The sequence below is a fragment of the Cherax quadricarinatus genome, chromosome 22 (genome assembly GCF_038502225.1).
Source record: "Cherax quadricarinatus isolate ZL_2023a chromosome 22, ASM3850222v1, whole genome shotgun sequence".
Taxonomy (NCBI): Eukaryota; Metazoa; Arthropoda; class Malacostraca; order Decapoda; family Parastacidae; genus Cherax; species Cherax quadricarinatus.
In genome coordinates, this window is record NC_091313.1 from 39,463,934 (window position 1) to 39,536,022 (window position 72,089).

The following is a 72,089-nucleotide window of genomic DNA, read 5'->3' on the forward strand; positions in this document are numbered from 1 at the left end:
ATATATATATATATATATATATATATATATATATATATATATATATATATATATATATATATAATATATATATATATATATATATATATATATATAATATATATATATAGTATATATAATATATATATATATATATATATATATATATATACACACACACACACACACACACACACACACACACACACACAGGGGGTGGGTTGATTGCATCTTCTTGGACTGCAAGAAGGCCTTTGACACAGTTCCTCACAAGAGATTAGTGCAGAAGCTAGAGCATCAGGCGCATATAACAGGAAGGGCACTGCAATGGATCAGAGAATACCTGACAGGGAGGCAACAACGAGTCATGGTACGTAATGATGTATGACAGTGGGCACCTGTGACGAGCGGGGTCCCACAGGGGTCGGTCCTAGGACCAGTGCTATTTTTGGTATATGTGAACGACATGACGGAAGGGTTAGACTCAGAAGTGTCCCTGTTTGCAGATGATGTGAAGTTAATGAGGAGAATTAAATCTGATGAGGACCAGGCAGGACTTCAAAGAGACCTGGACAGACTGGACACCTGGTCCAGCAAATGGCTTCTCGAATTTAATCCTGCCAAATGCAAAGTCATGAAGATGGGGGAGGGGCACAGAAGACCACAGACAGAGTATAGGCTAGGTGGCCAAAGACTGCAAACCTCACTCAAGGAGAAAGATCTTGGGGTGAGTATAACACCGAGCATGTCTCCGGAAGCACACATCAATCAGATAACTGCTGCAGCATATGGGTGCCTGGCAAACCTGAGAACAGCATTCCGATACCTTAGTAAGGAATCATTCAAGACACTGTACACCGTGTATGTCAGGCCCATACTGGAGTATGCAGCACCTGTTTGGAACCCGCACTTGATAAAGCACGTCAAGAAACTAGAGAAAGTACTAAGGTTTGCGACAAGGTTAGTTCCAGAGCTAAGGGGAATGTCCTATGAAGAAAGATTAAGGGAAATCGGCCTGACCACACTGGAGGACAGGAGGGTCAGGGGAGACATGATAACGACATATAAAATACTGCGTGGAATAGACAAGGTGGACAAAGACAGGATGTTCCAGGGAGGGGACACAGAAACAAGAGGCCACAATTGGAAGTTAAAGACACAAATGAGTCGGAGAGATAGTAGGAAGTATTTCTTCAGTCATAGAGTTGTAAGGCAGTGGAATAGCCTAGAAAATGACGTAGTGGAGGCAGGAACCATACACAGTTTTAAGACGAGGTTTGATAAAGCTCATGGAGCGGGGAGAGAGAGGGCCTAGTAGCAACCGGTGAAGAGGCGGGGCCAGGAGCTAGGACTCGACCCCTGCAACCACAAATAGGTGAGTACAAATAGGTGAGTACACACACACACACACACACACACACACACACACAGAGTTGACCCCCACACAATGATATTAATCCGTTCCTGAGAGCTCATTGTTATGCGAAATTATCGTTATGCGAATTAATTTTCCCCATAAGAAATAATGGAAATCAAATTAATCAATGCAAGACACCCAAAAGTATGAAAAAAAAAAATTTTTACCACATGAAATATTAATTTTAATACACACAAACTAAAAAAGACATGCACAGTTACATGACACTTACCTTTATTTAAGATCTGGTGATGATTGATGGGATGGGAGGAGGAGAGAGTCTTAGTGTTTAGAAGGGGAATCCCCTTCCATTAAGACTTGAGGTGTCAAGTCCTTTTCCGGGGTTACTTCCCTTCTTCTTTTAATGCCACAAGGACCAGCTTCAGAGTCACTGGACTTCTGTTGCACAACATATCTGTCCATAGAGGCCTGTACCCCCGTTCCTTTATGACTTTCCTAAAGTGGTTCACAACATTGTCAGTGTAATAGTCACCAGCACGGCTTGCAATAGCTGTGTTAGGGTGATTGTCATCAAAAAAGGTTTGCACTTTAAGCCACATTCCACACATTTCCTTAATCTTTGAAGTAGGCAACTTCTTCAATTTCTCTCTCCCCTCCTCCGAAGCAGTTTCCTCAGGTCTGGCCTCATGCTGATGAAGATGATCTAGCAGCTCATCAGTGGTTAGTTCTTCATTGTCCTCCTCCACCAACTCTTCCACATCATCCCCACTAACCTCCAACCCCAAGGACTTTCCCAATGCCACAATGGATTCCTCAATTGGCATAGGATTCCCAGGGTTAGCCTCAAATCCTTCAAAATCCCTTTGGTCTACACATTCTGGCCACAGTTTCTTCCAAGCAGAGTTCAAGGTCCTCTTAGTCACTCCCTCCCAAACTTTACCTATAAGGTTTACACAATTGAGGATATTAAAGTGATCTCTCCAAAACTCTCTTAGAGTCAGTTGAGTTTCTGAGGTCACTACAAAGCACCTTTCAAACAGAGCTTTTGTGTACAGTTTTTTGAAGTTTGCAATAACCTGCTGGTCCATGGGCTGCAGGAGAGGAGTGGTATTAGGAGGCAAAAACTTCACCTTAATGAAGCTCATGTCCCCAAAAAGTCGCTCTGCCAAGTCTGTAGGATGACCAGGGGCATTGTCTAACACCAGGAGGCACTTAAGGTCTAATTTCTTTTCAGTTAGGTAATTTTTCACATTGGGGGCAAATGCTTGGTGTAACCAGTCATAGAAAAAGTCCCTAGTGACCCATTCCTTACTGTTTGCCCTCCACAGCACACACAAATTAGCCTTGAGGATATTCTTTTGCCTGAACGCTTCACTTTGCAATCACCACTAGCATTGGCACACATGAGAAGAGTAAGCCTGTCTTTCATAGGCTTATGTCCTGGGAGTGCCTTTTCCTCCTGAGTAATGTACATCCTGCTTGGCATTTTCTTCCAAAACAGGGCTGTTTCATCACTATTAAACACTTGTTCAGGTTTCAGTCCTTCACTGTCTATGTACTCCTTGAATTCCTGCACATATTTTTCAGCTGCTTTGTGGTCCGAACTGGCAGCCTCACCATGCCTTATCACACTATGTATGCCACTACGCTTCTTAAATCTCTCAAACCAACCTTTGCTGGCCTTAAATTCACTCACATCATCACTAGTTGCAGGCATTTTTTTAATTAAATCCTCATGCAACTTCCTAGCCTTTTCACTTATGATCACTTGAGAGATGCTATCTCCTGCTATCTGTTTTTCATTTATCCACACCAATAAGAGTCTCTCAACATCTTCCATCACTTGCGATCTCTGTTTCGAAAACACAGTTGAACCTTTGGCAAGAACAGCTTCCTTGATTGCCATTTTCTTGGACACAATAGTAGCGATGGTTGATTGTTGTTTACTATACAACCTGGCCAGCTCGGAGACACGCACTCCACTTTCATACTTAGCAATGATCTCTTTCTTCATCTCTATAGTAATTCTCACCCTTATTCCTGTAGGGTTGGCACTAGAAGCTTTCTTGGGGCCCATGGTCACTTATTTTGCAGATAAAATCACCAAAAACACTGTAATAATATGAAATGTTCCAATTGTATGCTTGGATGTTACCGCGGAGGCTGGCTGGTAAACAATGCCACCGGCGGAACATGTGAGGCTGGCTCAGGCCGCACATTAGATGCGTCTCGGACGAATAGCGTTGAGCGGGTTTTTTAGCGGTATGCGAGGCAAAATCTTAGCGATAAAATGTATCGGTATGCGGATTTAACGTTATGTGATGCCAACGGTATGCGGGGGTCCACTGTATATATATATATATATATATACAGTGGACCCCCGGTTAACGATATTTTTTCATTCCAGAAGTATGTTCAGGTGCCAGTACTGACCGAATTTATTCCCATAAGGAATATTGTGAAGTAGATTAGTCCATTTCAGACCCCCAAACATACACGTACAAACGCACTTACATAAATACACTTACATAATTGGTCGCATTCGGAGGTAATCGTTATGCGGGGGTCCACTGTATATATATATATATATATATATATATATATATATATATATATATATATATATATATATATACACAGATACCATCCGACTTACGACCGAGTTCTGTTCCAACAAATCGGTCATAGGTCGAAATGGACGTAAGTCGAACCTTACTACTGAATATCAACATCACATTTTTGTAATGATTTATTTTATTGTTTTATTTTGGTATTTCACTTTTTACTTCACTTTTTATGCTGTTAGTACTGTATTTTATACTGAAAGGTTTAGGATACACACAGTGTACAACACAAACAGTTGTTTATTTCCCAGAAATTTGGCACAGAAAACACGGTCGTAAGTCGAATGGTCGTATGTTGAGCAGGCTGTAAGTCGGATGGTAGGTGTGTGTGTGTGTGTACTCACCTATTTGTACTCACCTATTTGTGGTTGCAGGGGTCGAGTCCTAGCTCCTGGCCCCGCCTCTTCACCGGTTGCTACTAGACCCTCTCTCTCCCCGCTCCATGAGCTTTATCAAACCTCGTCTTAAAACTGTGTATGGTTCCTGCCTCCACTACGTCATTTTCTAGGCTATTCCACTGCCTTACAACTCTATGACTGAAGAAATACTTCCTACTATCTCTCTGACTCATTTGTGTCTTCAACTTCCAATTGTGGCCTCTTGTTTCTGTGTCCCCTCCCTGGAACATCCTGTCCTTGTCCACCTTGTCTATTCCACGCAGTATTTTATATGTCGTTATCATGTCTCCCCTGACCCTCCTGTCCTCCAGTGTCGTCAGGCCGATTTCCCTTAATCTTTCTTCATAGGACATTCCCCTTAGCTCTGGAACTAACCTTGTTGCAAACCTTTGTACTTTCTCTAGTTTCTTGACGTGCTTTATCAAGTGCGGGTTCCAAACAGGTGCTGCATACTCCAGTGTGGGCCTGACATACACGGTGTACAGTGTCTTGAATGATTCCTTACTAAGGTGTCGGAATGCTGTTCTCAGGTTTGCCAGGCGCCCATATGCTGCAGCAGTTATCTGATTGATGTGTGCTTCCGGAGACATGCTCGGTGTTATACTCACCCCAAGATCTTTCTCCTTGAGTGAGGTTTGCAGTCTTTGGCCACCTAGCCTATACTCTGTCTGTGGTCTTCTGTGCCCTTCCCCTATCTTCATGACTTTGCATTTGGCAGGATTAAATTCGAGAAGCCATTTGCTGGACCAGGTGTCCAGTCTGTCCAGGTCTCTTTGAAGTCCTGCCTGGTCCTCATCAGATTTAATTCTCCTCATTAACTTCACATCATCTGCAAACAGGGACACTTCTGAGTCTAACACTTCCGTCATGTCGTTCACATATACCAAAAATAGCACTGGTCCTAGGACCGACCCCTGTGGGACCCCGCTCGTCACAGGTGCCCACTGTGATACATCATTACGTACCATGACTCGTTGTTGCCTCCCTGTCAGGTATTCTCTGATCCATTGCAGTGCCCTACCTGTTATATGCGCCTGATGCTCTAGCTTCTGCACTAATCTCTTGTGAGGAACTGTGTCAAAAGCCTTCTTGCAGTCCAAGAAGATGCAATCAACCCACCCCTCTCTCTCTTGTCTTACTTCTGTTATTTTATCATAAAACTCCAGAAGGTTTGTGACACAGGATTTGCCTTCCGTGAATCCGTGCTGGTTGGCATTTATACTCCTGTTCCGTTCCAGGTGTGTGTGTGTGTGTGTGTGTGTGTGTGTGTGTGTGTGTGTGTGTGTGTGTGTGTGTGTGTGTGTGTGTCTATATATACAGGAAGGCCCCACTTATACGGCTGGTTAGGTTCCAGGCTACCGCCGTAAAGCGGAAACAGCCATAAAGTGGAACACCCTTTTTTTCCACTTACAAATGCATACAAACACTAGATAACAAGTTTACACTAACATATATTAAGTTAGCAATAGAACCAGGCATCAAAAAACAATAAAAAGTACAATACACACATAGTGCACTCATTACTTACCTTAAAATATTTATAGTCCTAATCTAGGGTGAGACAAGTGGTATTTATTGTAAGAAATCAAGTGTGGTATGTATGGTAGTCAGCCAGGCTACCATACCAGGCCACCCCACCCACACATACAATTCTATGATATTTAAGCATCCCAGAGCAATAAAATGTATATACAGTTCACTCATTACTTACCTTAAAATATAGGGTGAGATGAGTAGTATTTATTGTAAAAAATCAAGTGTGGTATGTATGGTAGTCAGCCGGGCTACCATACCAGGCCAACCCACCCACACATATATTCCATGATATTTAAGCATCCCAGAGCGATAAAATGTATATACAGTTCACTCATTACTTACCTTAAAATATTTGTAGTCTTAATGTAGGGTCAGGAGTAAGTAAATGAGATAAAACGAATAAATGAGAGAGAGAAAGAATGAGTGCATGAGAGAGGACAGGCGCAGAGTTATGTAAACAAACCAGGCGAAGGTAAGTTTTGTAAACGAAGTGTACACGTCTGGTTTGTGTACAAGTTACATTGTGTACAGGTTGTCTCTACATTGATATGGTAGAATAAATAAAGAAGAACACTCCCATTCTCATGTAACATCATTTTAAGAAGAAATGATGCTCTGAGTGAAGGCAATGGAAATAAGTCACTCTGTCTGACTTTTTTGGGTTATCCTAGGTTCTCTACACATATGTTGTTATGTATGATAATCTATGTAACTGTATTTGTGTATACCTGAATAAACTTACTTACATACATACGAAAGGAATAATTTTCTACAGTTACCCCCAGTAACACATTTTCTCTTATGTTAGATTAGAGAAAATGTTATTCTTGGCATCACTTGTACAAGTTATCTGGCTACGACATCTCATATTTATGTTTATTTATTCTATTGTAGAGTGTATTTATCATCTTTTTATGTTATGTATCGTGTTTATTATATAATTTTGAAAAAATATCATGGATGGATTAATGAAAATGTGTATATTAACGTAATATACAACATTTAATAAGACTCGGTGATTATTATTATTATTATTATTAGCATTTCTAATATGGCGTCACTTGTGCAAGTCGTCTGCTACCACATCTCATATTTATGTTTATTTATTCTATTGTGGGGTGTATTTATCATCTTTTTATGTTATGTATCGTGTTTATTATATAATTTTGAAAAAATATCATAGATGGATTAATGAAAATGTGTATTTAACGTAATATACGACATTTAAATGAGACGATGATTATTATTATCATTACTAATATGACGTCTGGAGACATAAGACACTCTTACTGATTTTAATGTGTACCTGCATGCCAGCACAGTATGTAAGTTTATTTAAGTACAGGTATACATAAGTATAATTATCAGAGTACAGGAGGAAAATCATTTTGAGAAGAAATGATGCCAGGAAGGCAATGGGGAAAGGTCATTTGACTTTTTTGGAACCAGGTTCTCACATAAAGTTTTTTGTAATGTTATGAAATTTTTTATTAATTTTTTAAAAAATATCAGGAGGGATTAATGAATATGTGTTTTTAAATGAATTAAAAAATTTTTAATGATAAACTAAAATTTTTTAAAAGTTAAACAAAAAAACTGAACAGGTTGGGGCCCATCACCTAAAAAAATAGAGGGAACGGTCCTTTTTTTATTTCTTATTCTTTACTTTTAAAGAGTTTGTGAAACTTTGTTTTTTATAAATTTTTAAATTTTTATTATAATAATTAAATAAAGAACAAATACTTTTACATTAAAAAAGTTGGGTACAGAATTATAGCTATAAAGTGAAGGCTTTAAAGGAATATTTTTCACAGTTACCCCTTATAACAGGTGACGGGCTAGGAAAAGGGAACTTTCCAAAAAACTTTTAAAAAAACCGTTTGGGAAAACCCTTTTAATATTTTTTAAAATTTTTTTATACTGTGGGGTAATGATATGTTTGTGTGTTAAAATGTGTTTCTTATAAAATTTTTAAAAAAACATAATAGATTGGGAAATGTCATTTTAAAAGAATATGCGAATTTAACCCCCAAGAGATTATTATTTATTTTTAAATTATTATTATTATTATTATTGAATTAAGAGTAGAGAGATTTAGTGTTTTTAAACCCCTTTTTAGGTCCAACCAAATCTGGAGTCCCCTTTTAGTGTCCAAGAATTTTCAAAAAAAATTTGTTATTGTTTCTTATGAAATGTAGAGAATCTTTTGTAAAGGGAATAAAACAAAAATACGGGGAAAATTTGGGGGAAAATTGACGAAATTATTTCTCCGCGAATTTTGATGTGTCAGTTTTTTTACGAATCGGGGATTTTGGTTAATTTGACTCCCATTTTTAGGCCAATTAATTTTTTCCAAACAACCAAATTCCTTGGGATTTCACTAGGTTTTTTCATTCCCCCCGATTGACACAAGAAATCGCCAAAACCCAAATGGGTTTTCCCCAAAAAAAAAAGTGAAAAGGGAAAGTTAAATTTGGGAAAAAAAAATTTAAACAAAGTTTAAAATATCTAATTTAAAATAGGGGGCCAGGGAAAGAAAAATGTAGGGAAATTCCCGGGACTAAACTAACATTTTCTGTTCATTAGTTATGTTTTTGAGGCTTTCAAATAAATTCCATTTTATTTTTATTACATAATGAATTTTTTTCCAAAAAAAATAGAAGATTTACTTTTTATGAAAATTTTAATAATTGTAAAATATCATCACCATATTTGTGTTTATTGACCTAATTAGCTGAGTTTTTAGACGCGGGGGGTCCTTTTCATTTTTTAAAATCGCAAAAAATTTTTAAAATTTTCCCCCATTTTTAGCCCTTTTTTAACCATTTCCCAAAGCCAAAAAACCCAAACAAAAAACATCTCTATTTCGTAATATGTCTTCCATTCATCAAATTATATATATATATATATATATATATATATATATATATATATATATATATATATATATATATATATATATATATATATATATATATATCTATACAGTGGACCCGCAACCAGCAATGGCATCGATTTACGATAAATCTGACTAGCGATACATTTTAACGCAAAATATTTGCCTCAACTAGCGCTTAAAAACCCGACCAGCGCTATTCATTCCGTACCATACGCGTCCACTTTGGCCTGAGCACGCCTCACTTGTCCCTTGGGTGCCAGTGTTTACAAGCCAGCCAGCCACCGCGGTCGCTTCCAAACATACAACAACTGGAACATTTCATATTATCACAGCCTTTGTAGTGATTGCACCTGCAAAATAAGTCACCATGGGCCCCAAGAAAGCTTCTAGTGCCAACCCTACAGCAAAAAGGGTGAGAATTACTATGAAGATGAAGAAAGAGATCATTGTTGAGTATGAAAGTGGAGTGCATGTCTCTGAGCTGGTCAGGTTGTATAATAAACCCCAATCAACCATCGCTACTATTGTGGGCAAGAAAACAGCAATCAAGGAAGCTGTTCTTGCCAAAGGTGCAACTATGTTTTTGAAACTGAGATCGCAAGTGATAGAAGATGTTGAGGGAAAGTTATTGGTGTGGATAAATGAGAAACAGATAGCAGGAGACAGCATCTCTCAAGCGATCATATGTGAAAAGGCTAGGAAGCTGCATGACGATTTAATTACAAAAATGCCAGCAACTAGTGATGTGAGTGAATTTAAGGCCAGCAAAGGTTGGTTTGAGAGATTTAAGAAGTGTAGTGGCATTCATAGTGTGATAAGGCATGGTGAGGCTGCCAGTTTGGACCACAAATCAGCTGAAAAATATGTGCAGGAATTCAAGGAGTACATAGACAGTGAAGGACTGAAACCTGAACAAGTGTTTAATTGTGACGAAACAGGCCTGTTTTGGAAGAAAATGCCAAGCAGGACGTACATTACTCAGGAGGAAAAGACACTCCCAGGACATAAGCCTATGAAAGACAGGCTTACTCTGTTGATGTGTGCAAATGCTAGTGGTGATTGCAAAGTGAAGCCTTTATTCTTGTATCACTCTGAAACTCCCAGAATGTTCAGGAAAAACAATGTCCTCAAGGCTAATTTGTGTGTGCTGTGGAGGGCAAACAGTAAGGCATGGGTCACTACGGACTTTTTCTATGACTGGTTACACCATGCATTTGCCCCCAATGTGAAAAATTACCTAATTGAAAAGAAATTAGACCTTAAGTGCCTCCTGGTATTAGACAATGCTCCTGGTCATCCTTCAGACTTGGCAGAGCGACTTTCTAGGGACATGAGCTTCATTAAGGTGAAGTTTTTGCCTCCTAATACCACTCCTCTCCTGCAGCCCATGGACCAGCAGGATATTTCCAACTTCAAGTAACTGTACACAAAAGCTATGTTTGAAAGGTGCTTTGTAGTGACCTCAGAAACTCAACTGACTCTAAGACTAAATGCTAAATACTCAGTATACATTTACTCACCTATGCACTCCCACATCATAACTGAAACAATCACACTGAACCTTTTATCCATTGTTGACAGGAATATAATTGAAACATTGTTTTTCACAAAAGCATTTTAGAATATAAATACGTATATCTTTGTATTATACATATTTTGATTCATTTATAATTAATATTCTACTGTACAACTATGAAATACTACTTCTTAGCATTAAGTACAATGTAAGCCAATAATGTTAAGTTGGGCCATAATGCCTAGGCATAATAGAGGCTCTCTTTGCATTGCAACCCACTATTGTATATACACAATCTCAATGTACTGTTTGCAGAGACATTAAATAAATAAATAAATAAATAAATAAATAAATAAATAAATAAATATATGTATTTTATCGTTCTGGGGTGCTTTAAATGTTGTATGTGTGTGGGTGGGGTGGGGTGGGCTGCACTGGCTGACTACCATACTTACAACACCTGACTTCCTACAAATAAATACGACTCACCTAGAAAGAGATGCTCCCTATACAGACGAAAGTGAAGAGTCACAGAGCTGCTGAGAGGGGCCAATATATCTGAAATATGAAGGGAGGCACTGGTCAATGAAATGGCAAATATCGAACTTAGGGTGAAGGAATCTTACAGGAGACAAGAATCACAAGAAGAGCTAAAAGCCATAAGGAAATTAAAAGAAAAAAAAAATACTTCTTCTCTTATGCCAAATCTAAGGGAAAAACAACATCTAGTATTGGACCCCTGCTTAGGCGGGATGGGACATACACAGACAACAACCAAGAAATGAGTGAGATACAGTGGTCCCTCAATAATCGTCCGGCTCGATATTCATCCTTTTCGGAAATTGTCACGTTACTCTCAACCAAACATTGGCTCGCAAATGGTCTGTTTACTCGCTAATTGTCCTTCGTTCGGGACGCATACTCATGCTCTGAGCTGCCTCGGCCTCCCTTCCCAGCCAGTGTGCCATTGTTTACAAGTGAGCAACAGTCCCCTCACTTATTCATACAAAATATTTCATTATATTCTATTCATTTTAGTGCTTGCAAGTGCTAAATAAGCTACCATGGCTCCAAAGAAAGCTCCTAGTGCCAAGCCTTTGGTAAAGAGAGTGAGAAATACGACTGAATTTAAGAAAAACATCATTGAACAAAATGAAAGTGGCGTATGTGTAGCCCAACTGGCCAGGATGTATAACAAATCCCGTACAACCATATCTTCCATCGTGGCCAAGAAAAAGGAAATCAAGGAAGCTGTTGTTGCAAAGGGGGTAAATATGCTGACAAAAATGAGATCACCAGTACTCGAAGATGTTGAGAAGTTATTACTGGTGTGGATAAACGAGAAACAATTAGCAGGAGATACTCTTATGACGTCAATTATTTGTGAAAAGGCTAGGCAGTTGCATGACGATCTGGTAAAGAAATTGCCTGCAACGAGTGCTGATAATTGTGAATTTAAGGCCAGCAAAGGTTGGTTTGAGAGATTTAACCTGTAAACAGTCCAAACGTATACATACGTTTTTTTTTTTACATTTGAAAAAGTGTAAAAAAACTTTGATCTACTTTTTTTTTTTTGTTATATTTGAAAATATGTAAAAAAAAAAAGTTGATCTACTTTTGGAGCACTATGCATGTGAACGTAGATCTGCTTGGACAGTTTAAGGGTTAAGAAGCGTAGTGGCATACACAGTGTGATAAGGCATGGTGAGGCTGCCAGTTCGGACAAAATTGCAGCTACAAAATTTCTAAGTGAATTCAAGGAGTACATAGAGGCTGAAGGACTGAAACCTGAACAAGTGTTCAATTGTGACAAAACAGGCCTCTTTTGGAAGAAAATGCCAAAGAGGACCTACATTACTCAGGAGGAAAAGGGACTGCCAGGACACAAGCCTATGAAAGACAGGCTGACACTCATGTTTTGTGCTAATGCTAGTGGGGATTTCAAAGTGAAGCTGTTACTAGTGTACCATTCTGAAAATCCCAGAGCATTCAGGAAAAACAATGTTATGAAGAGTAAATTGTGTGTGTTTTGGAAATCTAATAATAAGGCATGGATCACAAGGGAAATTTTTGTCGAGTGGTTCAATGAAGTGTTGGGCCCTAGTGTGAAGAATTACCTCCTGGAAAAGAAATTGGATCTCAAGTGCCTCCTAGTAATGGACAATGCACCTGCTCATCCTCCAAACTTGGATGACCTAATTCTGCAGGAGTTTGGGTTCATCACAGTAAAGTTCTTGCCCCCGAATACCACTCCTCTCCTTCAGCCCATGGACCAACAGGTCATTGAAAACTTTAAAAAACTCTACACGAAAGCAATGTTTCAAAGGTGCTTTAATGTAACCTCAGACACTCACTTGACCCTAAGAGAGTTTTGGAAAGAACACTTCAGTATCCTCCATTGCATAAGCCTTATAGGTAAGGCTTGGGAGGGAGTGACTACCAGGACTTTGAACTCTGCTTGGAGAAAATTGTGGCCAGATTGTGTCCACAAGAGGGATTTTGAAGGGTTTGTGACTCACCCTGATGAGCCTATGTCAGTTGTGAACTCTATTGTGGCATTGGGGAGCTCCATGGGGTTGGATGTGAGTTTGGACCATGTGGAAGAGTTGGTGGAGGACCACAAGGAAGAACTAACCACTGAGGAGCTGCAAGAGCTTCAGCAGGAACAGGAACAGATCACAGCTCAGAATCTTGCTGCAGAGGAGGAGGAAGAGAGATGGAAGAAGGTGCCTTCTTCGGAAATTAAGGAGATTTTTGAAATGTGGGGTAGGATGGAAAGATTTATGGAGAAACATCACCCTGAGAAGGATGTTGCAAGCCATATCAGCAACTTGTACAGTGACAGAGTCTTGGCCCATTTTGGGAAGTTTTAAAGAGACACCAGAAATAGAACTCTCTGGACACTTTTTGTGAGACAGTACTCCAGTGACTCTCAAGCTGGTCCTAGTGGCATTAAGAGAAGAGAAGTAACCCCAGAAAAGCACTTGATACCTGAGGTGTTGATGGAAGGGGATTCCCCTTCCAAACAGTAACTAATCCAATGTCCCTCCTCCTCCAGTCTTCCATACACTAAGAAGAATCTCCAATAAAGGTAAGTGTTATGTTTCATTCATCATGTCCCATTGTATTGTTTATGTACTACATCTATATTTCATGTAAAAAAATTTTTGTTTTAATACTTCTGGGTGTCAGGAACGGATTAATTGTATTTACATTATTTCTTATGGGGAAAATTGATTCGAAAATCGTCTTTTTCGATGATCATGGCACTTCCAGGAACAGATTAACGACGATAAATGAGGGACCACTGTATTAAAGTCCCAATATGACTCAGTGTTCAGTGAGCCACTGCCCAGACTAAGGGTCGACAATCCAAATGAATTCTTTATGAACAAAACCCAAAATTTGATCATCTCAAAAATCTAGGATATTGTCCCAATTCCACAAGATTTTGAAAAGGCAGTAAATGACATGCCCATGCACTCTGCCCCAGGCCCAGACTCATGGAACTCAGTGTTCATCAAGAATTGCAAGAAACCCCTATTGCTTGCCTTCAGCATTCTATGGAGAGGGAGCATGGACACAGGGTCATCCCACACACACTAAAAACAACAGAAATAGTCCCACTCCGCAAAGGTGGCAGTAAAGCAATTGCGAAGAACTACAGACTAATAGCACTAGCATCCCATATCATAAAAATCTTTGAGAGGGTTCTAAGAAGCAAGATCGCCAACCACCTAGATACCAATCAATTACACAACCCAGGGCAACGTGGGTTTAGAGCAGGTCGCTCCTGCCTGTCCAAGCTCCTGGACCACTATGTTGAGGATAAACAATATGTATATGTAGTATACACAGACTTTGCAAAAAGCTTTCGATAAGTGTGACCACGGTGTAATAGCACACAAAATGCATGATAAAGGAATAACAGGAAAAGTTGGTAGATTGATCTGTAACTTCTTGATAAATAGAACACAAAGAGTAATAGTAAACAGAGCAAAGTCCCAGGCAGCCTTGGTGAAAAGCTCTGTTCCTCAAGGCACAGTACTCGCTCCCATTCTATTCTTCATTCTCATTTCTGACATAGAGATGTAAGCCATAGCTCCGTGTCTTCCTTTGCAGATGATACCTGGATTGCCATGGCGGTGACCTCCATTGAAGACACTGCAAGACTCCAAGTGGACATCAACCATATCTTCAAATGGCCCACTCAAAACAATATGAAGTTCAATGAGGAGAAATTTCAACTACTCAGACATGGAAGACTTTAGGAAATTAAATATGTATCAGGGTATAAGACAAATTCTAACCATACAATAGAGCGAAAAAGAAATGTGAAGGGCCTGAGAGTGACAATGTCAGAGGATCTCGCCTTCAAAGACCACAACAATGTATCTACCTCATCAGCTAGGAAAATCATAGGATGGATAATGAGAACCTTCAAAACTAGTGATGCCAAGCTGATAATGACACTCTACAAATCACTTGTTCTCTCTAGGCCAGAATACTACTGTACACTAATGGCCCCCTTCAGGGCTGGCGACACTGCAAACCTGGAGAGCATACAAAGAACTTTCACAGCACACATAAGTATGATAAGGCACCTAAATTACTGGGAACGGCTGAAGGTCCTTGATCTGTATTCCCTGGAATGCGGGCAAGAGAGATACATGATAATATACACTTGGAAGGTTCTGGAGGGATTGGTACCAAACCTGCACATGAAAAGCACTCCCAACGAAAGCAAAAGACTTGGCAGGAGATGCAACATTCCCTCGATGAAAAGCAGGGGCGCCATGAGTACATTGAGAGACAACATAATAAGTGTCCAGAGCCCAAAACTGTTCAGTTGCCTCCTAGTATACATAAAGGGGATTACCAATAGACCCCTGGCTGTCTTCAAGAAGGCACTGGACAGGCACCTAAAGTCAGTGCCTGACCAACCTGGCTGTGGCTCATACATCAGTTTAAATGCAGCTGGCAGTAACAACCTGGTTGATCAGACCCTGATCCACCATGAGGCCTGGCCTCAGACTGAGCCACGGGGAAGTTGACCCCTAAAACTCTCTCAACGTAAACTCCAGGTAAACCTCTCACTCTACATTAAGACTACAAATATTTTAAGGTAATTAATGAATATACTGTATATGTATTTTATTGCTCTGGGGAGCTTTAAATGTCGTATATTACGTGTGGGTGGGATGGGCTGCCCTCGCTGGCTACCAGACTTCCCACAACTGGCTTCCTACAAATAAATACGACTCGCCTCTCACCTTACATTAAGACTACAAATATTTTAAGGTAAGTAATGGGTGAACTTTGTGTACAGTGGACCCCCGCATACCGTTGGCATCACATAACGTTTAATCCGCATACCGATACATTTTATCGCTAAAATTTTGCCTCGCATACCGCTTAAAAACCCGCTCACCGCTGTTCGTCCGAGACGCGTCCAATATGCGCCTTAGCCAGCCTCACATGTTCCGCCGGTGGCATTGTTTACCAGCCAGCCTCCGCGGTAGCATCCAAGCATACAATCGTAACATTTCGTATTATTACAGTGTTTTTGGTGATTTTATCTGGAAAATAAGTGACCATGGGCCCCAAGAAAGCTTCTAGTGCCAACCCTACAGCAATAAGGGTGAGAATTACTATAGAGATGAAGAAAAAGATCATTGATAAGTATGAAAGTGGAGTGCGTGTCTCCGAGCTGGCCAGGTTGTATAATAAACCCCAATCAACCATCGCTACTATTGGTGGTACAGCTGCTGCTGCTGCACTGTCAGCTGCTGCTGCTGCTGTAGCATCATCTGCTGCTGCTGTAGCATCGTCTGCTGCTGCTGTAGCATCGTCTGCTGCTGCTGTAGCATCGTCTGCTGCTGCTGTAGCATCGTCTGCTGCTGCTGTAGCATCGTCTGCTGCTGCTGCTGCTGTAGCATCGTCTGCTGCTGCTGCTGCTGTAGCATCGTCTGCTGCTGCTGTAGCATCGTCTGCTGCTGCTGTAGCATCGTCTGCTGCTGCTGTTGCATCGTCTGCTGCTGCTGTAGCATCATCTGCTGCTGCTGTAGCACTGTTGTTGGTGTGGCTTATTGAGAATATACCAAGAAACAATTAACAATTTGCCACCCAGGATAACCCAAAAAAGTCAGTGTCATCGAAGACTGTCTAACTTATTTCCATTGGGGTCCTTAATCTTGTCTCCCAGGATGCAACCCACACCAGTCGACTAACACCCAGGTGAACAGGGAAAAATGCCTGGAACTAGTGCTCATATTGGTGAATTTAAAGCCAGCAAAGGTTGGTTTGAGAGATTTAAGAATCGTAGTGACATACACAGTGTGATAAGGCATGTTCTGGAAGAAAATACCAAACAGGACCTACAGTACTCAGGAGGAAAAGGCACTCCCAGGACACAGTGTCTCATCAGTCATTGCTGCATCTTCAATAAAGGTAAGTGTCATTTATTCTTCATTTAGTAGACTAGTACATGCACAATATATACTGTGCATGTACTACTCTACTATTGTGCATGTATCCTTCTCTTTGTGTGTAGGAAAATGTATATTTCACGTGGTAAAATTTTTTTTTTCATACTTTTGGTTGTCTTGCATGGATTAATTTGATTTCCATTATTTCTTATGGGGAAAATTCATTCACATACCGATTATTTCGCATACCAATGAGCCCTCTTGCACGGATTAAAATCGGTATGCGGGGGTCCACTGTATTTTACTTTTTGTGTTTTTAATGCCTAATTCTATTACTAACTTAATATAGTGTAAATTTGTTGTCTGGCACTTATAAGTGAAAAAAAATGGCATTCCGCTTTAAGGCGATTTCCTCTTTAAGGCAGTAGCCTGGAACCTAACCTGCCGTATAAGTGGGGCCCTACTGCATATATGTAGACAGTAAGCCTACATAGCTAGTTTCAAAAGTTTCCACCAGAGGGCAGGTCTCTGGGTGGGCATGTCCAGACCTACCTTGCTCTCACTTGGTGACCAGGCATCCTAGAGTCAATAGCTCCACTCCTCTCTCCCTTGCGAGCATGGCCCTCTGGGTCATCCCGGGGCACTTTAACACACTGCCTATGTACTACGAACTGCTCAATAAAGCAACACAGCCTCTTTAGAGTATCTTCTTCTCTGCTTGAATACCCACCAAATCATGATTATATACATGTATACATATACGCACATACACACATACACACACACACACACTCAGTGAAGAGGCAGGGCCAGGAGCTGAGTCTCGACCCCTGCAAACACAATTAGTTGAGTACAGTTAGGTGAGTACACAGCCTCTCATCACTTAACGACAGAGTTACATTCCTAAGACCACGTCAGTAAACAAATTCGTTGCCAAGTTAAGACCATAGTATAATACCTTTGATATATCTTTGAAGAGTTTTGAGAGTTTCAATACTCTAGGAGCCGAGGCATGAGCCAGGCTCGTCTGGTGCTTGCCCGGTCAACCAGGCTGTTGCTGCTGGAGGCCCGCTGCCCCACATATCCATCACAGCCTGGTTGATCTGGCACCTGGTGAAGATACATGTCCAGTTTCCTCTTAAAGGCTTCTACACTTGTTCCAGCAGTGTTTCTGATATCTTCTGGCAAGATGTTGAATAGTCTGAGGCCTGGATGTTGATACAGCGTTCCCTTCTTGTCCCCAATGCACTCCTGCTCCTCACTGGATTTATTTTACACTTCCTCCCACATCTCTCACTCCAGTATGTTGTTATGGCAGTGTGCAGATTTGGGACCATGCCCTCGAGTACTTCCCAGGTATATGTTACGTATCATGTATCTCTCTCTTCTTCGCTCCAGTGAGTACATGTTCAAGACTTGAAGGCGTAGTGGGTTTGTGTCAACCATCTTTGATATTGTTTTAATGTCACCTTTGCACCACTTATCACATTTCTGGTATAATTTTAAATGTTTATACAAAAGTGTACTGTATGTTGTAATAAACAGAATAGAGGAAATCAACTCTAATATACATTATTTAGGTATGCAAACTGGTCAGAAAGCCAGTCGTAATTCCAAGTTGTCGGTAAACGAGTACGTCACTAAGTGAGGAGAGGCTGTATTATCATCAAAACTAAGTATTAAACTGACAAGGGTCATACAGAGCTGCAGGGTAGGGTGGGCAAACTGTGTGATTAGCATGATGTGAAACTAGCAAAGGCGGAGAGTATAACAGAGGCAGAGTTAGTAAGAGCAGTGTGGAGTGCTAAAGGAAGTACAGTGGACCCCCGGTTAACGATATTTTTTCACTCCAGAAGTATGTTCAGGTGCCAGTACTGACCGAATTTCCCATAAGAAATATTGTGAAGTAGATTAGTCCATTTTAGACCCCCAAACATACACGTACAAACGCACTTACATAAATACACTTACATAATTGGTCGCATTCGGAGGTAATCGTTATGCGGGGGTCCACTGTATAATCAAAGGTTTTGCAATAAATCTGTTAAAGAGGGAGTCTATGTCAAAGGTGGGGCCGTCATCAAGGAGAGAATTTAAAATAAGGGCTGTTGAGCAGTGATGATGTCGGATCAATGTAGGGGCCAATAGTTGCGAAGGTTGTTAGAGATTAAAGCAAAATAATCTGAGAATGGAATACCTCTATATGAAACTGGAAGGTTATGTACAGCTGATCGCACAGCAGAGTCCGGCTGTTCATTGCCCTGAACATCAACATGACCAGAGACCCATAAGAAAACAATTTCTTTGTTTTTGCTAGAAATGCGGAACAACCAAAGTTGTATACGAAGAACTAGGGAATGAACTGAATTAAATGTTTTGATAGCTTACAAAGTACTAAAGGAGTCCAAGACTATCACAAACAATGAGGCAGGAATAGATGCAATATGCACTGCATACAGTTTAACTGTGAAAATGCTGGCAAAGTCTAATAAATGACCTCGCATAACACTGTCGAGGAACACTGCTGCAAACCTGACACCATCAAATGATTTAGAACCCTCAGTGTAAACTGAAATGGCATGAGAATGAGACTGGAAGTGGTTGAGAAAAAGGGAGAGAGAAGCAACTGTAGGATGCATAGGCAGCAGGGAAGAACAAACTCAAATTGTTGGAACCACCCAAGGGAAAAAGAGGAAAGTTAGATGTTAGATGAATATATAAAGGGGGTAACTGAAGAGAAGTCAAGAGTGAATGAAGACAAAGAGAAAAATGAAGGAGTAAACAAGGGGCAGTGAACAAATATTGGACTACTAATGTCTGTTACTATCCTGTATGTAGAAGGATTGTATGAAATCAGACAAAATAGTGAAGGCAAAAGCATCAAGTCTATCATTCAAGGATGGAACATTCGCCTCTGCATACAGGCTCTTGACAGGGGAGGAATAAAAAGCACCTAGACATAAACGTAATCCCTGATGATGAATGAGATCAAGTTTAGGAAGAGTTGCAGCAGAGTCCACAGAATATATCTGGTCACCTTACTCTAGTTTTGATAAAATTAGGGCTGAATGAAGTTGAAGTAGAGTTGGACAATCCGCCCCCAAGAAAGATGAACAAGGATTTTAAGAAAGTTCAGCCAGCTATAGCAAGTCAAAATCAAATAAAAATAAAAATTTTATTTCTTTGCTAAGGTTACAATGTGTGCTTACATTTCATAATTTGATTGGTACAAAGAAAGCCTCTATCATGCTGAGGCATTTCGGGCAGACTTAACCTAATACGTACAGTGGTACCTTGACTTACGAGTTTAATTCATTCTGTGACCAAGCTTGTAACTCAATTTGCTCATATATCAAATCAATTTTCCTCACTGAAATTAACTGAAATGCCATTAATCCATTCCAGCTCCCAAAAACTACCAATTTTTTTTTGTTATGGGTTTTTAAATAAGAAAAATGTATTTATAAATAAGAAATATTATATATTCTACCCACCACCTTCACTACTCCACCCACCACTATTTCTACTATACCCAACATTATTACTACTCCACTAACCACCATCACTACTCCACCCACCACCATCACTACTCCATCCACCACCATCACTACTCCACCGGCCACCATCACTACTCCACCGACCACCATCACTACTCCATTCACCATCATCACTACTCCACTGACCACCATCACTACTCCACCCACCACTATAAGTACTCCACTCACCACTATCAATACTCCACCACCATCACTACTCCACCCACCCTAATTAATGTTTCTGGAAAAACTTTGAGTGTTGAAATGGAGGTTACCTCTTCCATGGATTTATACCAAACAAGCGACAAGGTGCCTCGCTACAATCTGGAATTAGTGTGGGAGTACATGCATTATCCTTCCCACATCAAAAACAATATACTCAGATCACAACATAATTGAGGTTCAGACATGTATGCGTGGAGCCCCAGACCGACAAAATGAGACTAGTCACGAGGGAGCATTCACCAAATTCAACTTCAATAACAAAAACATAAAGTGGGACCAAGTAAACCAAGTCCTAACCGATATAAGCTGGGAAGATATACTAAGCAACACAGACCCAAACTTATGCCTAGAACAGATTAACTCAGTGGCACTCGATGTATGCACAAGGCTTATTCCTCTAAGAAAAAGGAGGAGTAGATGTAAAATAGAAAGAGACAGGCGCTCCCTTTACAGGCGACGGAAAAGAATAACAGAGCGGCTAAAAGAGGTCAATATATCTGAAATGCGCAGGGAGACACTGGTCAGAGAAATAGCAAGCATCGAACTTAGGCTAAAAGAATCCTTTAGGAGTCAGGAATCGCGGGAAGAACTAAAAGCCATAAATGAAATCGAAAGAAACCCAAAGTATTTCTTCTCCTATGCCAAATCAAAATCGAGAACAATGTCCAGTATTGGGCCCCTACTTAAACAAGATGGGTCCTACACAGATGACAGCAAGGAAATGAGTGAGCTACTCAAGTCCCAATATGACTCAGTTTTTAGCAAGCCGCTAACCAGACTGAGAGTCGAAGATCAAAATGAATTTTTTATGAGAGAGCCACAAAATTTGATTAACACAAGCCTATCCGATGTTATCCTGACGCCAAATGACTTCGAACAGGCGATAAATGACATGCCCATGCACTCTGCCCCAGGGCCAGACTCATGGAACTCTGTGTTCATCAAGAACTGCAAGAAGCCCCTATCACGAGCCTTTTCCATCCTATGGAGAGGGAGCATGGACACGGGGGTCGTCCCTCAGTTACTAAAAACAACAGATATAGCCCCACTCCACAAAGGGGGCAGTAAAGCAACAGCAAAGAACTACAGACCAATAGCACTAACATCCCATATCATAAAAATCTTTGAAAGGGTCCTAAGAAGCAAGATCACCACCCATCTAGAAACCCATCAGTTACACAACCCAGGGCAACATGGGTTTAGAACAGGTCGCTCCTGTCTGTCTCAACTACTGGATCACTACGACAAGGTCCTAAATGCACTAGAAGACAAAAAGAATGCAGATGTAATATATACAGACTTTGCAAAAGCCTTCGACAAGTGTGACCATGGCGTAATATCGCACAAAATGCGCGCTAAAGGAATAACAGGAAAAGTCGGTCGATGGATCTATAATTTCCTCACTAACAGAACACAGAGAGTAGTCGTCAACAGAGTAAAGTCCGAGGCAGCTACGGTGAAAAGCTCTGTTCCACAAGGCACAGTACTAGCTCCCATCTTGTTCCTCATCCTCATATCCGACATAGACAAGGATGTCAGCCACAGCACCGTGTCTTCCTTTGCAGATGACACCCGAATCTGCATGACAGTGTCTTCCATTGCAGACACTGCAAGGCTCCAGGCGGACATCAACCAAATCTTTCAGTGGGCTGCAGAAAACAATATGAAGTTCAACGATGAGAAATTTCAATTACTCAGATATGGTAAACATGAGGAAATTAAATCTTCATCAGAGTACAAAACAAATTCTGGCCACAAAATAGAGCGAAACACCAACGTCAAAGACCTGGGAGTGATTATGTCGGAGGATCTCACCTTCAAGGACCATAACATTGTATCAATCGCATCTGCTAGAAAAATGACAGGATGGATAATGAGAACCTTCAAAACTAGGGAGGCCAAGCCCATGATGACACTCTTCAGGTCACTTGTTCTATCTAGGCTGGAATATTGCTGCACTCTAACAGCACCTTTCAAGGCAGGTGAAATTGCCGACCTAGAAAATGTACAGAGAACTTTCACGGCGTGCATAACGGAGATAAAACACCTCAATTACTGGGAGCGCTTGAGGTTTCTAAACCTGTATTCCCTGGAACGCAGGAGGGAGAGATACATGATTATATACACCTGGAAAATCCTAGAGGGACTAGTACCGAACTTGCACACGAAAATCACTCACTACGAAAGCAAAAGACTTGGCAGACGATGCACCATCCCCCCAATGAAAAGCAGGGGTGTCACTAGCACGTTAAGAGACCATACAATAAGTGTCAGGGGCCCGAGACTGTTCAACTGCCTCCCAGCACACATAAGGGGGATTACCAACAGACCCCTGGCAGTCTTCAAGCTGGCACTGGACAAGCACCTAAAGTCAGTTCCTGATCAGCCGGGCTGTGGCTCGTACGTTGGTTTGCGTGCAGCCAGCAGCAACAGCCTGGTTGATCAGGCGCTGATCCACCAGGAGGCCTGGTCACAGACCGGGCCGCGGGGGCGTTGACCCCCGAAACTCTCTCCAGGTAAACTCCAGGTAAACATGCTCTTGGAATAGCATGTAGGATGGTAAAAAGTACCTGGGTACAGAATTGGATTTGACTTCAGATACTTCGCCAATTAATGGCAGCGTATCTGAAGCTCTCTTGTAACTCGGATTTTGGCTTGCAACTCAAAAGCAAAAACTCGACCAAGCGACGGCTCATAACTCGGAAAATTCGTAAGTTGGGGCACTTTTAAGTCAAGGTACGACTGTTCTTAACCCTTTGAGGGTCGACAGGCCCTCTCCGAAACTCGTTCTCAGGGTCGGCCAAATTTAAAAAAAAAAAAATGATTTTTCTTATGAAAAAATAGTTTTTTTTTTCTAAACATTATAGGCTAAACCAAAAAAATTTACCGTCAATACTTACCGAGATATGGAGGCGTGAAGTTTGCCAAAAGTGAACAACATCTGGTAACATCGCCGACTGCCGTCACCCGGTATTTTTCTATTTACTTTTTTATGTACTATTTTCAATTATTTTTCAATTTTTCTTTTTCTGAGTAACTTTTATGGCCTCTGAGGCCAACATGATCAGTATTTTGTAAGTTATTTCTTTTTCAATACTACACAATAAGGGCGTAAACACTGTTGTCATTATTTTGTTTATAGAAAATATTTACACAAACAAACGATATGAAATGTTGTTTATTACTATTTTTCTATATTTTATATACACACATACAGTCACAGGGAATGTTTCTAGAAGTTCTGCAGCCTGTGGAACTCTTTGAAACATGGTGTCATGCACAGTGGTGTTTTACATTTCTCACACATAAAACGAGTGTCTGCGTTGTTGTGGGCATTTTTTTGTATGTGAACAGACGTAACACCTCTTCTGAGCCTTTTTCTTAAAAGCAGTAGCAGGCACTTTTACCAGGAAGTGATCATCATGCTTCAGACGAGCAGGTAGTTGATGATAATTTGTTGGGCGGTCAATTGCAAGTGCTGTTCCTTGGTACTTGAATACTATTTGTCTGATGACAGACAAACAGAATTCGCCGTACTGTGGTTTGTTTCTGGTCCTCATCTTATACATATTATAAGCATTGAGCATGGAAATGTCCAGAAGATGGAAAAAGAGTTTTATGTACCACTTATAACTCTTGCGAACACAATCAGCAAACCCAATCTGCATGTCACATTTGTCCACTGAACGCATGTTGAAGGTGTAATCAATCACAGTTGCAGGTTTTAGAATGGGCTCATTGCTCTCTCTATGCTGCCTGCCACTGTCTGCCATTTCATTAGGGTGAACTGATGACAACAGTGTGACATCTCGTTTGTCATCCCACCGAAATGCCATGATGTCATTGGCAGCAAACGTCTGCACCTCACCTCTACAAGTGCTAGCATCAAACCTGGGCATATGTTTCCGATTTGCACGCACTGTGCCACACACATCTGTCATGTTCACTCGCAAAAAATCACTGAGTGAGGGGCTTGTGTACCAGTTATCTGTATATAATATATGCCCCTTACCAAGGTATGGTTCTATCATTGTTCTAACCACATCACCTGAGATGCCCAATAACTTCCTGGTATTTTGCAATGTATAACTTTCAGTGTACACAATAATATCCAATACCAGACCACTGTAACAATCACAAAGCACAAACAACTTTATACCAAAGCGTTTCCTCTTGCTTGATATGTACTGCTTGAAAGAAAGTCTTCCTTTGAACAGAATCAAAGACTCGTCAATTACAAGCTTCCTGAAGGGATAAAAATGTGTACTGAATTTCTCTTTCAGATACACAAACACATTCCTAATCTTATATAACCTGTCGTTTCTGTCAGGCCTGGTTTTGTCTGAGTAGTGAAGCATACGTAACATTAGCACAAATCGATTCACTGGCATTATATCACTGAAACCTGGGGTTGCAATCAGGCGGTCTGTTGACCAGTATGATTTCACTTTGTGCTTATACACATGTGGCATAATCATTATTGTGGCAAAGAAAAGATACATCTCAGCCACAGTTGCCTCCTTCCACTGGTGTAGACGTGATTTTGGTGAAAGCAATGTGTTTGCCAAGGTGTACTCGTAGTATGTGTTGCTTTCCATGACAACACTTTCCATCAGTGGTTCGTCAAAGAATAACTCGAAACATTCCAGTTCAGTGGCATTGTTCCCAAGTGCACAAGATGGCCGTATTCCACTTTGGCTGTCATCAAACTGGTGGGCATTTGGAACAAAATTGACAGCTTCCTGCCAATCCCAGGTGCGGTCTGCTGGTGGGTACTGGACAATGACAGGTGGTTGTGGTTGTGGAGGTTGTGGTTGTGGAGGCTGGTGTGGTGGGTGGGTGGGGGATGGTGGCCTTTGTTGTATATCAGCTGAGGCAGCGGCGTGGGTGGCAGCGTGGGTGGCAGCATGGCCCACTGCTGGTGCCTCACCGCCGGCACCACTAACACCACGCACATTTTCCATCCCAATTGCACCAGTATCATCGTCATTTTCACTGTCTGTTCCCGTTGTACAGCCACGGGATGTACTCCGAGATGCACTCCTTTCCCTTGGAATAGCATATGGCACACTACCAGAGCGCATATATCGTTGTATATACTGACGCTTCACTTGGGAATATTGCACTTCACTATCACTACTGGAACTAGTTTGAAGAGCTTGTAGTTCATATTCACTATCACTATCATCACCCATGCTCTCATCTGAGTCTGGGATTTGGGAAAATAGAAGTTTCCTCTTGGATTCTGGTACAACTGAACGTGAACAAGACGGCCCAGCACCAGAGGTGGAAGGCTGAGGGTCGTCTGGGTTTTCCTCACTATTACTGATATTATGGTCATTAGTTTCGGTCAAAACCTCACCAAAACCTTGAAACTCATCTTCAATGGCACTTCCATCTGTATTAAAACTGTCAATGGGGAACAAAAGCGTCCCAATTCGCCGAGGAGTGAGGAGCTTCTTATCGCGAGGCATGGTGGATATTGTTTACTAAGATGGCGTTCCCACAATGCACCACTGGGTCCCAGATTTTTTTTCTACCACGCACACCGACCACACAGACCCATTCTCTCACATGTAGGCCTACCAGCCTTTTCCCGCGAGATTTGACGGCGCTAGAATTTGTGCGTACTAGTACGTCAAAAACCCCTGCGCGTAAGACGTACTAGTACGTCCGAAACCCTCAAAGGGTTAAAGACTACTTTAATTCTAGACAGTTGAAGAGTGGTAGAATACAAATATTCAATATTTTACTCTATTATTATTATTATTATTATTATTATTATTATTATTATTATTATGAGGTAGTACAATTTATGATACAAACATACATTTTCAAGTTTGTAATTAAGTTTATTTACTCTACAATTAATATGAGGTAGTACAATTAATGATACAAACATTCTTAAGTTTGTAATAATGGTTAATTGTTAAGGGATAATAAAATGTATTTGGGAGAGTTGCTTTAAATTTGGTTATAGTTTAGCATAGTGTGGATATGGTTGTTATTGAGAGATGAGATGATTTTTGAGTATAGTCCTAAGTTGATTTGTGGGCAGGGGACCTCTTGCTGTTTCAGGCAAAGAGTTTCAGATCTTTGGGCCCTTTATGTGCTTTGCATTTTTGCATAGTATGAGATGGACATGAGGGATGTCAAAAAGTGTTTTGTGCCTCGTATTATGCCTGTGTTTTCTGTTGAAGCTGTCTAGAAGTTTGGGTGAAGGGTTGATATTGTAGTTTAATGTTCTGTATATACAGTGGACCCTCCCTTTTTGTTGGGCTCTGTTTTCGCTCATTTCTGTCATCACTGATTTTTTCCATAAAATTATTGGCTCCGTTTGCATTGCTTTCCTCCGTTCTCATCGGTCGTACAGTACATGTCTGAGTGTGCCATGCACACAACCTCCCACACATGCATTCTGAGGAGGCAGTGTCGCTTTGTTTATGGGCGAGGGAACATTATCCTGCGAGGCCATAGGAAACATTTCGTAATAATTCATTGTTTTTAGCAGTTGTTTATTCTGTTGACTGCTAAATAAGCCACCATGGGCTCAAAGAAAGCTGCTAGTGCCAGCCCATTGATAAAGAAGCTAAGAAACATGATAGACTTCAAGAAAAAACTAGTAGCAAAGTACCAAAGTGGAGGAGGAAGAGAGAGGGGAGAATGTGCCTTCTTCAGTGATTTTACGATACTAAAGCAGCAGGAGTTGATAAAGGCTAAAGAGCCAGCCAGCGATAAAGTGTAGCATTAACAGTGTAGCAAGTAAGTTAAGTGATAAAAAAAAAGGATGACATGAAATTGACTGCAGTGTTATTGGAGGTATACAGGGCCACTGACAAACATATGCCTCCCTGCTTTTCTTCCACCACCCTAAATCAATGCCAGCATCTCCAAGGTACAATAAGTGTAAATATTTCTTATTTATAAATTAAAGTAAATATTTCTTATTTATAAACTATGTACATTGGGTGAATAGTGCTGGTGGCTTGTGCTGCAGCCTCCACTACACTAATATGTACAGCTTCTCTCAGTGGCCCTTATAAACTCTACACTACCACCAATTACTCCTCACAAATGTAATGACATACTTTATTCATTCTAGAGTATACTATACATATCATGTTTCTATGTTATTAATATTGTTTATTATGTCATATTAGATGAACTGTGATAGATATATAAGCCGTGGAATATAGCTCTTCTCTATAAAATGTATTTTTTGTTTATACTTTTGGGCATCTGAAATGGATTAATTGGATTTACACGATTTCTTATGGGGAAAATGGTTTCAGTTTTAGTCAATTTCGCATTTTGTTGGACTCTCTGGAATGAATTAAAGACGAAAAGGGATGGTCCACTGTATAGTAGGCACAATAATGAGCGAGTATATTTTGTACATGAAGTAAGTTCAAGCTTTTGAAGAGTGGTTGGGTGTGTTGTTTGGCGCAGAAGTTTGTGATCAACTGCACCACCACATTTTGTTGGGTTATTAAAGGTTTAAGGTGACTGGCCGTGGTCAATCCCCACGCACATTATTATTATAATCAAATACAGTGGACCCCTGCATAAAGCTATTAATCCATTCCTGAGAGCTCAATGTTATGCGAAATTATCGTTATGCGAATTAATTTTCCCCATAAGAAATAATGGAAATCAAATTAATCCGTGCAAGACACCCAAAAGTATGAAAAAAAAAAATTTTACCACATGAAATATTAATTTTAATACACACAAACTTAAGAAAACATGCACAGTTACATGACACTTACCTTTATTGAAGATGTGGTGATGATTGATGGGATGGGAGGAGGGGAGACTGGATGGTTTTAGTGTTTAGAAGGGGAATCCCCTTCCATTAGGACTTGAGGTGTCAAGTCCTTTTCCGGGGTTGCTTCCCTTCTTCTTTTAATGCCACTAGGACCAGCTTCAGAGTCACTGGACTTCTGTCGCACAACATATCTGTCCATAGTGGCCTGTACCTCTCGTTTCTTTATGACTTTCCTAAATGTTTCACAACAGTGTCAGTGTAATAGTCACCAGCACGGCTTGCAATAGCTGTCTGAGGGTGATTTTCATCCATGAAGGTTTGCACTTCAAGCCACTTTGCACAGATTTCCTTAATCTTTGAAGTTGGTAACTTCTTCAATTTCTCTCTCCCCTCCTCCGAAGCAATTTCCTCAGGTGTGGCCTCTTGCTGTTGAAGTTGATCTAGCAGCTCATCAGTGGTTAGTTCTTCATTGTCCTCCTCCACCAACTCTTCCACATCCTCCCCACTAACCTCTAATGCCAAGGACTTCCCCAATGCCACAATTGATTCCTCAACTGGCATAGGATTCTCAGGGTTAGCTTCAAATCCTTCAAAATCCCTTTGGTCTACACATTCTGGCCACAGTTTCTTCCAAGCAGAGTTCAAGGTCCTCTTAGTCACTCCCTCCCAAGCCTTACCTATAAGGTTTACACAATTGAGGATATTAAAGTGCTCTCTCCAAAACTCTCTTAGAGTCAATTGAGTTTCTGAGGTCACTACAAAGCACCTTTCAAACAGAGCTTTTGTGTACAGTTTTTTGAAGTTTGCAATAACCTGCTGGTCCATGGGCTGAAGGAGAGGAGTGGTATTAGGAGGCAAAAACTTCACCTTAATGAAGCTCATGTCCCCACAAAGTCGCTCTGCCAAGTCTGTAGGATGACCAGGGGCATTGTCTAACACCAGGAGGCACTTAAGGTCTAATTTCTTTTCAGTTAGGTAATTTTTCACAGTGGGGGCAAATGCTTGGTGTAACCAGTCATAGAAAAAGTCCCTAGTGACTCATTCCTTATTGTTTGCCCTCCACAGCACACACAAATTAGCCTTGAGGATATTCTTTTGCCTGAACGCTCTGGGAGTTTCAGAGTGATACACTAATAAAGGCTTCACTTTGCAATCACCACTAGCATTGGCACACATGAGAAGAGTAAGCCTGTCTTTCATAGGCTTATGTCCTGGGAGTGCCTTTTCCTCCTGAGTAATGTAGGTCCTGCTTGGCATTTTCTTCCAAAACAGGCCTGTTTCGTCACAATTAAACACTTGTTCAGGTTTCAGTCCTTCACTGTCTATGTACTCCTTGAATTCATGCATATATTTTTCAGCTGCTTTTTGGTTCAAACTGGCAGCCTCACCATGCCTTATCACACTATGTATGCCACTACGCCTCTTAAATCTCTCAAACCAACCTTTGGTGGCCTTAAATTCACTCGCATCACCACTAGTTGCAGGCATTTTTCTAATTAAATCCTCGTGCAACTTCCTAGCCTTTTCACTTATGATCGCTTGAGAGATGCTATCGCCTGCTATCTGTTTTTCGTTTATCCACACCAATAACAGTCTCTCAACATCTTCCATCACTTGCGATCTCTGTTTCGAAAGCACAGTTAAACCCTTGACAAGAACAGCTTCCTTGATTGCAGTTCTCTTGGACACAATAGAAGCAATGGTTGATTGGGGTTTACTATACAACCTGGCCAGCTCGGAGACACGCACTCCACTTTCATACTTAGCAATGATCTCTTTCTTCATCTCCATAGTAATTCTCACCCTTATTCCTGTAGGGTTGGCACTAGAAGCTTTCTTGGGGCCCATGGTCACTTATTTTTCAGGTGAAATCATTATAAAAAGGCTGTAATAATACGAAATGTTCCGATTGTATGCTTGAATGTTACCGCAGAGGCTGGCTTGTAAACAATGCCACTGGCAGAACAAGTGAGGCTGGCTCAGGCCGCATGGACGTGTCTCGGACGAATCACGTTGAGCGAATTTTTTAGCACTATGCGAGGCAAAATTTTAGCGATAAAATGTATCGCTATGCGGATTTAACACTATGCGATGCCAACGTTATGCGGGGGTCCACTGTAAAGCGCTAAACCAACAAGGGTTATGCTGCGCTGCAGGGCAGAAAATAGTGCTGGGGCTATAAACAGCTAGGTGGAGAGGGGATCAGAGGTAAGGGGAGAAAAGTGCTAGAAGGGATGCAAGGGGCTACGTGTCAAAGTTCGCATAGTAAAGCAGTTGCTAACAAAAAGTAAAAAAGTGATTGTATGTGAAAGGCAGGGTCGACTGGAAGAAGGGAACATAAGAAAGAAGGAACACTGCAACAAGCCTACTGACTCATGTGAAGCAGGTCCATGCCCCTTCCCCCGGCCTAGAACAATGACCACCTAGTCAGGTCACTTCCACTTCAGGAAGGAGCACGGCACCAGACCTGGTAGGCCAAGCTAGTCGGGTCCAATTCACACCCACCCACACCCACTCATGTATTTATCCAACCTATTTTTAAAACTACACAAAGTCTTAGCGTCTATGACGGTACTTGGGAATTTGTTCCACCCATTCACAACTCTATTACCAAACCAGTGCTTTCCTATATCCTTCCTGAATCTGAACTTTTCCAACTTGAAGCCATTGCTGCGAGTCCTGTCTTTGCTGGATATTTTCAGCACGCTATTTACATCCCCTTTATTTATTCCTGTTTTCCATTTATACACCTTAATCACATCATCCCCCTAATTCTACGCCTTTCTAGAGAGTGCAGATTCAGGGCCCTCAGTCTATCCTCATAGGGAAGATTTCTGATACATGGGATCAACTTTGTCATCCTCCTCTGTACATTTTCCAGTGCATTTATATCCATTCTGTAATATGGCGATGAGAATTGTGCAGCATAATCTAAATGAGGCCTAACCAAGGATATACAAAGTTGAAGAGCAACCTGAGGACTTCTATTATTTATGCTTTTTGATATGAAGCCAAGGATTCTGTTAGTTTTATTGCGAACACTTATGCACTGTTGTATTGGTTTCAGATTACTGCTAACCAGCACTCCTAAATCCTTTTTGCAATCAGTAGTATTAAGATCTACACTATTCAGTTTATAAGTGGCATGGTTATTGTCCTGTCCAACATTTAGCACTTTGCATTTGTCTATATTAAACTGCATCTGCCACTTCTCCGACCACTGCATCAGTCTATTCAAATCATTCTGGAGTGCACTAATGTCCTCAATAGAATGAATTGGATGGCCTATTTTGGTGTCATTAGCAAATTTGCTTATGTCGCTATTTATTCCCTCATCTATATCATTTATGTAAACTGTGAAGAACAACGGGCCCAACACTGACCCTTGTGGAACACTGCTTGTGATGTGCCCCCATTCTGATTTCTCCCCATTTATGCAAACTCTTTGCTGCCTATTTGTCAACGACACCTCTACCCAGGAAAAAATTTCTTCTATTCCGTGTGCCTTAAGTTTCCTCAAAAGTTTCTGATGTGGAACTCTATTAAAAGCCTTACTGAAGTCCATACACACAATATCATATTCATTACCATGATCTACCTCCTCAAACACCTTATCAAAAAAAGTTAGTAAATTCATAAGACAGGAATGCCCCTTAGTAAAACCATGTTGAGATTCATTTATCAATTTATGCCTATCAAGATGGCTACGAATTGCCTCGGCGATTATTGATTCCATAAATTTTCCCACTATAGAGGTAAGGCTTATTGGTCTATAGTTCAAAGCTAAGGACCTGTCACCTGCCTTGTAAATAGGTATTACATTTGCCATTTTCCACTTATCAGGCACTATGCCAGTTTGTAGTGATATGTTGTAAAGATTAGCCAAAGGTTTGCAAAGTTCCTCTTTACATTCCTTTAAAAACCCAAACAGTTCATCAGGGCCTGGGGATTTGTTAGGTTTTAATTTCTCTATTTGTCTGAGGACCATGTCACTAGTTACTGCAGTCGTGCATAGTTTATTATCGTCTTGTTCTACATAATTTATTATTTCTGGAATTTCACTAGTATCTTCCTAAGTAAAGACTGAGAGGAAGTAAGAACTGAAAATTTCACACATATCCCTATCACTGTCAGTGATCTGACCTGAGCTACTCTTAAGTGGGCCTATCTTGTCTCTAATCTTACTTATGTATAACTGAAAGAACCCTTTTGGGTTAGTCTTCGAATCTCTTGCGACCTTAGCCTCATAATCCCTTGTTGCTTTTCTTATTCCTTTTTTTTATTTCTCTCTTTAATTGAATATATTGATTTCTTAACTGCCCATCCCCTCTTTTGATACGCCTATATATGCCTCTCTTTTGACCTATGAGATGTTTTAATCTATTGTTCATCCATTTGAGATCATTTTTGTTAGATCTAATTTCTCTACTCGGAACAAAAGCTGACTAAGCAGCTAGAACTATGCTCTGAAAAATGTCATATTGGCAACCAACACCAGCTACCTGACCCATAGCCAGATCATCCCAATTTAGCCCACCCAGGTAATTTTTCAGTCCCAGGAAATCAGCCAATCGAAAGTCTGGGACAGAGACTTGATTGCAGTTTACTGCAATCAAGTGGTAGGGTGGCAGCGTCAGTGGAGGTAAATCCTGCAAGCTTGCTGGTAAACTGGACAATCCACGAGAAAGTGAAGAACTGAAATAGGAAACAGACAAACCTCACAGAGAGGGATAGGGTGTCCTTCCACGAGAAACCCATGGCGAGTATGGCAGATGCGGAGATGGGAGAGTGCAGTCTCCCTAGTACAGCAAAGGTGGCTACAAACCCAAAAGCAGTTTAATAGAGTGCAATTTGTTATGGTGCATGTCCAACCACTCTTGTTGCCAACGGCCATGAAGATGGGCAGAGATGACGGTAAAATAATCTCTGAACGGAATACCTCTATAGAAAACCGGAAGATCACGCACTGCTGACTGCCCTGCACATCAATATGTCCAGGGACCCAGCAGAAAACATCTATCCTTTTTCTTGCTAGCTACATGGCACAACCAAAGCTGAACACAAGGGACCAGTGGATGAGGGGAATCACATTGTTTAATGACCTGTAAAGCGCTGAGGGAATCCGAAATGATTACAAACGCCGAAGGATACATACAGTGGACCCTCGGTTATCGGCCGTTCCTATTATTGGCCAACTCGGTGATCGGCTGGTTTTTTGGCTCTCGGTGATCGGCTGGTTTTTTGGCTCCCGGTGATCGGTTGTTTCGGATGTGTTCGTCTGCCAGCTGGGGTTGCTTGCGCATCAGTTTAGCTGTGTCTTTCGGTGCGTGAGGAAGCTTCTGCTCATACATCAAAACATTTTGTTTGTTTTCCATTATTTTTTTGTGGGTTTCTGCAGTGCAACTGCGAAATAAGTAACCATGGCTCCAAAGAAAGTTCCTAGTAAAGTTCCTGTGGCAAAAAAAGTGAGAAACACCATGGAATTTAAGCGTGAAGTGTAGCAGGCATGCAGAGAGTGTAGCAGGCATACAGGAAGTGTAGCATGCATGCAGGGAGCATAACAGGCATGCAAGGAATGTAGCAGGCATGCAGGGAGTGTAGCAGACATGCAGGAAGTGTAGCAGGCATGCAGAAAGTGTAGCAGGCATGCAGGGAGTGTAACAGGCATGCAGGGGGTGTAGCAGGCATGCAGGGAGTGTAACAGGCATGCAGAGAATGTAACAGGCATGCAGGGAGTGTAGCAGGCATACCAGAAGCCAGCATCAGTCTTCAATAAAACTATGTAATACTGATTGAATTGTTAAAAAAAAATATTTTTTGGTGAATATTTTTGTCTGGAACAGATTAATTGTAATTACATTAATTCTTATGGGAAATATTATTTTGATTTTCAGCTGTTTCGGTTTTAGGCCAAGCTTCTGGAATGGATTATGGCCGATAACCGAGGGTCCACTGTACATGTAATATGGAGAAGCAGTATAAGGATGGCATACAACTTGGCAGTAAAAATACTAGTCGAGTCTAACAAATGACCCCGGACAACATCATGAGGGAACACCGCCTCAAACCCAACACCGTCAGAAGATTTAGAACCATCTGTATAAACAGCGATGGCACAAGCACGTGATTAGAAGTGATCAAGAAAAAGAGAGCGAGAAGCAGCCGTAGGTAAGAGAGCTTTGGTGCACGGCAGTAGGGGAGAACAGACACAAACCATTGGAACCTCCCAAGGGGGGGAAAGGAAAAGGCAGATGCTACACTAACATACAAGGGAGGCAACTGGAGAGAAGACAGGAGCAAAAATGAAGAGAAAACGGAAATAGTAAGCAGGGGCGCTGATCAAATAAGGGGCTTCTACTAATGTCTGAGACAAACCAATACACAGAAGGAACCCGAAGGTCATGAGAGCAGACAAAGTAACAAAGTGCAGGTATTTCCATCCAGTAATGTGTAAAGCTTCAACACAGTCCAGAGAATGCTATGACCTGAGCTGCCCAGACCACCATGTAAAAGGAACGCAGTGCTACAGAGTTAGCAGAGAAAGGGAAATTGAACAGCATTCTTTTTTAGACAAAAAGAGAAAAGATCAAAACAAAGGAGGAGACAAACAGGGGAAATGGTACAGAGAGGACAGGTGGGCTCAAGGCCGAATAAGCAAACAAACGCAAAGCCAGTACAGTGGACCCTCGACTAACGATGGCATCGACTAACGTTAAATCAGGCTAATGATACTTTTAACGCTAACATTTTGCCTTGGCTAGCACTAAAAAACTCGACTAACGATATTCGTTCTCGGGTACCAATTAATATCGTTAGTCGAGGGTGAACTATACTGGAGAAACCAGGGGAGTGTACACCAGGGGACACATCAGGTAGTACACCACCAGTGGCACTAATGAAACACAAAGTGAGACAAAACATCCCACTTGGTAATTCCTGCTTCATATTTGCAAATATACAGGGTTTGAAATCAAATAAAAATGACAAAGTTAGTTATGTCAGTGGGCTCCTGACAGAAGCGAATGCCATGTTTGGAGCATTTACAGAAACACGTACAAGGGATGTTTTGGACGGAGAGATAAAGGTAGAAAACTACAACATGTATAGGGGGTAAGGCAGCCGGGATTGATGGGATAAAGATAGAAATGATAAAAGCAGGTGGGGATATAGTTTTGGAGTGGTTGGTGCAATTATTTAATAAATGTATGGAAGAGGGTAAGGTACCTAGGGATTGGCAGAGAGCATGCATAGTTCCTTTATATGAAGGCAAAGGGGACAAAAGAGAGTGCAAAAATTATAGGGGGATAAGTCTGTTGAGTATACCTGGTAAAGTGTATGGTAGAGTTATTATTGAAAGAATTAAGAGTAAGACGGAGAATAGGATAGCAGATGAACAAGGAGGCTTTAGGAAAGGTAGGGGGTGCGTGGACCAGGTGTTTACAGTGAAACATATAAGTGAACAGTATTTAGATAAGGCTAAAGAGGTCTTTGTGGCATTTATGGATTTGGAAAAGGCGTATGACAGGGTGGATAGGGGGGCAATGTGGCAGATGTTGCAGGTGTATGGTGTAGGAGGTAGGTTACTGAAAGCAGTGAAGAGTTTTTACGAGGATAGTGAGGCTCAAGTTAGAGTATGTAGGAAATAGGGAAATTATTTCCCAGTAAAAGTAGGCCTTAGACAAGGATGTGTGATGTCACCGTGGTTGTTTAATATATTTATAGATGGGGTTGTAAGAGAAGTAAATGTGAGGGTCTTGGCAAGAGGCGTGGAGTTAAAAGATAATCACACATAAAGTGGGAGCTGTCACAGTTGCTCTTTGCTGATGACACTGTGCTCTTGGGAGATTCTGAAGAGAAGTTGCAGAGATTGGTGGATGAATTTGGTAGGGTGTGCAAAAGAAGAAAATTAAAAGTGAATACAGGAAAGAGTAAGGTTATGAGGATAACAAAAAGATTAGGTGATGAAAGATTGGATATCAAATTGGAGGGGGGGAGGAGGGAGGAGGTGAATGTATTCAGATATTTGGGAGTGGACGTGTCAGCGGATGGGTCTATGAAAGATGAGGTGAATCATAGAACTGATGAGGGGAAAAGGGTGAGTGGTGCACTTAGGAGTCTGTGGAGACAAAGAACTTTGTCCTTGGAGGCAAAGAGGGGAATGTATGAGAGTATAGTTTTACCAACGCTCTTATATGGGTGTGAAGCATGGGTGATGAATGTTGCAGCGAGGAGAAGGCTGGAGGCAGTGGAGATGTCATGTCTGAGGGCAATGTGTGGTGTGAATATAATGCAGAGAATTCGTAGTTTGGAAGTTAGGAGGAGGTGCGGGATTACCAAAACTGCTGTCCAGAGGGCTGAGGAAGAGTTGTTGAGGTGGTTTGGACATGTAGAGAGAATGGAGCGAAACAGAGTGACTTCAAGAGTGTATCAGTCTGTAGTGGAAGGAAGGCGGGGTAGGGGTCGACCTAGGAAAGGTTGGAGGGAGGGGGTAAAGGAGGTTTTGTGTGTGAGGGGCTTGGACCTCCAGCAGGCATGCGTGAGCGTGTTTGATAGGAGTGAATGGAGACAAATGGTTTTTAATACTTGACGTGCTGTTGGAGTGTGAGCAAAGTAACATTTATGAAGGGATTCAGGGAAACCGGCAGGCCGGACTTGAGTCCTGGAGATGGGAAGTACAGTGCCTGCACTCTGAAGGAGGGGTGTTAATGTTGCAGTTTAAAAACTGTAGTGTAAAGCACCCTTCTGGCAAGACAGTGATGGAGTGAATGATGGTGAAAGTTTTTCTTTTTCGGGCCACCCTGCCTTGGTGGGAATCGGCCAGTGTGATAATAAAAAAAAAATGTATAGATGTGATAGAATCAATAGGTCACAGGGAGGGGTAGGAATCTATGTAAAGGATACTTTCTGTTGCACAGAAGTGCTGAATTCTACGAATGATATAGTAGAAATTCTAGGCATTAAAGTTGAAAATAGGAATTTGGTAATTATCCTAGTATACAAACCACCATCAGCAACTGCTGAGGAATTCACTGATCAGTTAAGTAAGATAGATAGCTATCTGGATAGGCTAGAAAGTCCTACACCAAATATTTTACTCCTTGGAGATTTTAATCTCCCTCATGTAAAATGGAAGATGGCACAATGTAATGTTATACCAGAAATATCTGCGGGAAGCACCCTGGCTCAACAGGTACATACCAGGGAAATAATGAGGTTTTGTGAAAAGCACTCTTTAAACCAACAGGTAATTGATCCCACTAGAAATGAAAATACCCTGGACTTGATATTCACAAACAACGAGGAACTGGTCAGAGACATAACAGTTTCCAAAACTATTTGCTCTGATCATAACATCATAGAGGTTCAAACTAGTATTAACTCAGGGGTAGGAAACTGCATCGCTAAAGTTAGAGATGGGATGTTCAGTAAGTTTAATTTTAACAACCATAGAATTAACTGGGAAAAAATAAACCAAGAGCTATCAGACATACCCTGGGAATCAGACATGAGCGACCTAAATCCCCAGCTGTGCCTAGAGAAGCTGAATACAGAAGCATACAAAGTATGTATGAAACATGTACCACTGAGGAAACCCAGAGGAATATCAGATATAGAGAGAGAGCATAGGAGATGGTACAGAAGAAGAAAACAGGTTACTGAACTGCTTAAAAACACAAATATGCTACAACAGAGGAAAGATAGACTTAGCAGAGAGATCACTGAATTAGAGCAAAACCTTAGGATGTCATACCTCACAGAAGAAGTACAAAGGGAACAAAGGGCCATACAGGATATTGCAAGAAACCCAAAATATTTCTATTCCTACACAAAATCCAAGCTAAGAACTACCTGTAGAACTGGACCACTACTGAGAGGAGACTCGTATACTGACGATGAACAGGAAATGAGTGAAATCCTAAAAGAACAGTATGAGTCGGTGTTCAGCAACCCACTAAATGACAGTAAGGTAGAAAATGCAATAATATTTTTCACTCCAGAAGAAGGCCGCACAGACCAACTAACTGACATTGGTACAAATCCCATAATGTCGAAAAAGAAATGGAAAACATGCCCACTCACTCAGCACCTGGACCAGATTCATGGAATGCTCTATTTATAAAGAAGTGCAAAGTACCACTAGCACGAGCCCTCAGTATTCTTTGGAGAAAGAGCTTAGATCTAGGTGAAATACCGGAGGCCTTAAAGAGTGCAGACATAGCTCCTTTGCTAAAAATTACAGACCAGTAGCCCTAACCTCTCACATCATAAAAATCTTCGAAAGAGTGATTAGACGGCAGGTTACAAATTTCATGGACCAGCACAACCAACATAACCCGAACCAGCATGGTTTTAGAGCAGGACGATCATGTCTGTCACAGCTGCTGAACCATTATGACAGAATTACGGAGGCACTGGAAGACGACCAAAACGCAGATGTGATTTACACAGATTTTGCAAAGGCGTTTGACAAATGCGATCATGGAGTGATAGCGCACAAAATGAAGGCCATGGGCATTACGGGGAAGGTAGGCAGATGGATTTTCGGTTTCCTAACACACAACCCTGTTCACACACAGTAGTGAACAGGGCTAGATCCAGCATCAGCGAGGTCAAAATCTCAGTGCCCCAAGGCACTGTCCTGGCACCACTGCTGTTCCTCATCCTCATAGCAGACATAGACAAAAACACCTGGCACACTTTTGTATCATCATTTGCAGATGATACTAAAATAAGCATGAAAGTCAGTACGGTAGAGGACATAAACAGGGTTTTCCAGTGGGCAGTGGAAAACAACACGACATTCAATGGTGATAAGTTCCAGCTGCTTAGGTATGGAAAGAATGAAGAACTCAAAAGAAGCACTATATACAAAACTCAAGAGGGTCACCAAATAGAACGTAAGGAACACGTAAAAGACCTAGGAATAATTATGTCAGCAGACCTTTCTTTTAAAGACCATAACAAGACAAAGATCACAACAGCCATGAAGTTGACTGGGTGGGTATTGAGAACTTTCAAAACAAGGGAAACAATGCCGATGGTGACACTCTTCAAATTGCTAGTGCTCCCTCGCTTAGAATATTGCTCAGTGCTGACGGCCCCGTTCAGGGCAGGAGAAATATCGGAGCTGGAACAAATACAGAGAACATTTATGGCTCACATTGAGCCAGTAAAGCACCTAAACTACTGGGAATGCCTGCAAGTCTTGAACATGTACTCATTGGAGCGGAGGAGAGAGAGGGGTACATGATAATATATACCTGGAAGGTACTCGAGGGCTTGGTCCCAAATCTGCACACTGCCATAACAACATACTGGAGTGAGAGATATCGGAGGAAGTGTAAAATAAACCCAGTGAGGAGCAGGGGTGTGGTGGGGACAATAAGGGAACACTGTATCAACATCCGGGGTCCCAGAGTTTTTAACATCTTACCAGAAGATATCAGAAACACTGCTGGAACAAGTGTTGAAGCCTGCAAGAGGAAACTAGACAAGTATCTTCACCAGGTGCCAGATCAACCAGGCTGTGATGGATATGTAGGGCAGCGGGCCTCCAGCAGCAACAGCCTGGTTGACCAGGCGAGCACCAGACAAGCCTGGACCATGGCCAGGCTCAGAGAATAGATATACTCTCAAAATTCTTCAAAGGTATAAAGGTAGCTTATTGACGATCAGCTAAGGAAGGAACATTCGTCTCAGCATAGAGGCTTTCAACAGGGGATGAACGAAAGGCACCAAGGCATTAATGTAGATCCTGGTGATGAAGGGGATCTAACTTAGAATGAGTTGCAGAACACAAAATAGACTTGGTCGCCATATTCCAGCTTGGACAAGACTAGGGTGGAATGCAAATGGAGTAGAGTCAGACAATGTGCTTCCCATGAATGATGCGCAAGAATTTTAAGGAGGTTGAGCTGACCATGGCAAGCTGCCTTCAAAGAGGAAATGTGAGGTTTCCATGTCAACTGGTGGCAATCAAAAAAAGTCAAAGAAACTTAACTATCTCATTCTGAAATATGTGAACCATCTAAATAAAATAGAATATCTGGGACAAGAGGACGTCTAGTGAAGGTAATGAAATGGGTTTTCGCACTAGAAAATTTAAATCCACAAGAAGTGGCCCAATGGAAAACACAGGCAATCACAACCTGAAGGGAGGCCACTACGAGGCGACAGTCAGCACCTGTGTAAGCTATAGCGAAGTCATCCACATAAAGTGATGGCAAAATATGTGATGGAAGAATGGAAGGGAAGTCATTTATAGCCAAGAGAAAAAGGGTAGTGCTAAGGACACAACCTTGTGGGTCTCCCTTGGCCTGAAAAAAGTCTAAGAAAAGCGAGGTGCCAACACGGATGCATAAATGTTTTTCAGACAAGAAAGCAGCAAGGAAGGTTGATTGATTACCATGGAGGCCTAAGGAGTGGGCCTAGGCTAAGATGTTATACCTCCAGGTGGTGTCATATGCCTTCTCAAGAGCAAAAAAGACTGCTAGGACTCGACTCGACTCATGAAATAGTAATGACATGTTTGTTTGACTGCTAGGACGGAGTGTTTATTAGCAACGGCACTTCATACGTATGTATCTAAGTGGAACAAAGGGCCAAAGCAGAGCAGCCCTTACGAAAGCCATATTAGTGAGGAGAAAGACTATCGTGAGTCTCCAAACACCATATCAGATGTCTATTCACCAACTGTTCCATCACCTTGCAGACTACACTGGTCAGAGCAATGGGGCGATAGTGAGAGGTATCAAGCCCCGAGGTGCCTGGTTTGCAAAATGGTAGTACAATGGCTGATTTCCAATGTGGAGAGAGAACCCCTCACATCCAAATAAGATTGAAAAGACGCAAAAGGACTGTAAGGGTTGTAGAATGCAGACGTTGTAGCATACTGATATGAATAGTATCACCAGGCCCAACTGCTAATGACTGGCAAGCGGAACATGTGGACTCTACCTCTAGGAGAGTGAAAGGTATGTTATATGGCTTCTTTCCATTAGAAGAGAAATCCAAGGGCAATTGCTCCTTGGTAGACTTAGATGCGAGAAATGAGGGACAGAGGTGAAGCCCTTGGGAGACACAGAAAAGATAGTTCCCGATTTCCGTAGCTACTTCAAGAGGTTCCGCAACACTAACACCAGCAACCTGCAAAACGGGAGCTGGGTCCAGAGTGTACTTGCCACACAACTTCCGTACCTTCTTCCAAACCGCACACATAGGGAAAGTCGAGGTAATGGTACACAGGTAGTCTTGCCAACAAGTGCATTTAACGTCGCGTATGATGAGGCGAGTGGCTGCCCTTGCCTGCTTAAAATCCAAGATGATCTGAGGTCTGATTATATTGATAACGGCCCCATGCAGCACATTTCAAACGCACTGAATGGGCACATGTAGGAGAACACCAAGACACGCATGTCTAAGAATGCCTGCCTGAGGTTTGAAGAATAGAATGTGTTGAAGTCAAAACTAAGGTTGAAAACTGGTGCACCAGCTCATCAATGGAGGACAAAGAAGGGTCCCCACAAAAAGCTACGAGGCAGTTGGGAATACGTAGAAGTATGAAGAATAGGAAAGCGATCACTGTCGTGCAAATCTGGGAGAACAGATCAAGCATAATCAAATGCGACTGACGTGGAGCAAATAGAAAGATCAATGCAAGAAAGAGACTGAGTGCAAAAGTCAAAATGGGTGGAAGCACCCATATTTAAAACATGAAGAGGATGAGAAGTGAGAAGAGTCTCCCCAAAGATGGTGATGAGCGTTAAAATCACCTAACAAGATAGGAAGTGGCAGAGAAGAGATCAAGAACCCAATATCCAAGATATAGAATGCATGGGAAGGAAAGAGATAGAGAGCAAACTGTATACCATCTGTGAAAATAAATATGGGCTACAGTAAAATGCAGCAGAGAACGAACAAAGACCTGTTGATACAGTATACCAATGTGCACAAGAAGCGAACTCTCATTAAACGATTCATCAGGAAAGGGATCAGAAGAATGCAACAGCACACAGCCTGAAATGGGACGAATAACAGCTGAACGAATTTTGGGCTCTTGTAACCCAACACATACTGGGGAAAACTGGGAGAGCAACACCTGGAGCTCTCCTTGATTACCCAAGGCCACGAATATTCCATTGTAAATAAGTCATTATTCACAAAGACAGGTATGCCAACAATAAGAAGCGATAAAATCTATGGGCTATTTAGAGTTAGTGAAGTCAATGTGTGGAGGGAACAGAAAGCGTGTAAGCAAGGAGGAACCAGAATGCTGTGAAGGAAAAGATTGCTGCGAGGGTTGTGAGAAATAAGAAGGGGTAGGAGGAGGCTTGTTGGTGTCCATCAAGGGTTTTGTCTCTGCAATATAGTTGGAGATAGCCCCAAGCATCTCAGCGGATAAGGAAGATGCTGATACCATGACTTCAGAGACAGGCGAGGTAAAGCAAGTAGAGACTAAGGAGACTATGGAGGGAACCAAAGAGGTCTGAGATGAGAGGGGCTTATGAACCTGGAGTGATGCGTTGAAGAGTCCTGCCATGGAACAGGAGAGGAAGGAGGCTGGAAGGTAACTGGGGAAGAAGTCTGGGGGGGGAACAGTAGAAGAGGGGACCACACGACCACACCTTCTTGTGAGAGTTAGAAAGGGGATGAGAACTAGGCACCAAGGCCAAAAAGTTAAACTGTTGGGGAATTGTAAGCACTGGAGGAGTGCGAAGAGACTTATTATTATAATAAAAAAGAAGCGCTAAGCCACAAGGGCTATACAGCGCTGCAGGGTAGGGAAGGAAGCGAGGGTATTGGATGGCAGAAGGGAGGAGGGATGATCAGTAGGTTACAGAAAACAGCGGGACAGGGGATAGTACGGGGGTAGAGGGTAGCAAGAGATTGAAGTAGAAAGGGCTGAAGGTATCAGAATTTGTGAAGTCAGTCAGTTGTTGTCAAAAAGTCAATGAGAGAGTCCGGATGAAAGCGAAGAGACTTAGGCTTATGAGACAGGTTCAACTTCACAGGTGACAGGCGCGAAGATGCAGGAATGTGTGGCCTTGCAGACTGAGAAACTAGCGGGCAAGAAGAATTAGAGGTAGGAATAGGTAAGAAGGTGGGGGATTCAGAGGGTGAAACTGTAAAAGAATTAGAGATGGGGGGGTAACTCTGGGAGACACGACACTGGAGGAGCTGGTAGCCTGGGGAACCGCCAAGGTTGGAGGTCTCCTAGCTCCTAGAATAGGGACATGAAGAAGATTCCTTTGAAGGCAGAGCCAAGAGACAGCCATAGGATAAGGCCTTCGCTCTCAACCCTTTCAGGGCTTCCGATGTAGTAGTACGTCTTATGCACCAGGGTTATTGACTTACTAGTACGCATAAATTCTAGCGCCTTCAAATCAAGTGGAAAAAGGCTGGTAGGCCGTTGTCACCAAGCCAAGTACATGTATAAGGAATATCTCACTCTCCCGCAGTGTGGGTGGTGGGGAAAGGCAGTAAGGATGGGGTTGCAGTGGGGATGGTAGGGAAGGGAGCGTGGGTTTGTGTAAACAACATGGCTGGCTGGCTGGTCAGGTGGCTGGCTGGTCAGGTGGCTGGCTGGTCAGGTGGCTGGCTGGCTGGTCAGGTGGCTGGCTGGCTGGTCAGGTGGCTGGCTGGCTGGTCAGGTGGCTGGCTGGCTGGTCAGGTGGCTGGCTGGTCAGGTGGCCGACTGGCTGGCTGGTCAGGTGGCCGACTGGCTGGCTGGTCAGGTGGCTGGCTGATTGGTCAGGTGGCTGGCTGGCTGTTTTGGTGGCTGTCTGTCAGTCTGTCTGTCTCTCTCTGTGTCTCTCTCTCTCACAGGTATGCATAAATACAATTATAGTGTAAATTACCTAGGATAAACCAAAAAATCCAGACTGACAAATAATAAGTATCAGGACTCAGATGTGATGCAGTGACTACTGCACTGAGTGTAATACATGTTAGTTCACTAGTGGCTCTATCTGAGACAGAGACAGAAAGAGAGGCAGGCAGACAGAAAAAGAGACAAGCAGACAGATAGACATGTTTATGTGTAAAGTGAAAACAAATAAAGGGAAGGCAGTGTACCCTCATCAAATGTCACCACTCTCATTAATGGAGAGATAAGACGCCCCTCATCAAATGTCAACACTGTTATTAGTGGAGAGATAAGACGAGTGACACACTCTCTTACACCATGCTTCAGTTATTATTATTATATTTTCCGTGTATCCTAAGTAATTTACACTATGTATAATTGTATTTATGTGTACCTTTGAGACATAGACAAAGCCAACCAGCCAGCCAGCTGGTCAGCCACCCTGCCAGCCAGCCAGCCAGCCAACCAGCTAGCCAGCCAGCCAGCCAGCTGCCTGCCAGCCAGCCATGTTGTTCACACAAACCCACATTCCCTTCCCCACCAAAACATTGCTGGGACCTATAAATACTATGTATATAATTCTAGGCAATAGTATGTGACTAAAGTAGGTGAAAATGTTCACTTGTCAATGTTTGTGCAGTTATTGTGTAGTATACAACGAGTGTATATATCCAAAATATGGCTTATATTGGTTTCATAGGCCATAAAAGTTACTTGAAAAAATAAAATGTTAAAGAATAAAAGAAAAAACATAGGAAAAAAATAAATAAAACTATTACTGCGTGACCGGCAGTCGGCGATGTTGCCGTAAGCGGCTCACTTATTCAACTTCATGCCTCCATATCTCGGTAAGTACTGATCACAAAAAAAAAAATTTGGCCCATAATACTCACAAAAATATGCTCTATCATTTCATAATAATTTTTTTTTTTTTTTTTTTTAATTTTTTCGACCCTGAGAACAAGTTTGGGAGAGAGCCTGTCGACCCTGAAATGGTTAAGACAACAGATTTCTCGTTCATTAAGACAGACCTGACAATGGCGGAAAAAAGAAGGTTGAGAGGTTCACTGCAATTCAGACAAGTGGGGAGAAGAACTGGAAGGTCCTAAAGGGCTAATTGCTCCAAAATATCACCACAAGACAGAAAAATCACACTGTACAATGGTATACGGTAAAACACCATACCACTGCAAGAACTGAGAGTAGCATGCTTGTGAACTGTGAGTGGAATGTTATCAATGGAAGTAAGATGGGAAAGATCATGAGCTTGTTCTGCATTCTGAACTGTAACAATGTGTGCACCACTTGGAAGAGCATGAAAGGATATATTTTGGCCATGTTATAAAAGAGCTTTACCAATACTATAGTCAGAAAGATAATCAGTTGGAGATGTCGGTTGCAGGGAAAAGAATTTAGTCCACTGTGTACTTGTAAACAAGATGAGTAAAGGAAGTGGGTGTCGTATAGGTAGTTTTTGGATGGAATGAGCAGTGATCAAAGAACCGTCATCAGCAAATGGTCTGGAACATTAAGGCGTAGTACTGTGGGCGGTTCGACCTGAGGTAGGTGGGCAATCTGAAAACCATTGGACTGTATTCAGGGAAGCCGGAGGTATAGTTAAAGGCATGCAAGAGGTAGAGGCACTAGCAGAAATGGGTGGAGCCTCAGCACATGGATCAGGTGGTGAAGCATCACCAGCAGAAGGTACAGGGGTATAAAAAGAGTCTGGAGAATGGTTCAATAATGAAGCCGGGTCAGCATAGGATGTGGGAACAGAAAGGGGCCTAGGAGGAGGAAGAGGAGGAGGAAGAGGAAGAAGAGGAAGAAGAGGAGGAGGGGGAGGAAGAAGCAGAGGAGGAGGAAGAAGAAGAAGCAGAGGAGGAGGAAGAAGAAGAAGCAGAGGAGGAGGAAGAAGAAGAAGCAGAGGAGGAGGAAGAAGAAGAAGCAGAGGAGGAGGAAGAAGAAGAAGCAGAGGAGGAGGAAGAAGAAGCAGAGGAGGAGGAAGAAGAAGAAGCAGAGGAGGAGGAAGAAGAAGCAGAGGAGGAGGAAGAAGAAGAAGCAGAGGAGGAGGAAGAAGAAGAAGCAGAGGAGGAGGAAGAAGAAGAAGCAGAGGAGGAGGAAGAAGAAGAAGCAGAGGAGGAGGAAGAAGAAGAAGCAGAGGAGGAGGAAGAAGAAGAAGCAGAGGAGGAGGAAGAAGAAGAAGCAGAGGAGGAGGAAGAAGAAGAAGCAGAGGAGGAGGAAGAAGAAGCAGAGGAGTGTAGATGAATGGTTCAGAGAACCGACATGTTGATAAATTGGACACATATGCAACTCTTGGGTATCTTTATTGAGGAAACGTTTCGCCACACAGTGGCTTCATCAGTCCATACGAAGGAGAAACTTGAAGAACAGGAGGAGAATGAGGTAATCAGTCCCTCAACCTTGAGTCGATGTGTTCAGTCCATCAATCTTGAATAGAATACGGCATATCAGCGGAGAAGCAGCTTATAAACCGTATGGCAGGAGAGGTGCAGCAGTCATAAGTCGTGTCACATTTGTTCAATGTGGAAGTAGGTCGTGCCCAAGAATTAGGCAAGCGAAGAATTCCTAAGTATTAAGATCCCAAGAAGTTGCAGTGTCTGACAGATTTGTAGATGAATGGTTCAGAGAACCAAATAATAATAATCTTTATTTCTACATAATAATTATTTCTAAATAATAAAAATCCTTTTTTTCTAAATAAAAATCCTTATTTCTAAATAATAATAATAATCATTATTTCTAAATAATAATAATCTTACTTTCTAAATAATATTACTAACAATTTTTATTTCTATATAATAATAATATTTCTAAATACAGGTCCGCCATCACAAATCCGGCAATCAGTTATTCGGTTCCTTCAGTTATTCGGCACTAATTTTGGCTAGTATAATTTCAAATTTCCAGGGTTGCCACACCAACCTGCTGGTACTATTTGGTGGCACTACTTGCTGCATAAGTCATTCCAATTTCTTTTTCTCCATTTATTGTTTTAACCTGCTTACTTTTAGCCCTAGCCATGGTTCCAATGAATAAAAAAAATGCTTCTCATTATGTAAAGCACCTACACAGTACATTATCCATTAAAAATAAGGTGGCTTTGAAGCCACTGTCGGTTGCCATGAGCTCAGTCTCATGAAGCAGAATATGCTTTATTATTACGCTAATATCAACACTACAGCTTATTTGCCTATCACAATTGATCTAATATGACATAAGAAACAATATAAATAACATAAAACATGTTAAATACTCCAGAATGAATAATATTTGGCATAACACCAAGCAGTTCGACAGAGTTATGAAGAGGATATGGTAAACAAATACCATTCTCCTATCCTTGTCTTGGGGGCTTATATTAGAGAAAACAGAGTATAGCACAGGGCTAACTATGATATACACTTGTACTCCACCATAAACATGAAACAAAAAAGTTATTTTCTCTCTATAGATTATCACACATAGCAGCATATGTGTAGAGAGCCTAGGATAACCCCAAAAAAGTCAACGTGGCTTATTTTTAGTACCTGGCTTGGGTTAGCCATATATGATTTTTGGTAAATATTTGAGTCCCAGCCAGGGTAGAAACATTAGGCGTGTTCCTTTACACCTATTGTCTATGTTTACCCATCAGTAAATGGGTACCTGGGTGTTAGTCGACTAGTGTGGGTGTTATCCTGGGACACTGACCTAATTTTCTTGAAATACTCAGCATAACAAGTGCCTTTCTATACAGTAGTATGTCACTGATGTTATCTAGGCCTGTATACCTTGTACATGTACGTGTAGTAAATAAAGATACACGTATTATTATTATTATTATTATATTATTATTATTTTCTCAGTTGTTTGTTGGGTTATCTTATTCAAACTTGGGCAATGTATGATGGAAAGATAATTCTTCACGTACACCAAAAATGAAAGAAATCAGACCATAAATAGCGGAGTTCACTTCTCAGCCATCAGCGGCCGCTTAGCGGTATATTTTTGTATGGTTGTTATGGTTATATTCTCATTTTTTCGGTCTCATTTGAGAGAAAGATATATTGCAGAAATAGATGATTTTGATTGCTTTCATGATGAAAAGTACCTTGAAATTGCGCTCACAGCAGCGAAAATGTTCTACTCTTTAGCGAAGCTCAAGAGTAAACAAATGACGTCACCGTCCAATACCTGTCCGCCTGCCAGTCTAAATTCCAGTACGGAGTGAAGAATGGATTGACATTATTTATACAATTATTACAATAATGCAGTAGTCTGCATAACAGTAAATCTTCTATTTTTTTTTTTTTTTTTTTGTGAATAAAAATTCCAAATGGTAAGTAAGAGTAAGATAAGAGGGGCCTGTAGCCGTGACTAATGAACAGAGAAAATGTTATTTTAGTGCCAGGAATGTCTGCATTGTTTATTCTGGATCCTATTTTGAAATTGGCATCTGTTGAAATTTGTGTGAAATCGGCCAAATTGCCAAATTCTGACCTCTTCATTGGGTAGTTGAAATAAGTGAATGGGCAGTTTCTTGCACTCAGTTGACAGACTAGAAGTAAATAAGTTTATTCAGGTATACACAAATACAGTTACATAGATTATCATACATATCAGTGTATGTATAGAGAACCTGGGATAAATAACCCAGAAAAGTCAGACAAAGTGACTTATTTCCTGTACCTGGCTTGAGCTTGCCATATATGATTTTTGGTAAATGTTAAATGATCAGTTATGGAAGGAGAAAAGAGAATAGCTAGAGAACAAATGGATTTGTCAGTTAAAAATAGGAGAGGAGAGTTATTAAATGGAGAGTTAGAGGTATTGGGAAGATGGAAGGAATATTTTGAGGAATTGTTAAATGTTGATGAAGATAGGGAAGCTGTGATTTCGTGTATAGGGCAAGGAGGAATAACATCTTGTAGGAGTGAGGAAGAGCCAGTTGTGAGTGTGGGGGAAGTTCGTGAGGCAGTAGGTAAAATGAAAGGGGGTAAGGCAGCCGGGATTGATGGGATAAAGATAGAAATGTTAAAAGCAGGTGGGGATATAGTTTTGGAGTGGTTGGTGCAATTATTTAATAAATGTATGGAAGAGGGTAAGGTACCTAGGGATTGGCAGAGAGCATGCATAGTTCCTTTGTATAAAGGCAAAGGGGATAAAAGAGAGTGCAAAAATTATAGGGGGATAAGTCTGTTGAGTGTACCTGGTAAAGTGTATGGTAGAGTTATAATTGAAAGAATTAAGAGTAAGACGGAGAATAGGATAGCAGATGAACAAGGAGGCTTTAGGAAAGGTAGGGGGTGTGTGGACCAGGTGTTTACAGTGAAACATATAAGTGAACAGTATTTAGATAAGGCTAAAGAGGTCTTTGTGGCATTTATGGATTTGGAAAAGGCGTATGACAGGGTGGATAGGGGGGCAATGTGGCAGATGTTGCAAGTGTATGGTGTAGGAGGTAGGTTACTGAAAGCAGTGAAGAGTTTTTACGAGGATAGTGAGGCTCAAGTTAGAGTATGTAGGAAAGAGGGAAATTTTTTCCCAGTAAAAGTAGGCCTTAGACAAGGATGTGTGATGTCACCTTGGTTGTTTAATATATTTATAGATGGGGTTGTAAGAGAAGTAAATGCGAGGGTCTTGGCAAGAGGCGTGGAGTTAAAAGATAAAGAATCACACACAAAGTGGGAGTTGTCACAGCTGCTCTTTGCTGATGACACTGTGCTCTTGGGAGATTCTGAAGAGAAGTTGCAGAGATTGGTGGATGAATTTGGTAGGGTGTGCAAAAGAATAAAAATAATCTTTTTTTTTCTCTGTTGTTTGTTGGGCTATCTCAATGAAACTTGAGCAATGTATGATGGAAAGATGCTTCTTAACGTACAACAAAAATAAAAAAGACGGACGATAAATAAGGGAGTTCACTTCTCAGCCATTAGCCGCCTCTTTGCAGTATATTTTCGTATGGTTTTATGGTTGTATTCTCATTTTTTGGACTCATTTGATAGAATGGAAGATATATTACAGAAATAGACATGATTTTGATTGCTTTCATAACAAAAAGTACCTTGAAATTGAGCTCAAAGTAGCGGAAATGTTCGATTTTTGCTGATGTTCAATGAACTGTGTAAGTCAAGTTGGTTAATTTTATTAAGTGTATTCTAACCTAACCACTCTGTAATTCGGCAAACTCAGTAATCCGGCACACTACAGGTCCCAATGATGCCGGATTTGTGATGGAGGACCTGTATTAATAATAACCTTTATTTCTAAATAAAAATTTTTTTATTTCTATATAATAACAATATTTCTAAAAGTACATGATACAAATGATATAGTCCTAGCTGACATCATTGGAATTCTATATAGAAAGTCCCTGGCTATGCAGAGCATTTCTGGTAACTTTGGTTAATCTTGCTCCCCAGGAGACAATCCACAATAGTCGATTAACACTCAGATATCTATTTACTGCTAGGTAAACAGGGGCAGCAGGTGTGAGGAGAAATGCCCAACATTTCACCTGTGTTGGGTTTTATCCTGGACCCAATGTGTGAGCTGAGGATGCTACCAAGTCTTGTAAGGTGAAATAGTCTGTAAAGCCTTATTTAGTGAAGATGAATAAAGCTGATTTTATCTTTGAACTAGATTTTGTTCAAGTTACTGACATTAATGGGTTAACCCTTAAGGGATTATGAGCCCTAGAGGAATATTAACCCTTGACTGGTTATGAACCCTAGAGTAGTATTAACCCTAGAGGAGTATTAACGGCTTGATAAAGCTCCTGGAGAGCAAAACGTTGCCACAATAAAATGTCACATTAGTTGCACTTGTCTCCTTTTACCTAACATACTGTTGGCAATTCTACCAACATTAATACAAACCTTAGAAGAGTATTAACCCCAGTGGGTTATTAACCATCTGTAGTTAATAATTCTCTATAAATGATAAACTTTATTTCTACACAGTACAATTTACAACAGATTCAGGTTTGACACTGACATACTGTACGTATGTGCACCTGACTTTTTGGGGTTATCCTAGGTAATTTACACTGCATATGATAATTATACTTGTGTGCACCTGTGCCTAAATAAACTTATCAAAGTCCCTGCATATGCAGAGAATTTTGGGCTGCTTTAACCCTTTCAGGGTCCACAGGCCCTCTCAGAGACTTGTTCTCAGGGTCCCCCAAATTTAAAAAAAAAAATTATTTTTTATGAAAAGATAGAGAATCTTTTCCCGATCATAATGACACCAAAAGTATGAAATTTGATGGAAAACTTACGGAATTATGCTCTCGCGAAGTTAGCAGTCTCGACGATGTTTAAGCATCAGCAATTTTGCCCACTTTGAGCCGTATTTTCGGCCAGTTTCAGTGTACTAGTCGACAAATATCATAACTATTTCGCTAGAACTCCATTTTGTCTATCGAATGAGTACAAGAAACCACCCATTTACCGATTTCAACTATCCAATAAAGTGGTCAGAATTTAGCAATTTTGCCAATTTCACACAAATTTCAAAAGATGCCAATTTCCAAATAGGGTCCAGAATAAACTAGAAAGACATTCCTGGCACTAAAATAACAAGTTCTCTGTTCGTTAGTCACATCCCAGGCCCCTCTTATATTTCTTTGGCTTTCCACTTTGAATTTTTATTCTTACAAAAAATAGAAGATTTACTGTTATGCAGACTACTGCATTAGTGTAGAAATGGAATAAATAATATCATCACACTTGTGAAAGAATATTAGATTCACCAGTTGACGTATATTGGACGCTTGGCATGATTTGTTTACTTTTGAACTTTGGTAAAAATCGAACATTTCTGCTACTTTGAGCTCAATTTCAAGGTACTTTTCATTGTAAAACCAGTCAAAATCATCTCAATTTCTGTAATATGTCTTCCATTCTATAAAATGAGACCAGGAAAACTAGAATACAACAATAAATACCATACGAAAATACATCGCAAAGTCGCTGTTTTAATCCAAAAACACAGTCAGTTTTTTTTCTCATTACACACTGTGTGCTGCAGTATTTTTTTTATACTGCACACACTGACCACATAAACCCATTCTTTCATACGTAGGCCTACCAGCTTTCTCTCACTAGATTTGAGGGCGCTAGAATTCAGGCGCACTAGTACGTCAAAAACCCTGGGGCGTAAGCCATACTAGTACGGCCGAAACCCTGAAAGGGTTAAAATAAACTTTTAACTACAGCCTCTCCTCACTTAACCCTTTGAGAGTCGATCACATACAAGTACGTCATTGCAGCCAGGGTCAGTCACGTACTTGTACGCCTAAATTCTAACGCCTTCAAATCTGGTGGAAGAAAGCTGGCAGGCCTACATATGAAAGAATGGGTCTGTGTGGTCAGCATGTACAGTATAAAAAAATCCTAAAGCACACTGTGCATAATGAGAAAAAAAAACTTTGTGTTTTTGGTTTAACCCTCTGACTGTTTTGGTCGCATATATACGTCTTACGAGCCACTGTTTTTGACATATATATACTCATAAATTCTAGCGGCTTCAAATCAAGCAGGAGAAAGCTGGATGGCCCACATGTGAGAGAATGGGTCTGTGTGGTCAGTGCACCATATAAAAAAATCCTGCAGCACGCAGTGCATAATGAGAAAAAATAACTCTGACCGTTTTTTTAATTAAAATGCCAACTTTGTGGCCTATTTTTGTATAGTATTTATGGTTGTATTCTCGTTTTCTTGGTCTCAGTTGATAGAATGAAAAACATATTATAGAAACAGAGGTGATTTTGATTGGTTTGACTATGAAAAGAACCTTGAAATGGAGCTCAAAGTAGGGGAAATGTTTGATTTTTGACGATGTTCAAAAGTAAACAAATGGTGTCATATTCCAATAAATGTCCAAGTAGCCATTCTAATATGCAGTTATGAATGGGAAGACATTATATATACAATTATTACAATATTGCAGTAGTCTGCATAACAGTAAACATTCTATTTTTTGTTTGAATAAAAATTCAAAACAGAAAGCAAGAGTAATATCAGAGGGGCCTGGAGATGTGACTGATGAACAAAGCAAGTGTTATTTTAGAGCCAGGAATGTCTGCATTGTCCATTCTGGAACCTGTTTTGAAACTCATATTTTTTAATTTTCGTGAAATTGGCCAAATTGCAAATTTCTGACCATGTTATTGGGTAGTTGAAATCAGTAAATGGGCAGTTTCTTGTACTCAATCAATAGAACAAATGGAGTTCTAAATAAATAGCTATGAGTTTGGTCGACTGGAACAATGGAATTAGCCGAAAATAGGGATCAAAGTGGGCGAAATCGCCGATTCGTAAGTATCGCCGAGGTCCCTAATTTCGCGAGAGCATAATTCCGCCAGTTTTCCATCAAATTTCGTTCTTTTGGTGTCATTACAATCGTTAAAAGATTCTCTATCATTTAATAAGAAAAATACTTTTTTGTTTTTGGAAATTTTGCGGCACCAGGAGACACCTCAAGATTTGGGGTTGCGACAGTCAAGGGGTTAAAACAGCAACTTTCTAGTGTATTTTCATATGGTATTTATGGTTGTATTCTCGTTTCCTTGGTCTCATTTAACAGATTGGAAGATATATTACAGAATTATAGATGATTTTGATTGGTTTCACGATGACAAGTACCTTGAAATTGAGCTCAAAATAGCGGAAATGATCGATTTTTGCAGATGTTCAAGAGTAATCAAATCAAGCCACGCGTCCAATACACGTCAACTGGTGAGTCTAACATTCTTTCACAAGTGCGCTGATATCATTTATACTATTTTTACAATGATGCACTAGTATACATAACAAAACCTTCTATTTTCTGTGAGAATAAAAATTCAAAATGGAAAGCAAAAGTAATGTAAGAGGGGCCTAGAGACGTGACTAATGAACAGATAAAATGTTATTTTAGTGCCATGAATGTGTCTTGTTCATTTTGGACCCCATTTCGAAATTGGCATCTTTTGAAATTTGTGTGAAATTGCCCAAATTGCCAATTTCTGACCACATTATTGGGTAGTTGAAATCAGTAAATGGGCAGATTCTTGTACTCAATCGATAGAACAAATAGAGGTCTAGGGAAATATCTATGATTTTAGTCAACTGCAACATTGGAACTGGCCGAAAATAGGGCTCCAAGTGGGTGAAATCGCCCACTCTGAGACCGCTAACTTTGTGAGGGCATAATTCCATAAGTTTTCCATCAAATTTCGTACTTTTGGTGTCATTATGATCAGAAAAAGATTCTCTATAGCAATTTCATAAAATAATTTTTTTTTTAATTTTTTTGACCCTGAGAATGAGTTTGGGAGAGGGCCTCTTGACCCTCGAAGGGTTAACGACGGAGTTCCGTTCCTAAGACCATGTCGTTAAACAAATTCGTCGCCAAGTAAGGAGCATACTATAATGGTAGTGTGTTTGTGTCAGCCATCTTTGATATTGTTTTAATGTCACCTTTGCACCATTTATAACATTTCTGGTATATTTTTAAATGTTTTTACAGTAGTGTATTGTAGTATTGTATATTGAAATAAACAGAATAGAGGAAATCAGCTCTAATATATATTATTTAGGTATAAATACTGGTCAAAGAGCCCATCGTAAGTCCAAGGCGTCAGTAAACGATTACGTCGCTAAGTGAGAAGTGGCTGTATTTATAACCACAACTGGAATTTTTTGTAAAACAATTTGTTGAAAGTTTTACAAACCAATTTGCTGAATTTTTTTTTTAACAATTTGTTGGATATTGTTTGAAAAACAATTTGGTGAAATTTTTTGAAAACAATTAGTTAAACATTTGTAGTGGTTGTTACAAATGTTGGTCAATAAAAATGCAAATATACTAATCTACATACCATTAATACTGCACATTACATAAAATGATCTGACAGCTCACAGAACAGAGCATCTCTGGGCAAAACTTAACCTACACTAATACTCTAAATTTACTCCATTTTACTTTTTATTTAATTTTCCATTTTATTTTTCCTCTGAAGGTCTAATACCAGCTAATATAGAAATGCCCAGAAGTGACTTAGTACTTCCACTGTGGTACACTGAGGCTCTCCCCCAGGATGCCAACCATCACAGTACATTTATTACTAGGACTACATAATGACAGGTAGCAGAGGCATCAGGTGTCAGTCAGGCAGCAGAGGCAGCAGATGTCAGTCAGGTAGCAGACAGCAGGTGTTAGTCAGGTGGCAGAGGCAGCAGGTGTTAGTCAGGTGGCAGAGGCAGCAGGTGTTAGTCAGTGGCAGAGGCAGCAGGTATTAGTCAGGTGGCAGCAACAGCAGGTGTTAGGTACCAGAGGCAGCAGGTGTTAGAAGACCTGCACATATATATTACCTTGCCTCTGTTTCAACCTGAATTCTCTCAGCCGTGACGTGAAACGTGCTGCCGAGTACTTGCCAAGTACCTGCCAAGTACCTGTCAAGTTCCTGTCAAGTACCTGGCAAGTACCTGCCTCCCTCTACCTGCAAGTAACTCTCAGCGAGGATCACAGATGAATTACCTGCTAGGAGAGCTGGTGCTCCCTGACCTGCTGGTGCAGTGCCCAGGTATGAGTGAACACTTCTTGATGACAGGTGCAGTGTACAGTCCAAGTGACCACTTCCTGATGACAGGTGCAGTGTACAGTCCAAGTGACCACTTCCTGATGACAGGTGCAGAGTACAGTCCTAGCGAATACTTCTTGATGACAGGTGCAGTGTACAGTCCAAGTGACCACTTCCTGATAACAGGTGCAGTGTACAGTCCAAGTGACCACTTCCTGATGACAGGTGCAGTGTACAGTCCTAGCGAATACTTCTTGATGACAGGTGCAGTGTACAGTCCAAGTGACCACTTCCTGATAACAGGTGCAGTGTACAGTCCAAGTGACCACTTCCTGATGACAGGTGCAGTGTACAGTCCTAGCGAATACTTCTTGATGACATGTGCAGTGTACAGTCCAAGTGACCACTTCCTGATAACAGGTGCAGTGTACAGTCCAAGTGACCACTTCCTGATGACAGGTGCAGTGTACAGTCCAAGTGACCACTTCCTGATGACAGGTGCAGTGTACAGTCCTAGCGAATACTTCTTGATGACAGGTGCAGTGTACAGTCCATGAACACTTCTTGAGAGGTGCTGTGTACAGACCTAGTGAACACTTCTTAATGAGTAGTGCAGTGTACACTCCATGAACACTTCTTGGCAGGTGCAATGTACAGACTTAGTGAACACTTCTTGATAACAGGTGCTGTGTACAGTCTGTGAACACTTCTTGATGCTAGGTGCAGTGTACACACTGTGAACACTTCTTGATGCCACGTGCAGTGTACACACCATGAACACTTCTTGGTGCTAGGTGCAGAGTACATACCGTGAACACTTTTTGATGCTAGGTGCAGTGTACACACAATAAACACTTCTTGATGCTAGGTGCAGTGTACACTGTGAACACTTCTTGATGCTAGGTGCAGTACACACCGTGAACACTTCTTGATGCTAGGTGCAGTGCACACACCATGAACACTTCTTGATGCTAGGTGCAGTGTACACTGTGAACACTTCTTGATGCTAGGTGCAGTGTACACCGTGAACACTTCTTGATGCTAGGTGCAGTGTACACTGTGATCACTTCTTGATGCTAGGTGCAGTGTACACCATGAACACTTCTTGATGCTAGGTACAGTGTACACTGTGATCACTTCTTGATGCTAGATGCAGTGTACACCATGAACACTTGATGCTAGGTGCAGTGTACACCATGAACACTTGATGCTAGGTGCAGTGTACACCATGAACACTTGATGCTAGGTGCAGTGTACACCATGAACACTTGATGCTAGGTGCAGTGTACACACCGTGAACACTTCTTGATGCTAGGTGCAGTGTACACACCGTGAACACTTCTTGATGCTAGGTCCAGTGTACACTGTGAACACTTCTTGATGCTAGGTACAGTGTACACACCATGAACACTTCTTGATGCTAGGTGCAGTGTACACCATGAACACTTCTTGATGCTAGGTACAGTGTACACACCGTGAACACTTCTTGATGCTAGGTGCAGTGTACACCGTGAACACTTCTTGACACTAGGTGCAGTGTATACCATGAACACTTCTTGATGCTAGGTACAGTGTACACTGTGAACACTTCTTGATGCTAGGTACAGTGTACACCGTGAACACTTCTTGATGCTAGGTAGTGTACACACCATGAACACTTCTTGATGCTAGGTACAGTATACACACTGTACAGTGTACACTGTGAACACTTATTGATGCTAGGTAGTGTACACCGTGAACACTTCTTGATGCTAGGTACAGTGTACACCGTGAACACTTCTTGATGCTAGGTAGTGTACACCATGAACACTTCTTGATGCTAGGTACAGTGTACACCGTGAACACTGCTTGATGCTAGGTACAGTGTACACCGTGAACACTTCTTGATGCTAGGTGCAGTGTACACCATGAACATTTCTTGATGATAGGTACAGTGTACACTGTGAACACTTCTTGATGCTAGGTGCAGTGTACACCGTGAACACTTCTTGATGCTAGGTGCAGTGTACACCGTGAACACTTCTTGATGCTAGGTACAGTGTACACCGTGAACACTTCTTGATGATAGGTACAGTGTACACCGTGAACACTTCTTGATGCTAGGTACAGTGTACACCATGAACACTTCTTGATGCTAGGTGCAGTGTACACCGTGAACACTTCTTGATGCTAGGTGCAGTGTACACCATGAACACTTCTTGATGCTAGGTGCAGTGTACACTGTGAACACTTCTTGATGCTAGGTGCAGTTTACACCATGAACACTTCTTGATGATAGGTACAGTGTACACCGTGAACACTTCTTGATGATAGGTACAGTGTACACCGTGAACACTTCTTGATGCTAGGTGCAGTGTACACCGTGAACACTTCTTGATGCTAGGTGCAGTGTACACCGTGAACACTTCTTGATGCTAGGTGCAGTGTACACCGTGAACACTTCTTGATGCTAGGTACAGTGTACACCATGAACACTTCTTGATGATAGGTACAGTGTACACCGTGAACAATTCTTGATGCTAGGTGCAGTGTACACCGTGAACACTTCTTGATGCTAGGTACAGTGTACACCATGAACACTTCTTGATGCTAGGTACAGTGTACACCGTGAACACTTCTTGATGCTAGGTTCAGTGTACACCGTGAACACTTCTTGATGCTAGGTACAGTGTACACCATGAACACTTCTTGATGCTAGGTACAGTGTACACCATGAACACTTCTTGATGCTAGGTACAGTGTACACCATGAACACTTCTTGATGCTAGGTGCAGTGTACACCGTGAACACTTCTTGATGCTAGGTACAGTGTACACCATGAACACTTCTTGATGCTAGGTGCAGTGTACACCGTGAACACTTCTTGATGATAGGTACAGTGTACACCGTGAACACTTCTTGATGCTAGGTACAGTGTACACCGTGAACACTTCTTGATGCTAGGTACAGTGTACACCATGAACACTTCTTGATGCTAGGTACAGTGTACACCGTGAACACTTCTTGATGCTAGGTACAGTGTACACCATGAACACTTCTTGATGCTAGGTACAGTGTACACCATGAACACTTCTTGATGCTAGGTACAGTGTACACCGTGAACACTTCTTGATGCTAGGTGCAGTGTACACCATGAACACTTCTTGATGCTAGGTGCAGTGTACACCATGAACACTGCTTGATGCTAGGTACAGTGTACACCATGAACACTTCTTGATGCTAGGTAGTTCTTTCTTTGTTGGGTTTCTCAGGGCCACTGACACAGTAAGCTGTATCGAGCTCGACTTCTGGATGGCACCTGGAAGATTTGTTCCTCAAAGCTGGAACACTAGAGAAAAAGGAACAAAAAGTTCCTTTGTAAATAGAGATAAAAACTTGAAGTTTGCAATTAGATCCAGTGGACGTCCTTGCCGCTCCAACAGAGCAGGACGCCCACACCCCCACCTGAGTACAGTAACCGGCCTCCCATAACCACCGTTGAAGAATTATCCGCAGAGCGGAAAAAATGGAGCTGGCTATAAGTAAGTCGATGACCAGGTGCCCCTCCTGTAGTGTGTCCCGCGGCCAAAATACATGAGGACAAGTATCCCAGAGAGAACGGGGGAAATTTATCAGTGATACTCAGGCGAAAGAGAGACGTCCATACCGACGAAGGTTGAGGCAGAACTCGCTAGGTACAGTTCACTTACACAACAACAACCACCAACCTGTCTTGTTTACTGTATCACCCTTAGTGCCGAGGCTGGCCGCCAGGTGACCCTTCCACCCGGCCCAGTCCGCCCAACTACCTGGCCAAGCCCGCCCTTCCACCCGGCCAAGCCCGCCCAACCACCAGGCCAAGTCCGCCCTACACCGTCCGACCACCCGGCCAAACCCGCCCAACCACCAGGCCTAGACCGTCCAGCCACTCGGCCAAGCCCGCCCTAAACCGCAAAACCACCAGGCCAAGTCCGCCCTACACCGTCCGACCACCCGGCCAAACCCGCCCAATCATCAGGCCTAGTCCGCCCTAGACCGTTCAACCACTCGGCCAAGCCCGCCCTAAATCGCAAAACCACCAGGCCAAGTCCGCCCTACACCGTCCGACCACCCGGCCAAACCCGCCCAACCATCAGGCCTAGTCCGCCCTAGACCGTCCAACCACTCGGCCAAGCCCGCCCTAAACCGCAAAACCACCAGGCCAAGTCCGCCCAACCACCCGGCCAAGTCAGTCCAACCACCCGGCCGAGCCCGCCCTACATCACTCAACCACCCGGCCAAGCCCGCTCACCTGGCCGGCCAAGAACGCCCTCCCGGCCTAGACGGCCAAGAACCTCAGCCCGCCTTACAACTTGCTAATAGACTTATAGACTTATACGTGTGAACAAACTTACACAACTTGTTAATATACTTATTAATATACTTACACAATAAACTTACACAACTTGTTAATAAACTTACAAAACTTGTTAATAATACACAACTTGTTAGTAAAGTTGCACAACTTGTACACACAACGAAATTCAAATGATTTATTTTAAAAGAGTTTTACACAGGAAAATATTATATAATGCCTTTGATCATAATGTAATAGAGACAAAATATGATACAATATAAGACTCCTGAGAAAGCCACTAATTATACAAATACATTTCAGGCAAACTAATCATAAGGCTTTCTAACTACTTAAATCTAGACCTAGAATAAAATTTATGGCATGGGTAATATACTACAATCATATTATATTTTATTTTATTTATTTTATGTCTTTGCAAACAGTACATTGAGATTTTGTATTTACAATAGTGGGTTGCAATGCCAAGAGAGCCTCTATTATGCCTAGGCATTATAGGCCAACTTAACATTATTGACTTACAGTCTACTTAACACTAAAAATTATATCATAGTTGTACAGTAGGATAGTAATTATTTCATAGTTGTACAGTAGATTATTAATTATAAATGAATCAAAATTTGTATAAGACAAAAGACATTCACATATTCGAAAATGCTTTTTTGTGAATACAATGATTCAGTTATATTTGTCAACAATGGATAAAAGGTTCAAAGTGTTTGTTGAAGTTATGATGTGGGAGTACATAAGTGAGTATGTGTGTACTGAGTATTTAGCATTTAGTCTAGGGTGATTAAGTGGCTTTTGAGAAGAGTCTTAAATTGATTTTCAGACTGGGTTACTTTAATATCTTCTGGTAATGAATTCCATATTTTGGGGCCCTTTATGTGCATAGAGTTTTTACACAGTGTGATATGGACAGAAGGTATATAAAAAAGTGATATGTGTCTTGTGTTGTGGTCATGTGTCCTGTTTTGGCTTGTGAGGAGAAGTTTGAGTGGAGGGTTTATATTTGCGTGTATTGTTCTGTGTATGTAGTAGGCACATGAATAAGTATGGATGTTCTTAATGGTGAGCAGATTCAGACTTCTGAAAACTGGTGGAGTATGCTGGAGGAAGTGGGAATTTATCATTCTTACTGCTGCCTTTTGCTGGGTTATTAGGGGTTTTATCAAATCAAATCAAAGTTTATTCTCTATAAGGATTACAATGCGGGGTTTACAGATTTTGGTTATTGTGTGGTTTACATGTAATAAAATACTAATTACAGAGGGGGCCACTAGAACACCTAGCATGGCTAGGCATTTCGGGCAAACTTAGATTAATTCTTAACCCTAAATTATTACAAATTGTGGAGTAAGTTGACTAAATAGTAAGTGGCTACATACTAAGTGACTAAATACTAGTTTGTGAGTTTAGCAATGTGAATGCTTTTGTTTTGGCACAATACATAGTTTCTATATTGGAGTATCACAGGCAAACTTGTGACTAGTTAGGAATCATTATTTTAAGATTAAGATACGTATTTCTGTGCTTATAGTCAAATGGGTGAGTGAGTGAGTGTAAGTGTGAACCACCAGGTGGTTTTTATGTAGTTAGTTGACGGGGTGTATCAGGGAGATACGATGTTTTCTAACGGTAGTTTAGAAGGTGATGAATGTGTCTGCAGTTCTAGAGTTTTCAGGTGATTGGATGTTGTTGATCCCCATGCACAAATTCCATATGTAAGATAAGGGTATATGAGTGAATGGTACAGTGCCAGGAGAGCTGATTGTGGAACGTAGTACCTTATCTTTGATAGTATGCCTACAGTCTTGGAGATTTTCTTGGTGATTTGTTGTATGTGTGTCCGGAACTTAAGGCTACAGTCAAGGTGGATACCTAGGAATTTTCCCTCTGTGAGTCTTGTGACTGATGATTTGTTTAGCGTTACGTTAATTGGATCATTTGCAAGTTTGTTTCCAACCTGAATGAAATAGGTTTTATCAGTGTTCAGGGTAAGTTTGTTAGTCATCATCCAGGCAGATATTTTCTGTAATTCGGCATTGACAGTGTTTGCTAGTATGACTGTTTACCTGGAGTTTACCTGGAGAGAGTTCCGGGGGTCAACGCCCCCGCGGCCCGGTCTGTGACCAGGCCTCCTTGTCATGTGGGTTTTCGATATGTGGATGGGTAAAAATACTCACGTAGGCTGGTAGTACGTATAATATATAACGGGAAGTATGGAAAGTGCCAACAGCCGACCTGCCTCCCTCTGCTCCCTATCTTGACTGACCCATGAGTGCCTACGGTGAGGGTGTTTGAAATCCTGCTATGGTCAGCAGCAATATGAATACAGTCAATGATTCACACAGACGGTTGGTAGTGAGTCATCTACTGGTACACTGGTTACTGGTAACTGGTTACTAGGAACTGGTACTACTACTGAGCTCGGCTGACAGTGTTTGCTAGTATGACTGTGTTTGGGTGGGAAATGACATATGTAGTGTCATCTGCAAATAATATGGGTTTGAGTAGCTGTTTACCTGGAGTTTACCTGGAGAGAGTTCCGGGGGTCAACGCCCCCGCGGCCCGGTCTGTGACCAGGCCTCCTGGTGGATCAGAGCCTGATCAACCAGGCTGTTACTGCTGGCTGCACGCAAACCAACGTACGAGCCACAGCCCGGCTGGTCAGGAACCGACTTTAGGTGCTTGTCCAGTGCCAGCTTGAAGACTGCCAGGGGTCTGTTGGTAATCCCCCTTATGTATGCTGGGAGGCAGTTGAACAGTCTCGGGCCCCTGACACTTATTGTATCGTCTCTTAACGTGCTAGTGACACCCCTGCTTTTCATTGGGGATGTTGCATCGTCTGCCAAGTCTTTTGCTTTCGTAGTGAGTGATTTTCGTGTGCAAGTTCGGTACTAGTCCCTCTAGGATTTTCCAGGTGTATATAATCATGTATCCCTCCCACCTGGGTTCCAGGGAATACAGGTTTAGGAACCTCAAGCGCTCCCAGTAATTGAGGTGTTTTATCTCCGTTATGCGCGCCGTGAAGGTTCTCTGTACATTTTCTAGGTCAGCAATTTCACCTGCCTTGAAAGGTGCTGTTAGTGTGCAGCAATATTCCAGCCTAGATAGAACAAGTGACCTGAAGAGTGTCATCATGGGCTTGGCCTCCCTAGTTTTGAAGGTTCTCATTATCCATCCTGTCATTTTTCTAGCAGATGCGACTGATACAATGTTATGGTCCTTGAAGGTGAGATCCTCTGACATGATCACTCCCAGGTCTTTAACGTTGGTGTTTCGCTCTATTTTGTGGCCGGAATTTGTTTTGTACTCTGATGAAGTTTTAATTTCCTCATGTTTACCATAATGGAGTAATTGAAATTTCTCATCGTTGAACTTCATATTGTTTTCTGCAGCCCATTGAAAGATTTGGTTGATGTCCACCTGGAGCCTTGCAGTGTCTGCAACGGAAGACACTGTCATGCAGATTCGGGTGTCATCTGCAAAGGAAGTCATGGTGCTGTGGCTGACATCCTTGTCTGTGTCAGATATGAGGATGAGAAACAAGATGGGAGCGAGTACTGTGCCTTGTGGAACAGAGCTTTTCGCCGTAGCCGCCTCGGACTTTACTCTGTTCACTACTACTCTTTGTGTTCTAATTGTGAGGAAATTATAGATCCATCCATGTTCTATCTAGGCTGGAATATTGCTGCACACTAACAGCACCTTTCAAGGCAGGTGAAATTGCTGACCTAGAAAATGTACAGAGAACCTTCACGGCGTGCATAACGGAGATAAAACACCTCAATTACTGGGAGTGCTTTAGGCTCCTAAACCTGTATTCCCTGGAATGCAGGCGGGAGAGATACATGATTATATACACCTGGAAAATCCTAGAGGGACTAGTACCGAACTTGCACACGAAAATCACTCACTACGAAAGCAAAAGACTTGGCAGACGATGCAACATCCCCCCAATGAAAAGCAGGGGTGTCACTAGCACGTTAAGAGACCATACAGTAAGTGTCAGGGGCCCGAGACTGTTCAACTGCCTCCCAGCATACATAAAGGGGATTGCCAACAGACCCCTGGCAGTCTTCAAGCTGGCACTGGACAAGCACCTAAAGTCGGTTCCTGACCAGCCGGGCTGTGGCTCGTACGTTGGTTTGCATGCAGCCAGCAGTAACAGCCTGGTTGATCAGGCTCTGATCCACCAGGGGGCCTGGTCACAGACCGGGCCGCGGGGGCGTTGACCCCCGGAACTCTCTCCAGGTAAACTCCAGGTAAACTCCATCTACCAACTTTTCCTGTTATTCCTTTAGCATGCATTTTGTGCGCTATTACGTCATGGTCACACTTGTCGAAGGCTTTTGCAAAGTCTGTATATATTACATCTGCATTCTTTTTGACTTCTAGTGCATCTAGGACCTTGTCGTAGTGATCCAATAGTTGAGACATACAGGAGTGACCTGCTCTAAACCCATGTTGCCCTGGGTTGTGTAATTGATGGGTTTCTAGATGGGTGGCGGTCTTGCTTCTTAGGACCCTTTCAAAGATTTTTATGATATGGGATGTTAGTGCCATCGGTCTGTAGTTCTTTGTTATTGCTTTACTTCCCCCTTTGTGGAGTGGGGCTATGTCTGTTGTTTTTAGTAGCCGTGGGACGACCCCCGTGTCCATGCTCCCTCTCCATAGGATGGTAAAAGCTCGTGATAGGGGCTTCTTGCAGTTCTTGATGAACACGGAGTTCCATGAGTCTGGCCCTGGGGCAGAGTGCATGGGCATGTCATTTATCGCCTGTTCGAAGTCATTTGGCATCAGGATAACATCAGATAGGCTTGTGTTAACCAAATTCTGTGGCTCATAAAAAATCCATTTTGATCTTCGACTCTCAGTCTGGTTAGCGGCTTGCTAAAAACTGAGTCATATTGAGACTTGAGTATCTCACTCATTTCCTTGCTGTCATCTGTATAGGACCCATCTTGTTTAAGTAGGGGCCCAATACTGGACGTTGTTCTCGACTTTGATTTGGCATAGGAAAAGAAATACTTTGGGTTTCTTTCGATTTCATTTATGGTTTTAATTAGTTCTTCCCGCGATTCCTGACTCCTATAAGATTCCTTTAGCTTAAGTTCGATGTTTGCTATTTCTCTGACCAGTGACTCCCTACGCATTTCAGATATATTGGCCTCTTTTAGCCGCTCTGTTATTCTTTTTCGTCGCCTGTAAAGGGAGCGCCTGTCTCTTTCTATTTTACATCTACTCCTCCTTTTTGTTAAAGGAATAAGCCTTGAGCATACATCGAGTGCCACCTAGTTAATCTGTTCTAGGCATAAGTTGGGGTCTGTGTTGCTTAGTCTATCTTCCCAGCTTATATCGGTTAGGACTTGGTTTACTTGGTCCTACTTTATGTTCTTGTTATTGAAGTTGAATTTGGTGAAGGCTCCCTCATAACTAATCTCATTATGTCAGTCTGGGGCTCCGCGCATACATGTCAACCTCGATTATGTTGTGGTCTGAGTATATTGTTTTTGATATGGTGACATTTCGTATCAGATCATCATTGTTAGTGAAGATGAGGTCTAGTGTATTCTCCAGCCTAGTAGGCTCTATTATTTGCTGGTTTAAGTTGAATTTTGTTCAGAGATTTAAAAGCTCGTGTGTGTGTGAGTTTTCGTCAGTGCTGGCTCCTGGTGGTCTGGTGGCTAAAGCTCCCGCTTCACACACGGATTGTTGAGTCACACACACCACACACACACACACACACACACACACACACACACACACACACACACACACACACACACACACACACACACACACACACACACACACACACACACTTTAGTTTAATATCTTTATGCACCCCATACCCATCCTGTGGGCGGTAGTCAAAAGATTACAAAGGTACATAATGGGTCCAGTGACTGGACCCCAAAGTTATGATAGCTGAACTAGTTACAAAGGTAATGAACTCCAGGTAGATCTGGTCACTAATCAACAACAACAAGTAACCATCTCAGACCACTAATTACCCAACAAAAGGCTGCAGTTAGAATGATAACAAATTCTCACTACAGGCAGCACACTCCACCAATATTCAATACACTCAACCTACTCACCATACAAAACATCCATACTTATTACTGCACCTATTACATACATAGAACACTCAACTCTGATATTAACCCTCCCCTCAAACATCTCCTTGCCAACCTCAACAGAACACATGACCATAACACAAGGCACAGATCACTCTTTGATATTCCTCGTGTCCATCTCACGCTATGCAAAAACTCAATGCACATAAAAGGCCCTAAAATCTGGAACTCATTACCTGTAAATATAAAAGAAACACTACCTGTTTATAAATTCAAGTCTCTTCTCAAAGATCACTTACTCACCCAAAACCAAATAAATACTGAATAACTGAACCTTATAAATTGTATATCTTAAATGTTTCTCACAATTATATCACATAAATGTTAAACCTAAAACCCAATCTAACTTTATTATTTTTTAAATACACTACCTAACAGAATACTCCATTCTACTGAATTTATAACAATGCATACAACCATATGACCTGTCTTTGTAATACTCACTTGTGCTTTATAGTAATCTGTTTACATTAATGTTTTTCACTGATTTCATCATTGCTTAGTTAATCTTAAGTTAATTTTAAGCCAGCCCATAATGCTATGCATAGTATAAGTGGCTTTGGCATGCTGCTCTTATCTGTATTTTCTTTTGTACCTCTGTAAGTGTGCTCAAATTATAAATAAATAAATAAATAAATGGCAAGTTACAGAGGTAATGAATCAGCTTCACTCCTATACATGGTTACAGTCATGAACAAATTACAAAGTAATGAACCACTGATACGTCCACACCTGGTCACAATTGTAATGAGTTATAAATACAAATATTAAGTGGATCATACACCCACACTAGCGCGCGCGCGCACATACACACACGAGGGCGCACGCACGGACATGTGCACACGAGCGTACAAATATATGCATACACACAAGGACGCACACCCACACACACACACCCACACACACACACACCAACACCCACACACACACACCCTCACACACACCCACACACACACCCTCACACACACCCACACACACACACCCACACACACACACCCACACACACACACACACACCCACACACCCACACACGCACACACACACCCACACACGCACACACACACACACACATACACACTCACACACACACACACACACTCACACACACCTGCACACACACCCTCACACACACCCACACACACGCACTCACACACACACACACACACACACACACACACACACACACACACACACACACACACACACACACACACACACACACCCTCACACACACCCACACACACACACACACACACACACACACACACACACACACACACACACACACACACACACACACACACACACACATGCACACATGCACACATGTGGTAATGCTTTATTTACAGCTAGCAAAGTCAGGGTATTTCTCCAGAATGGTCTGCAATATACCACTGTGGATAAAATACTTAGCCATTTCTTGAACACTTCTGAGTGAGTTGTTTCTAAATTCATTAATTTTATCACACTCCAGTACATAATGACGCAAGGTGTGACAATAATCCATCTGGCAAAGTTTACATTTCGTTTGGTCTACATCTGGTGGTGGTGATTTAACCTGCCAAAGATACTTGTAACCCAGCCGTAGCCGGGCAGTAGTGACATCCAAGAGTCTGCTTATTTTGTTGGATGCACCATAGACATGTGGCTCCTCCTGCATGATGGAATGATGATAGATGGACTGACTTGTGTCAATCTCCGTAAGTCTTAAGTCAATAAAGTTCATTTGAAGTTCTTTTCGTATTATTGTTCTCAAACTGCTAAGTGACAACCCAAGATTGTAATCTACCCCCTCTTTGAAAGCATACAGCTTAGCCAATTTATCAGTTCTATCATGCATCTGAAGACCAATGTGAGATGGAATCCACAGCATGTGCACTCTGACTCCACTGTCCACAATCTTACCATATCTATGTCTGGCTTCTGACACAAGCATGCCACAATTTATACTTAATGAGTTGAGAGCATTTATGGATGACAGAGAATCAGTTACAATTAAAGTGTCAACCTTAGATACATGGACACATTTGAGTGCAAGGAGTATGGCAAACAGTTCTGTTTGAAGGGTAGAGGCCCAGTTATTGATGCGTGCGCAATCAATATTTGCACCAATAACTCATTACAGTTGTGACCGGGTGTGGAAGTGTGAATTGCTCATTACTCTATAATTTGTTCATGATTGTAGCCAAAGTATAAACGTAAGTAACCATTCTACAGAATTCATTACCTTTGTAACTTGTGAGCTCATTACCTTTGTACCTAGTTCAGCTATCAAAACTTTGGGGGCCCAGTCCCTGGACCCATTACGTACCTCTGTAATCTGTAAATACCTTTGTAACTTGTCATGATTGTGACCAGACTTACCTGGAGTTCATTACCTTTGTAAATTGTGAGTTCATTACCTTTGTAAATTGTGAGTTCATTACCTTTGTAAATTGTGAGTTCATTGCCTCTGTAACTTGCTCAGCTATCAAAACTTTGGAGTCCAGTCCCTGGACCAATTATGTACCTCTGTAATCTTTTGACTACCGCCCACAGGATGGGTATGGGGTGCATAATAAACATATTAAACTAAAACTAACTTCACACACGGAGGGCCCGGGTTCGATTCCCGGCGGGTGGAAATTCCGACACGTTTCCTTACACCTATTGTCCTGTTCACCTAGCAGCAAATAGGTACCTGGGTGTTAGTCGACTGGTGTGGGTCGCATCCTGGGGGACAAGATTAAGGACCCCAATGGAAATAAGTTAGACAGTCCTCGATGACGCACTGACTTTCTTGGGTTATCCTGGGTGGCTAACCCTCCGGGGTTAAAAATCCGAACGAAATCTTATCTTATCTCTTATCTTATCTTATTATTTGCTGTATTCCTCCATTTTAGGTGCCTTAAGTTGAAATCCCCCAGGAGCAAGATGTTGGGGGCAGGAGCTGGCAGATTTTCCAGACAGTGGTCAATTTTTAACAGCTGTTCCTGGAATTGCTGGGACGTTACATCCGGAGGCTTGTAGACTACCACAATGACTAGGTTTTGGTTCTCTATCTTTACTGTTAAAACTTCCACTACATCATTTGAGGCATTAAGCGGTTCTGTGCAAACAAGTGACTGCGATATACAGGCTAACCCCCCCCCCCCTTTTGCCTGTTTACTCTGTCGCATCTGTGTCGGTTATAACCCGGGATCCATATTTCGTTTTTCAAGTGATCCTTTATGTGGGTCTCTGTGAAAACCGCGAACATTGCATTTGCCTCTGCAAGCAGTCCACGGATGAAAGATATTTTGTTGTTCGTTGCTGGCTTTAGACCCTGTATATTTGCAAAGAAGACTGTCATCGGACTGGTGGTATTGGTGGTACTGGGGGGGGGGACTTTTTTTTCCGGCATTAGTATCTGTATCTGTTGGTTTGGAGTGGAGGCCATCGACTGTGGTTCCACTCCAGGAATGACTGGATTTGGTGTACGATTTCTGCCATTTCCTGCCAGTTTTTTTTTCCTTCCTGGAACTAAAAAATCTCTCCCTCTTGAGTGGCTGCGGCTACCCAGGTTTTCCCATGGTCTGGATGTTTTGTATCTTTTTGTCCTCTTTAGATGGTGTGCCTGGCAGTTTAAGTTATAGCACAGTCTTTCCTGTACTGAAGAGGGACACATTTCAGGGTGAAAAAGCTTACAGGAAGGGAGTTTGCATTTTCCTGTTGTCACATGGGCACGGCATTTTCTAGGGTGGTCAAAGTTGCACGTCCCATCTGTTTTTCCAGATTTCCCATGCCTACAGATACCAAGTGCATAGTATGTGCACAGGCTTTGTTTCCGTTTGCCTTGGGTTCCTGTGACTGTATTCCCTGTTGGTGCATGTTTACCTGTGTCTTTCCTATCCTCACTAGCACTAAACAATGGGGCTCTCACCAGTTGTTTTTGGTAATGTATCCTCACTAAGTGTGGAGTCCCCTTGTTTGCTGTTTCCTGTGATATTACTAGTTTGTAATATTGGTTTTATCTTGTCTTTGACTACACTTGTTTCCTCACTACAGCTCCTGTCTCCCTCGAGGTCATTTATATGCATTCCCTCCTGCGTACATTTACTGACTACCTGAACAGCACCTCCATCCTCACCATTACTGTCTCCCAGGACAGCACCTCCATCCTCACCATTTTTGTCTCCCAGGACAGTACCTCCAGCTTCACCATTACTGTCTCCCAGGACAGCACCTCCAGCTTCACTATTACTGTCTACCAGGACAGCACTTCCAGCCCCATATTTATGGTCTACCATGGCAGCACCTCCAACTTTACAGTTTCTGGCTACATGGCTAGCACCAAGGGCGATACCATCCAGCCCAGACTTTTTATTTTCCCATCTGTTATAATAAGCTTCCAGGTTTTCTATGAAGGCTGCTTTGATGTTATCCTCTTTTAATACCAATGTGATTTTAGTCCACAGATTGATCTCATTTGGGCATACCCAAAAACACTTCCCTGATTTAATACTGCTTGTAGATAGTTCTTGGATATCTGCACAAGGGGCGTGACACCAATTTTCACAAAAAATGGCAATTTATCCATGCAGAAGCCCGTTTGTTTGATTGACTGCAGACTACATAGAGCTTCATAATGTGATCTGAATGGTTGATTTACTGTAATTCTACTAGTAACCTCTTGAATATTCTACTAATAACTTCCTTAAAGTGAAGCTCTAGCTATTTGTATTTCTATTTCTAACTGTACTTGTATATTAGGACAGCTTACCGGTGCACGTTCCTGTTTTATATTTATTGTCTGTGTTTGATAAGGGCGCCTAAAACTCTGTCTGTTTACAGTCTGCTTTATTGTCCAACGAATCCGTTTGAAACTGGTCAAGGGTTCGGACCAGTCAAGGGTTCGGACCAGTCAAGGGTTCGGAACCAGTCGGAACTGATCAGTGGGTCACTTATTTAAAACATACTGGTCGGTGATTTGGCTATCACATGAAAGAACTACTGGAAATTATCTAACCGAGTAATATGTGATTAGATTGATACAAAAGTATAACATGTGTGTTGAAGAACTGGTGATTGCTGGCAGCTGCTACAATAACGAACGGTTGAGGCCTCAACCCTTGTTTATAGATCACTGTATCTAGCTTTTCTAGGTTTTTTCCATCTCCACCACAACAAATGCTATATTATCACTATAGTTGACTGGTGGAAATATTGGAGGAACCAAAAAGCCCCTCAGCAGCTCCCAGTGCTGCAGATAAAATTCACACAGTAGACCATCAATCCCTGGCACTTTCCCCTTACACATCTCGCTTAATGTCCTCCATATTTCCCCCTCTGTGATGACCCCCACCCAATGCTTCCCTATCTCCCCTCCCCAGTTTGCGTGGCACATACATATGCACTTACTCTAAAGCCTTCCTCTCCACCCCACAACTATTCCAATACGCCTCATACCATCTGTATACACACTCATACCTTTCATAATCCTTAATGGCTGACCCCTCCCGATAACCCCCCATCAACAACTGGACTGCCAAGCATTGGATAGCAGTGACCTGTTGCTGCTTTTTCTGTCTGTGCAACATGCATGCCAATGGTCGATCACCCCATAACATCTCTTCCACTACCCCTTGCACTCATACCGCCACAAACCTCTCCTCCTGCACCACCCATATAATAGCCACAGAAGGCAAAGGATGCAATGAAAAAATACTATATCTTCACGCAGCCACAAAGGCCGTCTTCACGCACAAAAGCCGTCTTCACTTGCACATCACTTTCTGCCGGTGCATACACACATACAAACGCCACTCTCTCCCCCATCCACCAACCATCCACTCGCAAGACCCTCCCCCTGCCCCCTCCCTCATGCCTCTGCAATACAAACAGACTTGCCTCCCAGATCAAGACACCAAC

At 41.8% G+C, this 72,089-nt stretch overlaps 1 protein-coding gene across 1 annotated transcript; it reads right to left on the reverse strand.

The window, feature by feature from the left end:
- Positions 1–1,574: 1,574 nt before the first annotated feature.
- Positions 1,575–55,836, reverse strand: LOC128689836 (uncharacterized). The gene is made up of 3 exons (XM_070087674.1): positions 55,679–55,836; positions 10,820–10,888; positions 1,575–2,297 (listed from the first exon to the last, which is right to left on the reverse strand). Exon 3 carries the CDS (start codon positions 2,179–2,181, stop codon positions 1,741–1,743), a length of 441 nt encoding a protein of 146 aa, XP_069943775.1. The 5' UTR covers positions 2,182–2,297; positions 10,820–10,888; positions 55,679–55,836; the 3' UTR covers positions 1,575–1,740.
- Positions 55,837–72,089: the final 16,253 nt, after the last annotated feature.

What these genes read in the sequence shown, in the direction of transcription:
- LOC128689836 (XM_070087674.1), bottom strand. Translation starts at nt 2,181, where the DNA reads ATGCCAATTGAGGAATCCATTGTGGCATTGGGAAAGTCCTTGGGGTTG.